The following is a 69,677-nucleotide window of genomic DNA, read 5'->3' as shown; positions in this document are numbered from 1 at the left end:
GACGATGCTATTAGTTTCTCCTGCATCACTCTTGAATATGTTGCTGTGTTGCTATTCTGATGGACCTTTTTGTACTTTGACAAGACATTTCAGCAGTTAACGGCTTGAATCTGTTGCACTATACAATCAAACAACAGTATGGACCCAGAAACCCAAAGGACATTGCCAATACTTGTTTTCAACAGTATTAAATGGGGAACAGCATTTGTATCCATTGATACAAAAAAGTTTAACTTTAGGCGGATGCTGCATTTTCAACATCATATTTTCTTTACTTAATAACATTACACAACCATCATAATGGGCAGAGTGTCACTGGCAAAAGTTTTTGTTCCTTTGCTGTGTCGTTGGCAAGGTGTGGAAAACTGTTTGGTTTTCTTGATCAGTTGCTGTGTTGGTTGATGTGTTGTTTGCTAACCTACTGTTAGTGAGAAAGTGCAGACCTAACAGCAACCTATCAGCTTCTCAGAAAATTGATCATCTTCTGATCATAATTCTTGTGACTCCTGCTCTCTCTTCAGTCCGATGGCCTCTCCACTAGCTCCACCCTCAAGACTTCCCGCTCCACTGTATGTACCAGTGTGGTTATCTTTTGTTTGTCACTGCCTCTGGGCTTTTCACCTTTTGTCACTTTTTTTCATGTACATTTTTTCTTGGCAAACAGAGTTCTGTGTACAATGATCTGCATGGCCATAAAAAGGCTTCATCCAGCTCTTCGAAGAAGGACCTGCTGGTCAGTGTACTCCTTTAGCGTCTGTGTCTGTGCTGCAGCCTCAAGCATGGAGGCAGTGTAGACTAATCATAGTGGCTTGTGGTGGTGATTTACTGTTCTACACCTTAACCCTTGATAAGATTAACTATTACGCATCACAAATATATTAGCCAGGTGGTGTTGAATGTGTCTGAAATAGATATTAGTCCGACACTTGAGGATAAAATGAGGTTTGTTTGTCGATGTTTGTTTGAGGTCACATTATGTTGCTACCCTTCCAGACTGGACTGTATCATGATCAAAGGAACTACACCAGCCTAATGAAGACCAAAGCACCGCCTCTTCCCTCCACTTCCACCTATCAGCCTCGGGTTGGTCTCTTTGACAGTGCTGTCCAACTTTCAACCCTTTTTACCCACAGGCTAATGTGGTTAAATGACAATTAAACTTAAACCAGAGCCAGTTGAAGCAGTATATTCCTATCTGCATGCACTAGTTTATTGGATATTTATATGCCTAACAAACTTGTTATGTAACTGCAATGTCATAAAAGCATCAAAGCAAATGAGAATCATGGTTTTGTAGGCTGATATGTTCCTTGTAAAACAGCTCTTATGCTCCTTTGAATTTATGTAAATGAGTTGCTTACTGACAAAGGTGGTGTACAATCAGCATTAAAACAGTCGACAGGGACAGTGTCACCTGACCTCGCTTCTCCTCTCAAAACTTTTGGTCCTAAATGTTAGAGTCAGCAAAACATTCATCCTGTTTCCATTTGCTGCAGCTCTTTAGTCTCTCTCCACCTCACATTCCCACTACAGCTTTCCTCTGTCCTCTAAACCCTGATCCCCTCCTCTCTGACAGGCCACCACTTCCTCGTCCTCCACCACTGGCACGGGGCTGTCTCGCAGCTACAGCATGGTTAGTTTTTGTCCACTGAGTGACCATCATCTCGCTGCATGCCTCCTGTTACCTTTAGAAGTAGACCTCCCCCCTCTCTTGAGGCTACATACATGTGATTGGATGCCCAGGGTGGCTGGGACCGCTTATATTTAGCACTTGGACACTCTGGAGCACTTGGCTCTGGCCAGACATTTGTGCTTCAGTGAGATAAGGCAGGAGTTTGTGTGAAGCCAGGGCTTTTGTTATAGAATATTAAAAGGAACGGCCTACGTGATGTTGGAAATACAGAGTGTTTCTGTTTATTGCATGGCCCAGAGAAAGTCATTCTACTCAATCTGTTTAGCTAGTGCGTCAAAGATTTATTCTCCCTGTTTTGCTGAGTCCTGTCATTGTCTCCCACGTGTGCCCTCAGGCCTCGATTTACGATGACACCGGTCTTTATGGCTCAGGGTACAGTTCAAAAGCTGTAAGTCTTCTGAATGTTTTAGCAATTTCACCACCACAGCAGCTTACTGTTGTGCCTGTGGCCTGACGTCTGTTTTCATGTTGATCTGTTGACCCTGTCCTCTCCTCCTCCTCCTCCTCCTCCTCCTCGTCCTATCTGCAGCCCTCTGAATACAGCTGGTACTCCTCTGGAGCCAGCTCCACCCGCAGCAGCCCTGTGGTGAGCACCTTTTAAAACCACTGCCACCCTGCATGATGTCAGCCAACACCAAACACAGATGCCCACAACTAACAAGCTTCCCCTCGCCCCCTCTAAGCATCAGATCTCCCTCCTCCTAGGCACAATGTTGATCACCCTTACCAAACTGGCTACAGCTTGCACAGGGAACGACGTCATTTACTGACGTTAAAGTGTGTGAATAAAGAATTTCTTCTGAAGCACTGTGCAGGCTAAGATGTTGTAGTAAGTTTGTCTAATCTGACTCGGTTCCAGTTGGTGCATTTGTCAAAAATATCCTAATTGCATGGATGAATTGAATGAACTGAATTGACAGTCTTTGGAGTAATCCAATAATCTGTCTAATACAGACACTGCTACTGGTTGTTTACGGATTGCTGTATGAACAAGAAGTGTGTGTGTGTGTGTGTGTGTGTGTGTCAGTCAGAGAAAACCATGGGCATGCGGCCATCCTACGTTACTTTGGCTCCTCATCATGTGCGTGTGTTTGTATGTGTGCGTTTTTTCAGTCTTCCTCAGATGATGACACTGTCAGCAGCGTGTCCCAGGAGCGCTTCAGCAGAGGCCGCAGGGACAGTGTGGTGAGCTGCAGGGACTGGGGCTGTACAACATCTAGACTGATGCCGTTCTGTCACATTGGCTGATCTAATAATCAAAGATTTTTCAAATTTTATTAATTTATTGTATTGTACTGCATACATTTCAGCTTAATACCTATCAGAAATTATGAATGCCTTGAACATGAAGAGTGATCTCCTCTGGCTGTATACGTCATTGTTTCCTTCTGTCCTTTTTCCCTCTGATGATTTTTTTTGGCCTTTATTATTCTTTATTTCTCTGCCTCTGTCTCTATCCTTGTCATTGTGTGTGTATGTGTGTGTGTGTGTGTGTGTGTGTGTGTGTGTGTGTGTGTTGCGAGCAGTCGTCTGACTTCTCGGACATTAGCGAGTCGGCTGCTGATTATTTCAGCCGCTCCAACCGAAGAGGCAGTATTGTGTCTGACCTTGATGATTTGAGCATTCCAGATCTGGACGCTGTAAGTGGATAAGCTAAGTTCACAACAGTGGGCTTGGAAGTGCAGTGCAACACCACTGATGAATTAATTATTTTATAACTGATGCATGAATAAAATTAACATTTGGTTTTCAAAACTCCCCACAGTCTGTTTTGTACTGACAGCTTTATAAATGAGAGAGATTTAGCTGCAGAGTGCAGCGGCATGGACTTCAGATGTCTTCTATAATGGAGTGGTGTGATTCACTTAGTGTTTCATTTGCTTGTTTGAATGTCGAACTCTATATCATCTGTGAACATGCAGCACTTATCCCAGACTCATATTAACTCCTGGACTAACTCCCTGATTTACAGATGAGGAAACGGCTCCAAGCATGACACAGGAAGCATGTTTTCAAAATAGTATGCATCTCATTTTATAATATTTCTTCTCTCTCTTTCAGCTGGATGAAAAGTGTGACAAGCAGTATTCAGATTTTAGTCGGGTGAGTGCACCATTGTTCAGCATATGACTTTATTCATTCAAAATCTTCTGTGGTGCCTGTGTTTGGAAAATCAGTAGCTACATATAGGGACCACTGAAGCAGATTTTCTCAAGAATATAACTACACACCAGGGCTGTGTGGAGACCACAGTAATGCTAGACAAGTTTCTATTTTGTAGTCGAGCAAATTTATTTCTTGTTCAAACCTTGTGTTCACTGCAACATATTCACTCTTTTAATCACATAGTGAGTAAGAAAATGGAAATATGATGAATGAACAGTAATGCGTATAATACATTGTTTTCTATGCCATAGTAGGCAGCTGCCATGTAACCACAACACATCAGCCAAGAAACATTATGTGGATTTTATGCATACATGCTTTGGAGATTGTGAGCCAGGAGGATTAGAACTGGGCAGGATCTGTGCAGAGAGACAGAAAGGCGCACAGATGCAAAAGATTACAAGACACTGGATATCTCCAGATATTATAAATATATTTAATTGTCATCAGCACTATGTGATATGTAAATAAAGCACTAATGGGCTGATTTACTAACATCTCATAGAAAGAGTACTAAATTGCGTGTGCATTCTAAAATATTGCACATGCACCTGTTATGGGTGATTTACTAAGAATTGTTGCGTAGATGACTACAGGTGCAAACACAATGGAGGTGGCCGTATTTAAATGAGAATTTTGCGAGTTTTAATGGGTTCCACCATGGAGAGTTGGGAGGGAAAACAGCCACTGCGTAAAAACCTTGGTTTGTTTCGTTCAGTGCGTTAGTATGTGGAAATCGTATGTACCTGCCCATCCTTACTTGGAACAGCACTCCAGTATGCTGCAATGACCCAGATGTGAGGAAATGCCAGCAGATCGTGCTTCATCCAGCCAGAGGGAACAATCACCGACTGTCTGCAGCGTGCAGCGAATCACTCTGTGATCTCCTGTCCCTGGTTCTGTATGCCCCAACGCCCCATTCCCTCTCCGATACCTACAATGGGTTATGTCACTATTACGACCGGCGCGCTGTGAACAGTTGGTGATCGTTCCCTCTGGCTGGATGAATGTTACGCATGATCCATGCACTACTGCAGCTGGGGGCTCTCTGCAGCGCCACGCAACTGTCTAAATTCTTCCATCTCACGGAGAAAACAAGTCAGGTCGAAACCAAATTTGTTTTATTGCCATGAATGTTAATGCAACAGTATTGCTAAAGGAATATACAAAAAAAAAAAATTCAGTTCATATAGTTCATCGAAGATATAAAATAATTGTATTTCAATACATTGGACATAGAATAATATTATCTAATATTGTTCATTTCTCTACGTTTTCTTTCATTATGGTTTTGTCTCCTCCTCACAACAATAACAGCAGCCATCTCTGCGCAACACTTGGAGGTTTGCACCTGCCTTTCAAACGTATTAAATACAGATGCTGTTGCACTCACATGAAATTGCGTTTAGGCTTGGTAGATCACGTGTAGTAAATAAATGTTTTTGCATGTTACCCTCCCATTACTTCACACAATAAAATTGAAACGCCCCAAATTGCATAATTATTAAGGCAAAAGTACTAAATGAACAACAGGTGCTATCTTGCACTTTTGAAAGACGTCATTCTGCGTGCACACCGTTAGTAGATCAGCTTACGTGTGAATTTGCTGGTGATATCAAGTGTGCACACATTTTTACTCATGCAAACCTTTAGTAAAACAGGCCCTAACATTGCACGGTGTAAAACATAATGTCACATGATGCTGTTAAAAAGAACATGTCAGAGTTGTGTTGCATTGTGCTGTGTTTTTCTGACTGGAGTTCTGTTGCACTTTGTGTTGTCAGCCCTCGTCCCGCTGTGCCACCCCAGGCCTCTCAGCAGCCACATTGGCATCGCTGGGTGGCACCTCGTCACGACGGGGCAGTGCAGACACAAGTAGCGCCTATGACCCCGACACCAGCCTGAGTGAACTTAGGGTAAGGTCTACTATACACGCAGTGTCACCTTTCTACACTGTACATCTGACTGAATAAACGGATGAACAATGCTACCATATGACACATTATTATAATTGAAATGCAAATCCACATGTTTTCTGTCTGAGCAGTTTATGTATACACCTGTTCCTTTTGCATATAAAGCTCCCAGAGCGTTTCCTCTGTTGTGCCCTACCTGCTGTTCTAAGTGTCTGCTTTTTTTCTTGATGTATGCACGGGAGGACTGGGTGCGACATGTGTCCTGTGAGGCTGTTCCTTGTATCTGGGTGAACTGGTCGTGTGTATGCCAGCTGGACTGGTTTTTAAGATGGCAGTGCGGGTGCTTTTGTATGTGTCCTTGATGCTCCCCACCCTCTCTGATGCCCCAGTTCACCCCAACCATTCCTTCCATCTGCTCTACAGGATATCTATGAACTAAAGGACCAGATTCAGGATGTAGAAGGGCGGTACATGCAGGGGCTTAAAGAGCTGAAGGTAGAGGGGCTTGAGCTCACAGCATGCCTTCTCTTGTTCTCTGGGAGCAGTATGGCGTCACTAACCCTCCTGCCTCCTCACATATACCCCCCTGTACCCCCTCCTGTAGCTCCTAACACCACAGCGGCGTCTTTGTGTGCTCCCAGTCTGAATTGCATAATGATCCTTCTTTTGCATGATCTTCCCTCACTTTCTGTTTTGATCCAACTCACTGGTTGTGGCTTGAAATGATGACACTCCCAACTCAAGTTCTAAGTTAGTAAGAAGAAGAGTAAAAATGCTCCACCTGCTGACAGACAACAGTCATGCTTTCGATTTTAAGGCTCTTCTTCTTCTACACAGGCTTTCATTGCTAGTGTTTGATGGCCTTATGGCTGACTGACTTCTGCAGATTCATGTCCTCCTTGAAAAGGACACTGTGTGTTTTTTTATTGATAAGAGCAGTTTACTAACCAACCTGACTTCTTCTTGGTAGAGTTTGATACAGCTGATGCTCTTTAGCTAGATTACTTTTCAATATCTTGTTTCCTGGCCCACTTGCGGTTCTCTCTTTCAGATCCTCTTTTCACACCATTGCCTCACTCCTGGAAGTGATTCATCACATTATAATTATTGTGTGATCAGTATCACCACTTGCACGTCACATGTTGGTCCCAAATGACCTGTTTAAAATAAAATAATAACACAAAAAGTAGTGCAGAATTATACCTTTTAATTAAGAAAACACAAGTGGAGTGTGTTTGGCCAACGGGTGTTAAATGTGTTACACAAACCAAATAGTTTTTATACCTGGTGCATGTACACCTGGTACTTCAAATCAGTTTACTCTGTTTATTAACATGCTCCAACCGCTATCAGGAGTCACTTGCAGAGGTGGAGGAGAAGTATAAGAAAGCCATGGTATCGAACGCACAGCTGGACAACGACAAAGGCAACCTCATCTATCAAGTGGACACACTAAAGGACGTCATAGAGGAGATGGAGGAACAAATGGCTGAGATGAAGAGGGAGCTGGAAGAAAAGTCAAAGGTGAAATATCAGTAATCGGTCAAATAAAGGTCATCATGTTAAATCACCTGTCGGAAATTTGTTACACGAGGGTCAAGTTACTAAATATTTATATGGAAGGTTTGTGGCTGAAATGTTGTGTCTATGGTTTCAGGAACTAGAAAGACAAAAGCACACATGTACAGTCCTGCAGCATAAACAAGAAGAACTGAAAGAGGGAATCCGCCAGAGAGATGAACTTATAGAGGTAAGGCACTGGAAAAACAACCTGTTTCTGCCAGCTTTACCACATCAGACCACTTTTCTGTCAACACCTTGAATGGTGTTAGGAGCTCTGTGCAGCCTGCAGAGGAGGCTCTGTTCTGCAGGAACTTGATAAGGATTGATTGGCACTGGCCTGCCTATGGGTCCTCTCCCAGTCTGTTTCTCTGTCCCTTCTGACATTTAGCTCTGTTTTGTTGTCCTATCTGACTCAATCATTCCTTTCTCAGTATTATCTCCTCAAATTAGTCTTTCATGCTCCGTTTCACCTGTTTCTATCTCATTTTTGTGGCGGTATGTATTTGTGTGCATTTTCACTTCTTTTGTCTTTGTTCCTTTCAATTTTTCCTTTTCTGTTCTTACCCTGTACTGTGTCATCTTGTTACTGCCCAACACCGCTCCAGGAGAGCCAGCGAATGCAGACTAAGTTAGATGCCCTCACCAGAGAGGTGTTTGACCTGCAGGAAACGATAAACTGGAAGGACAAAAAAATTGGGGTAGGAGGTCTCATGCGAGTGCTCTGACCGAACATGAGAGGCAATAGATGTTTGTACTTTTCAGTCTTTAGAGATAGTTTCCACAGTCCACCTCTTTGCCTCTCATGCTGTCTCTGCATGATGGAGACCCTCGGGCATTTGAACATACTTGAAACTATCCACATTCACAGTTTGGATTATTGCATGTCGAAATAACAGGGTTTTCAGTTTGGATCAGGTAAACCCAGCTAACAATGCAAACACACTGGCTGGTGTTAAATTCTGCAGTGAACAGCCTGTGAAATAAAAACATTTTGTTTAGGATTGTCATGTAAACATAAGGAGAGATGTTATCCATATATTATATTCTAGCATGACATGCATGGTTCCACCTGTGGATCAGTTAGTATGTTATGTCATGAAGTGAGACTTGTAATGATGGAAGCATCACGCTTGTATGTAGTTTAAGTCAAAAAGATCTGCCGTCCATATAGACTCTGTATGATCAGTCCCTGTGCTCTACCACACATCTGAACCTTTCCCAATCCTCTGTGAGCATGTAGCCTCGTGTCATCTGTTTGTTTCTCTGTGCTTGTTGTTGGCTTGATGTGTGCACACAGTGTGTTTTTGTGCATGGAAGATGTATGTCCACAGTCTATCCAACTTCTCCTCTGCCTCCTCTCCACTCTCTTGTCTTTTCTCCTGTGTGTGGCCAGGCCCTAGAGAGGCAGAAAGAGTACTTTGATTGCATTAGGAATGAGAGGGATGAGCTCAGAGATGAGCTCGCTGACATCAAGGGGAAGGCCAAAGCAGGAGAGGTAGGTCTTCCCAAAAGAAAAGCCAAGGTTAGAGGAATGAGTTGCTGGCCCAAAACTACTTTTCATACTTTTTGTTTTGGTTGGAACTAACCGGTTAATGCTGTCAAACCCGTGCATAGTATTTCTCACTCCTGCCTCTTTGTTTTTCTTTCCATTTTATTTTCTTGTCAGCTTTTTCACTACTTTCTGGTTTTGCATTACCCATTTGGTATATGTAATTCTGTATTTGACCATGATTACAGTGTCCTATATCAAATACTGGAGGATTTGTTCTTTAAAGAGGGTATGCACGTAAAGTTGCTGTACATAGATAGTTACTACTTAAACTTCCCACAGTGGCAAACACACAACAGTCAGCATCTGCTATTGTGTATTCACAGGAAGTGTTGTGCAAATGACTGTACAACAGATTCAGAAAGAATTTAAGTTTTTATAGACTGCCAAAGGCTAAAGTAAGAATTGTGAAGTAAAGCAGAACATAGCTTTCTGATAATGAGACTCGTAATATAATGAATGCATTTTTACAAGCCTGTCCAAAGTACCTATTATTTTTTTTCAGGCAAATGCTTATACATCCTGCTTTAAAATAGGACATGGGGTTTTTAGGTTGTGCTCTCAGGCTTTAATTAATGCAGTATTAGGTCGCCAGTGTTAAGCTGCATAGCGCATATATACATGTGTGTCAGGAACCTTTATTTTTGGTTGCGTTTCAATACATTTGTTGTGGCTGATCCGGATATGATAACTGATATAGATATACTGAATGAATAGAAATCTTACAAGTGGAGCATGGATTGGCTACAAAAAGCATTAGAATAACTTTACATACTGTTGGACTAATGAACGGTTCTTTGAAGCCCTTGGACTCCACTGGTTACAATAAACAGTCCTGTGGCATCATTGAGCCTCTATCCTCCTCCCTCTGCTGCTGATGTGAAGACACTCACTGCAGGCCGAGGGGAGGCTGGTTGATCTCAGTCTCAAAGTCGACAGGTGGATCGATACATTTCAATATCCACAGAAACCTGACTGTTCAGTATATCGTTCGGATCATTGTCATTTACAGTGGCCTTTACTTTTTCAAGATCTCTGTTTTCATTTTGCTATCGAAGCGCTATCCATTCTTATAGTGGTCAACTGTTGGTTCATTTAGTCACTAAATGGCGATACCCTAATTTTGTGAAGTTTTTTTCAGAGTGGAGCTACTAATGTTTGTTCTCTCAACACAGAAACATGGGCTGGTCATTATCCCAGACGGCACACCAAATGGAGACGTCAACCATGAGCCTCAGTCCTCAGGGATCACTGTGGTCTCCCAGGAGGCCGCCCAGGTGCTAGAGTCTGCAGGAGAGGGCCCGCTGGGTGAGTTTGGGATATTATTTGTGTCCACAGAGACCTGAAAATATTGCCCTCCTGCAATTGTAACACACAAAGTTCCCCTGCATGTCTTGATAAATTGCATCAGTTTAATGTATTTTCCTTCTGTGTTGTAGATGTGAGGCTACGGAAATTGGCAGAGGAGAAAGATGAACTGTTGGCTCAGATCAGGAAGCTGAAGAATCAGCTGGAGGAGGAGAGACAGAAACACTCAAAGATGGACAGTGCATTCACAGACGGGGAGAAGATGGAGAACGGCACAGACCTAAACATTATTGAGATGCAGAGTAAGTTGTCCTTGTAGTTATGTACCGGCACACACAATTTTATTTGAATTTATAAACTCACTGGTTTCTGTTTTTCTCCGTAGGAGATGCCAACAGACAGATTAGTGAATACAAATTCAAGCTTTCTAAGGCAGAACAGGAAATGGGTACAATGGAACAAAATGTAAGTTAGAAAGAAATGGTATATAATAGTATAATAGTTCAAAGTAAATTACCTAAACATGATACACAGAAATGAAGAAGTTTTAGAGCTCTAACTCACCAAATTGTTCTCTTTTGTATCTGTTTTCCAGATTACCAGACTTGAAGGGCAAGTGTCCAGGTACAAGGCATCAGCAGACAACTCAGAGAAAGTAGAAGACGAACTTAAAGCAGAAAAACGGAAACTTCAAAGAGAGGTAAAGACACACACAGGCTTGCATTTTATAATATAAAATACCAAAAGGCTGAATGTATCTTCTCCCCTCTGTTCCCCTACAGCTGCGCACAGCTCTAGATAAGATAGAGGAGATGGAGATGACCAACAACCACCTAGTAAAGCGCCTTGAGAAGATGAAGGCCAACAGGAACGCCCTTCTGTCACAGCAGTGAGGCAGGGCAGCATCACCACAGAAGCCCTTAAACTCGCACCTCAAACCTCTGACTGCCATACTGCGTCTGGAGCACATTTCCATTTTAGCTGTAACACTTTAAGATTTGTAGCTAACCAAAAAAGCGTGTAGCACAGGCAAAAAAACTGAACTGTGTTTTTTTTTTAAACCGGAAGCATTGCTTTTGTCTGGCAAGTGTTTGTTTTTGCTTTTTTGGGAGGAACAACTCAGAAACTTAACTAATAAAACTACAAAGTTGCTGGGAGATACATCTGAGGAAATTTCTCTAGTCACTACTTCATTTTTTTTCAGAGCTTTGTACTACATCATGTTATCCATGAGATTTTTTTCTCTCTCTGGCCTGGGTGCTTGGCTGTACCTTGTTTTTTTGTTTTTTGATAAGTTGCATGAGTATAATGTTGCTTTTCACCCCTCACGGCTGCTCCGGCCCTGCACCTTCCCAGCTTCCCCTCACACAGTGAAGTGCCTTTTCACACTAGGAGACTGGGGGTGTGCACTGCTCAATGAAACAATAATCGTTTTAACAGGTACAGAATGATATTTAAAATGGTGCAGTCATTATTTGAAAATATGTTGAACCAACTATGTCTGCTGCGGTTCCATTGAAATTTTTCAAATATTTAAAAGATTTCTTGAAAATAAATGTGTAATTTACAGAACCAGGTATACAATCTGAATATTTTGTGCTTTTTCATGATGCAGTTTTGCAAATTCCTACTTCTTTCGAATCATCAAAATGTGAGGTGTGGATATGGAGTTACTGTGACTGGAATAAAGATTCCTTCACTCACTGAATTTCCCCTGTTTATACAGGTGGTGTAAATTTGTAGTGGTCCGAACGCTAGTTGGAAACCGTAGTGGTGGTGTTAATTTCCTTCTCACTGAGCTCTGAACTCCACACATACCTGTAATAAAATTCAAGCCCTTCTGCTTGCACATTTTGCATACGGTATGGGACTCATGACCCGATTCTATTTTTCCTGGCTGCATGTCCCAAGTCTTACTTTTAGAAAACCATGTGGAGGCTTGGCACACTTAAATAAGCTATTCAGAACAAGGATTTCCTGCGCCAGACACCCTTTCATACATCATGGAATATATTTTTTTTCCCACTCAAGACAACCCCCTGAAGTCTTGTTTCATACAAAGAATTTACTTAGAGCACAAATCATCATACATCAAGTATAAAGAGCAGCTTGTTTCATACAAATAATTTATTTACAGTACAAATCATAATACATCAAGTATAAAGAGCAGCGTGTTATGGTTGATTTTTCAGTCAGATTTGATGATCAGATTTAGCACCTCTCAAACACTTTATAGAGATCAGGTAAGTTGGCGATCTGCAGCACCGTGCCGTCCTCACTGAAGTTCTTCGGAGGACTGTATAGAGTTCGGAAAGCTTTAAAGATGACGTGCTCAACTTTCCAACGCCACGAGTTCGCCTCAGCATCCTGAAACAAGCATTACATATCACACTTTTCAGTTCTCATTTTTGTGGTTAATGTTATTGTAAAGCAAAGGAAGTCAGAAGTTAATGCGTATAGCATTGTTGTAAATATGTAGGTGGTGTTCCATCTTACCTGCTCCTCTCCCAGCTCAGCCTCCAGGATGTACTGCTTCCTGATGGAGTAGAACATGCTGCACTCCTTACTGAAGTCTCTGAAGCACTCCTTTTCAATGTCCCAGTTCACCTACACATCACCAAGCAAAAGCCTTTAGATACAGTGTGAGTTGTGAATAAATGAGAAGAGACCGGAAAGCAGTTTACCTCAGTGGCCAGGCGCAGGATGAACATGGGGAGACCCTCCATGACAGGGGTGTACTTGTCAAGCAGTAATGGCAGCCCTGTTAGATTTCCTTCCTATAATGCACAAAGTTTAACAGCTTGAGTAACAGACATTTTGCTAAAATCAGGAAGGACACTGGCAGCAAAACTTAACTTGTAAACTTTAGATTTATCTGACCCAACTGACCTGGTCTATCTCCATGGAGAAGTAGTCCTCCAGCATCTCTGCTTTCCTCTTCAGGAAGTCCACTATGTACTGAGCCAGGCCTTCTTTCGGACCATCCTCTTCTGTCCAGCCGCTCTCCTCGGAGTCCAGAGCCAACATGGCCAGGTCATAAAGTGGAGCTGGTGTCTGAATGCATAAAGCCATAAAAATCAGAACCTGTCCAGTATGTTCTACTCATTTACAATCTCAATGTTACGTACAGATAGTCTTAGTACACCGAAATTCCCAAAGTCGTAGATGAGTATTTGGTAGAAGAGCTCCTGACTGAAACAGAAACAAAGAGTGAAATGAGACATAAAGCAGCAGGCTGAGACAACAACACTGAACAGTGTTTGTTTGCTGTGGCTCTGACCTGAGTTTGGTGGTGTTGAGCAGGTACAGTTTGGTGTGATGTTGGATCAGAGTCCACTGGGGATTTACGCAACCCACAAACGAGTGGTTCTGCAGCATTTCTTGAAGACCTGGAGAAAATATGAACGAGCAAAAGAGGAAATTTTTGTTGACAAGTAAAAGAAAAAAAAAAAAAAGAAGCCCTATCTGATTTGCAGACTGTTCAAACTACAAGAGGTATCCAAGCACGCGGACACATGAATAATACAAGAAGTTGCAGAAAACTAGTTGTGAGAGAGAGAAACAGTGTTTGTTGGTGGAGTTAACTCATGAAAAACTCCACATCATGCATGTTTTCTTTACCTTTGTGTGTGTTCTGAGTGATCTCCGCTCGGAGCTCTTTGATGCTGTTCAGTTTTATGACTCGTCTCTCGGGCGTGGCTGCAGCCCTCAGGTCCTCTTCTTTTTCCTCCTGCTGCTCTTTCCTGGGTCGCTTCCTGGCTTACAATAACCCCCCCCACACACACACACACACACACACACACGTCACACCTCCAGCATACACTTCACTACACTGCATGTTTGTTTGTTTTTTACAGACACTTGTATTCTCAAGACAATAACTCACAGCAGCTTGCAGTGGACTGGACACGCTATAAAACTTAATGGACTGTGAAAATGTTCACACGTTATCACACACTTCATGGGTGGCAGATATGTTTTGTCTTGCCATAATAAAAGCAACATGTACTTGACACGTAAAGGCTGCATGAATTACTTTTTCAGCCACATGGGGGCAGAGGAACTCCACAATTTGATGACCATGACCCTTGCCATATGATCATTTTATGTAGTTTGGCAGACACAGGGGCAGCAATAGCATTAATTTGGAGTTGTGCTTCTGACCACCTGATGAATATATTTCCAATATCCACCCTCTTTTAATCAGTTTTTGGTTTCTACAAACTAATAAGAGAAAAATCTGGGTCCTAGATGCTGGATGTTTGACTTGTCCCTAGCTATGTCTTTGTCTTTGGCTGTTTGGTGCTAGGCAGGTAAACTGGATTTATCAAAACCTTTTTTGCAGAAACAACTGCGTTCGCGAGGTCAGTGGGACTGAACCACAGAGTAAATTTGCTTGAGGCAAACCAAACGCAGAATGTTAAGAGGCTTAAAGCGCTCCACAGATCGGTGGAGGAGATAGTTGTGTGGGTTTATCACTGTGAGCAACAACTTTCAAAAAATAACAACTGATAGGTGGAGCTTTAAAACAAGATATGTTTTTAAAGAGTCAAAGATATGTACCCCTCTAATCTTTCAACACTACAAATTGTCATAATGTACTACTAAAACATATAAATCCATTGAAGGTCAGTCGCAGGTAAACACAAGGTGACTCTTGTTACTGACTGGCCCCAGGGGAGGATGACGTCATTCTTAAATGATGATACATGTTCATTTTTGCATTCTTCTACCTGCTCTCTTACTCAATTGCTGTCTGTCAACGTTCAGATTTGCCCTCACTACAGGATTAATCATATGTTGAGACCTGTCCTGATCTTGCCAACTTGCCAACACTTTATCCGGATTAATCATGATCGTTACTGATCGAGACCTGTAATCGCCTGCTGAACGCACACACTGACCCGCCCATTTTAGTACTGGCACGATTCAATTTTGAAAGGAAGTCAATCACCTTTGAGCGCAATTAGCATTGTCTTCATCGCCTTTTGGCACCTCTGCTTCCTGCTCAGCCAGGGCCTCCATCATGTCTGCATCATCATCTGCGTCATCCATCTCTACGCTGTCGGGCTGGGCGGTTTTGGCCACAGTCTCCCTGCTGCTGGGACCGGCTGCTTCAAGATCGGGAGGCGGCTTCTCTTTTGGCTGGAGAAAGGCATCCAGCTTCTGCGCGCGGCAGTCTGTCCTCACCATCTGATGTGCGTAGACTCGCTCACTGGACTCTGCTGCAGCGCTGGAGGGCTTGACTTGACTGCCACCTGAGACTGACAGCCCTGGCAGCAATGTCTGCACAAACACATAGTGTATTGGTCATAATACAACTTCACACATCAAGTTGTAACTCCAAAGGGAAAAAAGGACATATGGACACAATAATAGATGATCTCTGGGAGGAGTGGATGTAGGGCTGGACGATATGGTCAAAAATGTTCACGAGTTTCAAGGCTGATTTTTGCTCCTGAGTGAAAGTTGAAGAAACCTGATGGTTAATTGTAGTTTAAACTTTTCTTTATAGTCAACACTTGATGCCAAACAGTGGATCACTTCACAAATCTGAGGTAGAACATTCAAAATATTTATGATAAAATATTTGTCAACAAATATCCTTAAGTAAAAGCTTTTTCAGTACTTTTTCCTCAACAAAATAAACATCTTAACAAAAAAAAAGGATTCAAGTGAATAAAATCAAACATTTATTGAATATTTATTGAACATTTGTTATTGAAAAAAATTATAGCGCAATAATTATTATTGTTTTATTGTCCAGCCCTAAGTGGACGTTTAAAAAAACATGACACCATAAGAAAATATGGAGATTAGATGAATCACTGCTGACAACTCCAGCATATGTTTTCACTGCGTTCTGGTTGCTGTTTACATTCCACCTCAGGCCTGTGTTAGTGAGGCGTTACTACACCTGGCCGACCAGATAACTAACCTGGAGAAAAAAAACATCCAGACTCCCTGCTCATTGTTCTTGGGGACTTCAACAAAGCAAACCTCAGCCATGAACTTCCAAAGTACAGACAGCATATTAAGTGTCCCACACACTGGACCACTGCTGCACAACATTATAGGACGCCTATCACTCTGTTCCCCGTGCAGCCGTGGGACTCTCTGATCACTGTCTGGTTCATCTTATCCGGACATACAGGCAGAAACTGAAATCTGCTAAACCTGTTGTAAAGACTTTGAAAAGATCAACCGACAAGTCAAAACTGGAGTTACAGGCCTGCTTTGACTGCACTGACTGGAGTGTTTTTGAGGTTACAGCCACTGACCTGGACGAACTAACTGACACTGTGACATCTTACATTAGTTTCTGTGAGGACATGTGTGTGCAGAATAAAACTTTCCGCACATAGAAAAACCAAAAACCCTGGTTCACAGCAAAACTCAGGCAGCTACTTCAGACCAAAGAGGAGGCCTTCAGAAGCGGGGACAGAGTCCTGTATAACAAGGCCAGGAAAACACTGACTGAAGAGATCAAAGCAGCAAAGAGGAGCTACGCTGAAAAGCTAGGAAACAGCTTCACAGCCAGCGACCCTGCGTCCGTGTGGAGAGGCCTGCAGACACTCACTAACTACAGGAGACCATGCCCCAACACTGCTGGTACTCAACGACTGGCTGACGAGCTGAATGGATTTTACTGTAGGTTTGAGAAGCCCACAGTCACACCTCTCCCCGACTCCAACACCAACTTCAAACAATCACCTTCCGCCTCTGACACGCTGTCACCCCCCCTCTCTAACCCCTCACCTGCACTCATGATCTGTGAAGAGGATGTGCGGCAGCTCTTCCAAAGGCAGAAGATCAGAAACGCCTCTGGCCCCGATGGTGTGTCGCCATCCTGCCTGAAGATCTGCGCAGACCAGCTGGCCCCCATCTTCACTGAGATCTTAGATCACTAGAGCTGTGTGAAGTTCCCTATAGCTTCAAACGCTCCAGTCTCCAGTTTACAATCATCCCGGTCCCCAAAAACCCTCCATCACCTGATTAAATGACTGCAGGTCTGTCGCACTGACATCTGTAGTCATGAAGTCCTTTGAAAGACTGGTGTCGGCCCACCTGAAGGACATTACAGGCCCCTGCTGGACCCCCACAATTTGCCTACAGGGCTAACAGGTCAGTGGATGATGCTGTCAACTTGGGACTGCATTACTTCCTGCAACACCTCGACACTCCAGGGACACATGCAAGGATCCTCTTTGTGGACTTCAGCTCGGCGTTCAACACCATCATCCCAGGCATCCTCCGCACCAAACTCACCCAGCTCACTGTGCCAGCCTCCACCTGTCAGTGGATCACAGACTTCCTGACTGCCAGGAGTCAGCAGGTGAGACTGGGGAACATCACATCCAGCACCCGGACTATTAGCACTGGCGCCCCCCAGGGGTGTGTGCTCCCCCCCCCCGCTCTTCTCCCTCTACACCAACGACCGCACCTCAGGAGACCCATCTGTTAAACTCTTGAAGTTCGCTGACGACCCAATGGTCGTCGGCCTACTGACGGGAGGTTGCTCAGCTGGCTCTCTGGTGCAGCCAGAAAAACCTGGAACACGATCAAAACTGTGGACATGACCGTGGACTTCAGGAGGAGACCCCCCCACACTGCCCCTCATCACCAAACTCTGCAGTCCTGTGTCTGCTGTGGAATCCTTCAGGTTTCTGGGATCCACTATATCCCAGGACCTGAAGTAGGAGCCCAACACTGACTGACACCATCATCAAGGAGGCCCAGCAGAGGATGTACATCCTGTGTCAGCTCAGGAAGCTCAGCCTGCCTAAGGAGCTGCTGATCCACTTTTATACAGCCATCATCCAGTCTGTTCTCTGCACCTCCATCACTGTCTGGTTTGGATCTGCCACCAAAAAGGACAAGGACAGACTACAACGGACAGTCAGGACTGCAGAATAGATAATAGGTGCCAACCTGCCCTCCATTCAGGACTTATACATTTCCAGAGTCAGGAAACGGGCAGGAAACATCACTGCAGATCCAGATGCTGGTATGTGTATCTGTATTTCACATCCACCTCTGACATATACATAATAGTAATAACAATGGTAATAATAATTTACTCCTGCATCCTTTCCACTCTACTCATTACACTATTGCACGATTGTCTCAATCTGTCTGTATTGTTTATAGTGTGTGCATATGTTTTCTCTCTACTGTATCTCTGTCCTGTGTTTAATTTCATTATTGTATTATTGTGTATTATTGTATACGTAAGCGCATCGTAAGCAATGTACAACCCAGAGTCAAATTTGTCGTATGTGTACACATACCTGGCAAATAAAGCCGATTCTGATTCTGATATTTATACAAAGATAGTGATCTAGTCATTTCATACCTGAGTGAAATATGTGCGCGACGAGTTGGAGCCCAGAAGTTTGCTCTCAACGTGCTTCTGAACGCTCTCGATGACGCTGTCTTCATGCAGAAAGTGCACCTCATGTTTTGTGGGGTGGACATTCACATCTACATTCTGCGGAGCGATCTCTAAACTGTGGCGATTTGAAAGAATCCGTGAACATCAAATCAGTTTAACCATAATAGAATCCATTGCAGAAAACACACAAATGCACGTTAAGTTACCTGAGGTATAGAAAAGGGTGTGTGTTCTTGGGAAGGTATGCGGCATAAACTGTCTCTATTGCTTTCTTCAAAGCACTCGACTCCACCAGACGATCTGAGACGCCACAGAACACAGTCTTCATTTAACAAAGAGCTAAAGAGATTAAATTATCTTGACCACCGAGCTACACTTCCAGTCACTTTTCTGTGATACGTACGGTTGATGAAGAGGATCAGGATGCATTTCTTGACTGAGTAATTTGCGTTGGAGATGTAGCCTTTCATCTTATAAGCGAGCTTCTGATCCTCACAGCCAACTTCAATCAGCTCCCTGGGAACAAACCACAGAGTCAGTCATGCGTTAGATGATAGCGTAACATCAAAGTGTTATTTCTTCTTTCTCGGTTGATTAATACCTGCTGACTGCATTGCCAAAAACCCCTCGGATATTATCCACTACAGATGCGTTGGGAAGAGTCCTCACATCTGCCACAGTCTCTCCTTGCTGAAAAAACGGAGCATAAATAATGGAGAGAAAAGAAAGATCATCTGTCGCCTTAGCTGACTTTTTTGTCAGTGCAATCGCAAACAGGCAAGTGAAGTATACAAAGAAATGTAGTTAGGCAGTGATTAATCTTTGTCGACTGGCGCTGTGGAGCCAATCATGGTCAACTTTCTTCCAAAAATATCCTGTAATAGCGCCATTCTTGAGTCAGGTGTTTGAAAAAAGAAAGAGAAAGCACATCTCACCTTTTTGACAGAAAAACTTTTCCCTGAATTGTGTATGGCGTACCTTCAAAATAACAGGCGAATATGTGAGTTATCCAAACACAGTGAGGTTCATCAAAAGAGCAGGAATCATGAGAGATACAAGCATTAAAAGCCAACATGACAGACCTGCTGACCACATCTACAATCCTGGAGTACTCGTCGCTGGGGCTCTTCAAAGCTTTCCTCCTGGTGGACACATTATAGAAGAGGTCCTCCACCTGCACACAGGGAGGACAAACCATTGTAGGTTTCTGAGCACCCATAAACTTCATCCTGTAGCTGATTTTCTCCACAAACTCACAAGAATCTGTGTTCCCTGGTTGCCAGCACATGGTTTGGGAGGGCCTTTTAGTTTGCCATCACTATAGCTGGCTCTGCATGATAAACGGAATAAAAGAATCGATCATCACCCCGGTTTCTTTATATCTATTATAATGTACACTTGTAATCAGGGAGGTAGGAGCGCTGATTGATTTAAAAAGTTAGCATACCTGTATGCGCATTTAGCATCAGCTGTCTTAGTCGTTATGGTCACATGGGCAACGTGGCTGATACTAGCAAGGGCCTGCAAACAGGAAGACAATAAATGTGATGAGCAACACAATGTACAATTTGTCAACATTTGATAAAGGTGGATACTTCTCTGGAGCTCAGTGTTAGCAGGGCTGCTCACCTCTCCTCTGAACCCATACGTTGCAATAGCTGAGAGGTCCTCAAAAGTCTGGAGTTTGCTGGTGGTAAACCGTTCACAAACGATTTCCATATCTTCTTTCTGCCTCAGAAATGAAATAAAGGCTTGGTCAGATTTAAATGACAGTGACACAGTTCTTCACTGAGTCACACTGACCACTGTTGTTTACACACACACAATATCTGGGCAGGGAAAAACAATAAGAAAACCCTGAATCTGACCTAATGGGAGCAAAGAGGATCAGCTCCCTTAGACTGGCTACTAGGGAGGGCACAAACAACAGCTTTCCCAATGATACTTTGTGTCTTAACTTTGTGGTTAGTTTCCACATAGGGAATTCGTGGCCTGGCAAAGGTTCAATGTTTGACACTTTATAGGGGCGGGTCTTCACCCCTTCACCCCTGCCGACGCCCCTGTCACCCACCCTGATGCCAGTGCCGTTGTCCTGAATCTGCAGGAGCTTCAGTCCGCCGTCTTTCACTGTCACCTGAATGTTGGTGGACTTTGCATCCAAACTGTAACATTTTAAAAGACAAATTAGAGTTAATACACAACCTTATAGCTTGTACAAGTGGAATTATCCGGTCAGTTCGCAGTATCACAGGACCGCTAACGTTAACGTTACTATGTTAAAGGGGTTGATAAGCGGCTTTGGGATGTGACTTAATGTTAACGTTAAACAATGGTGGCTCCTGCCATATACTGTCCCCTTTATTGGTGCCACTGTTGATTATTTAAACCATTATAGTCAGACACCCAACATTAACTCATGTTTTTAAAATGTATCATGTAGCTAGTCCGTTACCAGTTTTCAATGAGTTCTTTGACGCCGTTGGCAGGACGCTGGATCACTTCTCCTGCAGCAATGCGGTTGACGACCGTCTCGTCGAGCCTCCGGATAACTCCTGCCATGTTTACAGCGCTGCTGACTGAGTTTCAGAGTAATTCACGAGCAGGTGATAGCTGTGAATGCACGCATATAGGGATGCAAATGTATATCACAACTTGTTCAAGAAACTGAGCGTGCATGGGACCAGAGAGGGGGAAAAATGAGGAGATCTCACTGTCGCACAATGTGTCAGAACACGGCTCACTCGCTCTACTTTGCCAAGAACCGCTGAATGGACGTTACCGAGAAACTTAACTTCACTTCCACACAGGAAAGCAGAAATCACACGCAGTTGTTCATCTTATGTAGTGCGTGGCCGTTGATAACACAACGTTTCAGCTACCCTTTTCTCGCATTCAAGTGATCATCTTCTCAATTATACACAATCTTTGATGATAGTGCGCGGGGAGAAAACGTACGGGCGGGGCCTGCGTCCTGACGTACAAGGACGTCATTCGCTGAAAGTCTTCTTCTCTGGTAATTATTTTGGGAACATTGTAGCTTCAAAAAATGCACAGTGCCTCTAAACGATGAATTATCTGTGCTTTCTTTGAGATCCATTTACATTATCTTTCCACATTTACAAAATCACTACTTTTGCCAAAAGGCAAGAATAAAATGTCATTTTTATATATATCTTCTCTAGATACACTTTTCTGTATGTAGATATAGCTTACCAGTAGGCCGATTTTATAATCATAAGATTAAAATTTCTGTTGTAGAATAATAAACAAATGAATTACATGTTTCATCCCTTAAAACAAACATTATGTTTCTTATTCAATCTTATCTTTCTTATCTATATATATAGTCGGTGCGGGGGGTGGGTGGCTAAGCTCTTGAAAAAACTATCAAATGAATCTTTGTCCAGGTATTATCAGTGTTTTAGTGTCTCTTTTGATTGTGAGCTTTGAGGAAGTTAGTGTATAACATTAACACAATGGAAAGGTCAATTAATCTATAGTCCAGGTCAATTAATCTATACTCACGGTATTCCAACCAAACCCATTGTAAAGTGGATTCACTTCCACCAGAAAATCTAACCCATTAAAGCTCATCTCCATTGTTTACTATCCTAATGGCCAGACAAAAAGATTACAAAAATCAATCTTTTAACATGAAAAAACAATTTTTAAACTGTGGGAAAACATGATCCACTCTAAATATTAGCAGTTAAACTGTTACGCAGCTTTTCTGCGTTGCCTTCCACAGCATATTCACTTATTAGGGATTCACTGTAATCTTCCACTCTGCACCCAGTTGGACAGACCACATATGTGTCTGCATTCCTCACAGAGCCACATGTCTTTTTATGGGGATTTTCTATCTGCCGAACTTTGGCGGTCCAAAATCTGCAAAAATACAAATATTCTCAAGAGATATTTTATGTGGATTTTTGAAAATGAATCTACGCTGCACTTCACCTCTTTGATTCTTACAGTAGGTGCCAAAATGTTGCTACGCTGCTAAACTTTGGCCCCAGGCACAATGACCTCAACAGAATAAAATGCTGTGAATAGGCTGTCCGGGGAGTAGCTCTGTTTGGATGTCATGACCAGGCAGAGCTTCTCAATGCAGTTCAACCTGAATGTAGTTCTGGCTCAATGAGAGTCATCTGAGGAACCCACAATCCTCAAAAATTTTACCTGCATAAAGAAAACAAATGAGTTTCTCCAAGCCTATATTTAAAAAAGATTTCCGGGCTACATATCTGTGGTAAATGGAGCCTTGATAGAAGACTCCACCAGACAAGGCGATCTACAGCCAAAAAAATAATTTTATTTCAACTTTAGCAAAGCTTGTTTTGATGTTTGTTTTGAAACTTAATGTGAGAACGACACTAAGCTCACTCTCTCATGCAGTAACATCATATCTCTGACCTGGATCTTTTTGGATCTTACAAATCCCACCACATTCCAGGAGGACAGCATCTGAACAAGGGAAACTCTATAATATCTATAAAACTGGGTGTTTCTATTTAACCTATACCAACATTTTATACACAAGTATAAGCCCATACCCGACAACCCCGAGTGCTAACTTGGCACAGTTAGTAGTTCAGCAGCTTGTTATACAGCTCTTTGAGCCTTTGCCAACACGACTTCAATGCCACGAACCAGCTAACCACAAGCAGACAAAAGCAAATGACACATCCTGAAAGGTCACTGGAAATATGAAAGAAAGTCAGCATGGAGCAGACAAACAAGTGGCAGAAATGTGACTCTCTGATAAATCCATGTCCTACTTTGCACAGTTGTTGCATTCAGAGATCTGCTCATTCAGTTCTGTGTAGGCTCTGTCTGCGAACGAATCACAGGGTTCACCCACAAAGATAAGAGTGATATCACTATGTCAAGCATATTTCCCTATATTAACTATGCTAACATTATATCCAGATGCTGAGCTATATCACTCTGAGATCAAGTTGTCATTTATGTTGCTCCACCTCTCCCTTTAGGCCGAGGGAAAAGGCAGACCATTGTGTTGTCTTTGCATCTAAGATGTATTGGGGGGGGGGGTTATGATGTCTATTCTGAGACACATGTCCCTGACACGGTGCAGGATATTCCAGTATGTGCTGTAGCTGCAGGATGTGCCACGGGATACAATACAATAGAACTGGAAAGAAATCAGGCAAAAAACAAAAACTGATGGAAGGAAGACAGCATTGCAAAATGTAAAGCACAGTTGCTGTTCCCTGTCCTTTTCAACTACATCTTTTCTACAGTCAGGTAGCAATTATGATGTCATTGCAGCTATTCTCCATCTACTCTATGTAAATTTACTCTGTGAAAGAATGAAACTGTAAACAATGAATTATGGAACGCTTCAACCAACATGAGTCTGGGTGGGGTCAGAACTGGTTGTGTATCTCACAGATCACTAAAAGCCTCTGTTTTACTTTTTCTCCTATTCTTCTTCTTTTTTTTTCCAAGAGCAGCCTCTCTTGTAGCGACCCGCCACATGCAATGACAGGCACACACAAGCATGCATGCTAATGTGATTGCGCGCGCACACTTGCAGGTGCACACAAGCATGCAGACACACGAATCTCTAATAACCACCCTGATACACTGAACAGAATGCCCTCCTAAATATACAAACGCTGTCAACAAGCAAAATGACAGTCAAATCAGATACAAATACACACCTGCTGCTACAGTACACCTGTCGTGTGGGATGAGGTCAGCACTCAGTAGCAGTCGCTCCCAACATGGCCTCCAAATACAACTTAAAAGAGAGGTGCCTGTCCAAATGCACCTTAGTTTAAACACAACCTGAAATCGTTCCACACCCACATACTGCTGTGTGCCTATACATTCCACACTGGCAAGAGCCTTCTGTTTCTACTGCTGCTGTTTTTGTCTCACCTGCTTGTTTATGTCTGCTCCTTTCTCCACCATTGAGATGATGATCTCTGGCTGGACACTTCCTCTGACAAAAAGCTGCAGGGTGATCCCTGCCATCAACCTCCATGACAGGAGGACGGAAAAGTGAACAGTTATCTCTTAGAGACAAAATATTGTGGGAATTCAATTATCTGTGGAATTTGCCATGCCCTCTCCAAGTGACAAATATAGAGGCCTGTCTTTCCTTTAATGATAAGGGTGGTGTCTCACACATTCACTACTAATGTAAAATCAAATTAAATGAGTTCTCCTCCACTTTTTAAATCATGTCCGAGAATTGTACAATCTCAACTGAATCCCCTTCATCATCTCTCCAGGCAAGTGTGATCTCACCTCCTTGAGAACTGTTAAGACTTCCTGTCCACTCCATCAAATGACGCACCAGATGGATTCTGCAGCTGCTGCTCTTCCCTTTTCCTTTGTTTTCCCATGCTTTTCCTTTTCCTGTGACAATCTCCTTGTCAGTGTGACAAAAGCCTTGTTAGCCTATATGTTATAAACAAAGAATGAACACGTACTTATTGGTGAACTATAATGCTTATGTTTTGATGACTGGATGGTCGCTGAAGCCCAAGCCTGTCAGTTTGGCATCTGTCACATCTGCATTGGTGTGAAAGATGTCAAGGTACAAAGTACAAGGTACAAGGTAGATTTATTTGTCACAATACAACAGGTTGTAGAGTAAAACTGAGTTTGTAACTCCCTAGTCTTACGTAGCAGACAATATACATTAATATAAAAGCAATTATAAAAACAGCCGACAGTTATTCAGCAGGATAATAGTCTTTTATTACAGTAGTGGTATATGGAAGGACAGCCCTCAGAGGAAACCATATACTACAAGGTCTCCATGTGTATAATCTAATCTACTCTGTTGTCCATATGTGTTTACCACAAAGGGTACTGTGTCTTTGTTCACCTTTCACAATAATGGTTAATTCTGAAGGACATTGTGTTATCATATAAATCATATAAGCTACACTTTGTGCATTTGATTCGTACATTGCTGGAGATGTTTTATGAAGGGGGAGGGTTCCAGCTCTGACTCAGTGTTTGGCCAAGTTCGTGTTTCGAAATCAAAGCTGTCAGTCACAAAACCACAAGGCAGGACACCAAATGCATGTTTTTCAGAGAGCTACAGGGGTTAAAGCGTGCAGCGGTGAATGCTGCCCTGTGGTATGTAGTGTAGCAACTATCTGTAAACTCAGAGAACAGTAATTTTGATGTTTCTATTCCAGTAGATCCTCTGTGTGAGTTGGGTGGTGCCTGAAGGGAACAAAGAGGGATTGTCTTCTAGTCTTCACTTGAGCAGCTGTGTTTCATCACTTCCTTTTATTTTAGTTACATCAGATTTCATCCTGACCAGGCTATTTTAGGTCTTGGAGAAACCATTAAAGGAAAATCAGTGTATTTAGTGCCCCCTCTCTCTCTCCTTTCATGGTTTTTACAAAGAATATGTCCTATCCTGGAAATACAGATGGCCTTGCTCTAGGTTTCCACATAAACACTCTCACTGAAGCACAAAGTAAAGATACTTCACAGCCTGTCTGGTAAGATACTTGTTAATGGTACAAGAGAGACTATTAATGAACCATAAAGAGAAACAAAAGATGGCATGTTGACACCATGTTGGCAGAAGAAGCCTGCTCTGCTCTTTTGTTTGTGTTACTAGACTACACCTTCATCAAAGGACATCAGCGTAGACTTTATAGTAATGATCCTCACTAAGTACCTCTATTGTTTTCTGATATGCTCATCACATTAAGTGGTTTGGTTAACACATTATCCGTCCAGGTATTTCAAACCTCAAAGCCACACAAATGCCACACAACACTTTTTTCTAGAGGTTGGTCGTCTGATAGAATTCCCATTTTGAGTGCAGTTCTGTTACCTGGCCACTTCTGAGCATCTCATTGGTCTTTTCATTCAAACTGTTCTGCAGGTTGGAACATTTTGCCCCAGTGTAATGATAGATGTCATTGTGTATGTAAATGGAACAGGGTCTATGGGCAAAACTCATGAGACTACAGTTGACGAGGTGATCTGTAACCTGTTTTTCACTTTTCCCAGTCACTCCAGTTACAATTTCCTCTCCAGTACTGATGAAAATCACAATAGCCTATAAGAATTAAATGTAATTCTCTAGTGTTGTTCAACTTCCTCTCCAAATTTAATCATGATTAGGTATGATTTATTAATGCCTATAATTAGGTGCCACCCCCTTTCAAAATATTGTCCAATAAGTCACCATTTAAGCAGGACTGGATTCATTTGTTATGGGGCCCCTGAGCATACTGACCACCATTTTTCATATATGCAAAAGCGAATAATGAGTTTATGGTGATTTGACTGAGCAAAAATGTATTTTGGAACATGCACCATGTACACAAAAACTAAACGGAAACTTATAGAGGCCTAAAATATTTACCTTAATTTAGGGCATTTAGGGTGCATTACCTGATGCAACGTTAGTGGTTTCATCAGAGTTGATATCAGCAGTAGGCCTACTAGCTTCAGGAGACAGATAACAGATGTGCAGAGTTCAGTTTCCTCAGTCAGGACCTGTTTTATACAGTCTATGGGAAGGACATGCATGAACACAGAGCTGAGCAGAAGTGAACAAAATCCGGAGCTACACTGAATCCGAGGCGGGGCGTTGAGTGTCGACAGCAGTTTTTCCCCGTGTGCTCTCTGGCTCAAATATTCTCGCCAACACGCCTCAAGCATGACAATAAACTGGTTTAGCTGGGTGACGGGGGGAAAACCACTGGTACGCAGAACTTTCGACAAGTCCCACCTGGATTGAAAGCGCGACGCAGATGTGAAGAAAAAACATGGTGAAGAAGGCAAGATGACTGGTTTAAAGTTTAACCGACAAAGATCCTGACGAGTATATCAGCGGAGGTAAGTTGACGAAAGTAGGCCTGAAGGCTACGGTTTTACGTGGATGCAGAGTTTGGGATATGAACATATGGACACTGCATATTGACTTGTGCTACAGTGTTACGGACTTAAAGCACTCAACAGTGACCGACAGCCGTTTGTTGGAGTTATTTAATCTCTGAAGTTCGTTGTTCTGACTTGTCTGTTGATGGTTTTTTTAGGGGGGGCTGTTTTATTTGGCCTGTTATGTTTCCCATCAGCACTTCTCATATTTGTGGCTTTACATGAACTTGCAAATGGTGTGTTGGGTTTCTGGCCAGAGGGAGGAGCCACACCCTTAACCCATATAACCCGTGGTTACAGTTTACCTTCTCTCATCCATTGTTGCTCCTACAGAAATATAACTGAGAGGATCCCTGTAGTAAGTGCAACGTCTCTTGTAACTGCAGATTTGAGCAGAATGAGCTGGACCCTTTGATTCAAGCTTTTTAGGCTAAAATTTGCTGTAGGCTTGGTGACATAAATATCATTTTAATAAGAGATTTTTTTCCTGATACTAATATATATCAAAGTAGACTTTTGCAAATGGATGCAAAATCACATATGAGATACTGCACTACATCTGACAAAACGCTTCAAACATGTGAAACAAAAAACGTATTTTATTCTTTTTTAATCACATCGCATGTAATCATTCACATGGATAACAACAGGTATGTAAAATGACCAAAGGATGTGATCATATATAATTACTCTGGAAGACAATAAACTATGCCAGTTTTTTATCGATTAATTGTTTAGCCCTATAAGATGTCCATATAAAATTTCCATCACAAGTTCCCAGAGCCCAAGTGATGTCCAACAAAATGTCTTTTGTTGGACAAAGTATCCAAAACATAAAGATATTTGAACTTTTACTATCATATAGACATAGATTTGAGATTTGTTTCAGCTCTAATTAAACTGTCATTCAGAACTATGACACTGAAATAGACGTGCAGTGTGAACATTATTCATACTGTATACTTTAAATTAATCATGTCTCCTTTTGCCCTCACCCTCTCTTTAGACTACAGTATGGCGCGTCGCTCTCAGTGTTCCTCTGCTGGGGATAACCCCTTGGACCCTAACTACCTCCCTCCTCACTATCGGGAAGAGTACCGCCTGGCGATTGACGCACTGATTGAGGAGGACTTGGAGGGATACTATCAGTTCCTTGAAAAGGCAGATGTGGTGGACTTCCTGTCCTCACTTGAGATTCAGTATATTCAGAGCTCTGTTCAGGTCCCTCAGCAGAGCAGCCACCCTGAACAACATTTTCTGGAGACTGGGGTAGATGGCTCCTCAGACACTTACTGGCCAATTCACTCTGACCTGGACGCCCCAGGTTTGGACCTTGGCTGGCCTCAGCTGCATCACTTCATTGGGCCGACAGAGGTCACCACTCTGGTCAACCCCCCTGAGCCTGACATGCCGAGTATCAAGGAGCAGGCCAGACGACTTATCAAGAATGCTCAGCAGGTTGATCTTTCTCTTTCTTTAAGAAATGCCACATTTGTTTTTCAAGTTTCATTCTCCTGACTGTTGTTTTTACATTGGTCCTTTATGTCCTCAGGTGATTGCTATAGTGATGGACGTGTTTACTGATGTTGACATGTTTGCGGATATTCTCAATGCTGCCATGAGGAATGTTGCCGTCTACATTCTTCTAGATAAGCACAATGTACATCACTTCGTGAACATGGTGTCCAACTGCAGGGTCGATCTCCAGAGCATTCAAGTGAGTACATGTTACACTGAGGTACATGTAATGATACAATGTAGTAAAGCTGTATTATAACTTTCTATTCAACAGCCAAAACAGAAAAGGCTGCTTGCACATTTAAATTGTATTACATTTCTTCCCCTTTCCTTCACATACTCTTTTAAAAAGATATTATTAGCAGTAAATGAGGTCTGGACAAGTGAAGGAAGTCATGAATGCAGTAACATTCACTTTAATATTCATCTCACTTTGGCTACAGTTTGACTAGAGAAGCTATTCTGTAAAATCTTTAAATACTTAAAATATTTATTATTTAATCCTACTAACAAGTACTGTTGGTGTATCTAAAGTTTGATATAGCTGATTTCTGTGCCATAAATATATTCTAAACATATTTTTGAGCCACACTGTTTCACTGGGTTTCATGTTCTACTTCATTACGATGAACATGGGAACTGGTGGGACTGTTCTGCTGCTGTATTATTCCGCAGCTGAAAATAGTCTCCAACAAGTACAGTAGGAATGACTGGGTTTGGGGCTAACCGCAAAAGACAAAAAAGTGTAGGAAAGTCACAAAGTATTGTACACTACAGCTGTTGCTAGAGGTGACTCCATCATACAAATAAAGAAACTTATCAGCCTGTTCTTTCTAAACATCACATGGCTGGCATGCACTTCCAACTGATCTGAGAGAACTATTATTGGAAATGTATTAAACAACAGAGAACAAGAAATTTAACACCTTCATTATGCTTTGTCCAGCGATGTAAATCTTACATGCTGTATATCATGAGTAATATTGTCAACCCTCGATGCTGCCTATGATGTTTTTTTCTTTTTCTTGTATGTTGCTTTGTTTGTCATGTACTTTGCATGCTGTATCATGTTACCTGTTCGCTTTGACTGTGTGTGTGCTGCCGATAACAAACTTTTTTAATTCTACATGATACCGATACTCTTTGTTTGTTTTAACAATACCAATACTGAAATAAAAGGATCATTACACTTAGGTAAGGTCAAGGTAAATCACATGAGACATACCGGCCATCAATAAGAAATGTATGACAAAAGTAAATATGAGTACAATTAAATAAAAAGGTTTGTGCTATATTACAAAAATACTATGATTATAACATAATATAAATGATATAAATTAAAAGACAACAACATAAAACCTATCCCATATTTGCAATTTCTGAAAGATTTCTTAATCTTCTCAAACAGACAAGGATTTTTCCAGAGCAACTTCCACTCTTTGTGGCACTTTCTAGTCACAAATAGTCCATCCTACTGTTTTTTTATCTACAAAAAAGTGAAAAGTAGCACCACACCACTAGGGCTGAACCACCGCAATATTGGCAATCAAAATACCATTTTAAATTAAATATTGTCGTGACGCAGAGATGTCCTGGCCTACACATCAAATTCTACCGACTTACAGATCCTTTGGCAAAAATCATACCATAATAATTTACATATGTATTTCAATGAAAATGAGAATAATTATGTAAAAATTTTCATTCCTTATCAAATTGAATCGCAATTGCAATATCATTCAAAATAATTGCAATTAGATATTTTTTCAAAATCACAGCCCTGCACACCACGCAATGTTTCCTTTCCCACCTCTCACAAGTTTGATGCAGCTGTCCACTCGCTGACATGACACGGGCCAGCTAAATATGTCAGGGCTGTTTATTGGCACAAAAATTGCACAAAAGTACTGAAAGCATTTGGGAGTGATGCAGCCACCCACTTTCTTTATTTATGTCTTTTATTTTTAAAGGAATCTATACCAAATGAGTAGCTTGTGAGTATTGAAGTATCAATCCCGCAGTATCGACCATTCATCGCTAATGTGTGCTTTGTGCCTCTTGTGTATGCCTGTAATATTATGCTAGTTTGTCCTTTGTAATGTTGTTCCTGTCATGTTTGTTTTTATGTGCCTACTCAGATTATATTTAGCCATTTGAACAAATCTAACACATTTACATCACAAGGATGTTAATTAATATACAGTATATTGTCCCTGATATATACAGTAAGTAGCGTATAGATAAAAAAGTATTTTCCCATTGATATAAAATGTAGTAACTGTTGTAGTGTTAATGCTGCCACCTACCTATTAAAATATTAACATCACTATATGTACAGTTTCAGCTTAAAATTCATCCTTGGGTGATTTGACATATGTCTTGCAGTTTTTACGTGTAAGAACAGTGTCTGGCATCACGTATCAGTGCCGCTCAGGGAAGTCCTTCAATGGTCAGATGATGGATCGCTTCTTGTTGACAGACTGCAGGGCCGTGCTAAGCGGAAACTACAGGTGAGCCCATTCAAAATGGCCACAGAGAGCCACATCTCTTCATTTTATACCACACAAGAATTGGAGTGATTTATTTGTGTTTTTATGATGTACTCAGTTTGTGACATGCAATTTATTTCATACTTATTGTCATGTCTTTTGTCCAGCTTCATGTGGTCGTTTGAGAAGCTCCACCGCTGTATGGCCCACCTTTTCCTTGGACAACTTGTATCGACCTTTGATGAAGAGTTCCGTATTCTGTTTGCTCAGTCCCAACCACTGGTGATTGAAAATGCTCCAGTGGAAGATTTCAGCCTTTTACCACAGAGGCAATACCCAGGTGAAATAACTTCTCTGTACAGAGAGCCAAGGACATTCCCATCAGTGGACGCTGCTCATACAGAGGAATGGGCGATCCCTTCCTATGACGAACGTATGGATATGGATTGGAGAATGAAGCCCCTTAAAAGGCAGGAATTCTTGCGCGGCCCTGCAGATATGTACAACAGGTTTCCATCCCAGCAATCACGCATGGATCCGGCTTTTGATCAGGGCACCCCCAGGATGATGGAAAATCCCGCCTTCAAACGTCACAGTTATGCTGAAGGTCTTCATGGTAGATACCCTTACTCATTCCTGCAGCAACAGGGATTGCCAGAGCCTGAGAACCAGGGAAGGCAGATTCAAAGGGGGAAGCAACCATATCCAGGACCAGGAGTAGAACCAGATTACAGTGGCTATGACAAGTTCTGGAACCAAGACTATCATTCAGCAGATCAGTATTCAGACCCTGGTTTAACACAAGAGATGGAACCACCTGATAGCTTTGACCCTGTGCTCAACTATTTATCATCTACCAGAAATGTAGGCTTTGACCAGGGACCAGAGAAATTACTACCTGTAGCAGATGTACCGTTTAGTTCCTCTCACCCTAGAAGGTTGCGTGTAGGCCAGCCATATGCCTGCCAAACATCTCCCACCCCCTCAAATCCAACTGATCAGAAGCATTTTTTCCAGGAGCCTAACACTGACCGCAAGGATCCTATGGTGAAACAGGGGCTAAGAAACTGGAGGATTAGCTCATACCTCAGTGCATGTGATAATCCAGGAGATGAAGACCTGCCATTGGCGGTACCTAATGCACCAGATCCTTTTGAAGAGCCCTCTAACCACATACAGCAAACAGCACCTGGCATGTATTCATCAGTCCCTAAAATCCCTAATGTCAGAGAGTTTAAGGTTCCTGCAAAACCCAGGGCAAGTCAGATGCCAAGTTATGCCAAAATGACTGCACAAGAACAGACTAGGAAATTGACTAATGAACCTACTGCAGTGGCAACACCTTCAGAATCCACGACTGAAGAGGAAAAGGCAGAGGAGGGTGAAGGGGAAAAGGCAGAGGAGGCTGAGCAAAAGGAGCCAAAAACTTCTGGTCTTCAAAGAGAGGAGTCGTTCCGTAGAAAATACAATGCAGCATTACCGAGGAGCTCTAGATTAAGGTCCTCTCTGATATTCAGCTCTCTGGAGCAGCTGCAAACGTCTAAAGATACCAAAACTGTTTCAGACCAGCAGGATCAGGATAGTGACAAAAATGAGGCAGAACAGACAAAACTGCCTTTTGCACATGTTTTGGGACAAAGGAGGTCTGCTGCAAGGGAACCTTTTGAATGGAGCCGTTACATAAAGCCAGCTAGCTTTGATAACTCTGCCACTGACTCATCCAAACCAGCTGATGGAAACAGTAAAGCAGATGATAAAGATTCATCAAAGGATCTGAATTCAGTGGATCTTGCAGAAAACCGTGAAGTACAAGAGTCTTTAAAACTGCCAGATGTAGAGCAAGCAAATTCTTCACCATCAGTGCCCCGATCCAAGCATTCTGAAGCTGAGCTGCCCAAAACTGATCCACCAGCACAACCACCCAGATATTTGCTCACCAGTCCATTAGATATGAGTGATCCTGATAAGAGGCTCATGTTTTTCAAAGAGTTAGCAGCAAAACGCAAATCCGCTAAGGCTGCAGAAGCTCAAAAGAGCAAAGAGAAGGCACCAATGAAACCGCCAACTGAACTAAAACACAATACCACTCTTAAAAAGGAGGAATCTGTACCAAAAGAAACCTCAGAACTGATGGCTGATACGTCAACAGCCAAAGGTTTATCAGAAAAAAATGATATTGCAGAGGATGCAGGGAAAGCGGTATCTACAGAAACATGCCAGTCAGTCAGTCTACCTTTACATGGCAGTGATAAGACTAACAAGGAGGACAGTCAGGTCAAGAATGATCCCAATGCCTCCCAAAGCTGTAAAAAAGAACAAACCAGTGTTCCAACTGATTCAGAGAAGACAGAGTTTAAAAACAGCCACTCTGCAGCAGCTCTGCCTGTTTCTGTAGAAACAATAGCAACTCAGAGCAAACCACCAGAAGAATCAAAGCTGTCAGATCCTTCTGTAAAAAAGAGTAGATCCAGCCATCCACCTACACCAACACATGCTACTCCTGCTAATGTTCCTTCTCTTGCACAAGGTACTGATGAAAGTGAAAGCCCTTGTCTAGATTCTACCTCAAAGCACTCTAGCTCACTCACTCCCAGTTCAGCGGAGGTAGCACCAACTTGTGCATTTGCTGTATTGGATTCTAACACTCAAAGTCCTGAATCAGTTCAGTTGGAAACCAGCATCTCGTTTTCTCCACATCTATCTGAACAACAAACTGGATCACAATTAAGCTCTTCTAGCCCATCAGTAAAATGCATTCTGCCAGATTCTGGGTCACAGATCAGTCCAAGTGTTTCACCCTCAATCTTTGCTCCTCTTTCTACTCCAGCAGAGATCATATCTTCTGTTGTTACTCCAGAAGACTCAAGCTCAACCCTAACTTCCATCATATTGTCCCCAGATGCACAGGAGTCTGTCAGCCCTCCACAAGCAGAACCTTCCCAGTCAGTTAAGGAAATTTTACAAAAATCGACAGCTTCTGCTATCAGCCAAAGTGAATCTACCCAAGCTCATCTATATTCTGTTTCCCAACTGATGTCACACGAGACCCGAGCAGTTGAGTCTGCACATGTGGGATCTGATATTTCTCCTGATGGATATGCTGCTGGTTCAGAGCCGGACACATCCTCATTACAATCCACTTCAAAGACAGAAGAATCTTGTGCTCCTACATCTTTAGAAAAAGATGTTCCTGAATCAGAAAACAACTCAATATCTAAGAGTGCGGGAGAAGGATCTGAGGTTCATGGATCATCAGTGGGTGTCAAAGCTGATGGCACACCTCCTAGTCTTAGCCCTTCATCACCTGAGTCATGTTTACCTAATGTATCTGATCTGGAAAATAAATCCAGATCTGATCAAAAGGAAACTATGACTCCTACCCCCTCCCCAGCAGACCCTATCTCAAAGAGTATGGGAGAAGAATCTGAGGTTCATGGATCATCAGTGGGTGTCAAAGCTGATGGCACACCTCCTAGTCTTAGCCCTCCATCACCTGAGTTATATTTACTTAATGTATCTGATCTGGAAAATAAATCCAGATCTGATCAAAAGGAAACTACCACTCCTACCCCCTCCCCATCAGACCATATTTCAAAGGGTGTGGGAGAAGAATCTGAGGTTCTTGGCTCACCAAAGGATCTCAAAGCTGATAGCACACCTCCCAGCCTTAGACCTCCATCTCCTGAGTCATATTTACTTAATGCATCTGATCTGGAAAATAAATCCAGATCTGATCAAAAGGAAACTATGACTCCTACTCCCTCCCCAGCAGACCCTTCACCTGAGTGTTCTCCAGCGCAAACAAGTTCTCCTGTCCATCCAGACTTTACTCGTAATGCTTCCCAGTCAGAAACATCTGCATCTCCTCAAGATGCACAAATACAATCGACCCCTCCCTCCGAACTTTATCTGACAGGACCTGTCACTCCCACTTCTGTTGAAATAGTGTCATGTTCTTCTCCTCTAACCGAGTCATTTGGTTCAGTTTTGTCCCCCGAGGCTGAGAAAACATTGTCTGCACTGCACAAAACCTCAGATGCTAACTCCCTTCCCAAGCAGGTTAGAACAGACTCAAACGAACAACCAATGCTCCCATCCACAGAAACTTCCAGTCCAACTGAGCCTACCCCAAAGGTCCCAACCGAGCATGAACTGCCATGCAGAACAACACCTTCAGAATCATCATCCACAACTAAAGAAGAAAAGGCAGAGGAGCAAAAGGAACCAAAAACTACTGTTGTTCAAAGGGAGGAGTCGGTTCATAGAAAATTCAATGCAGCATTACAGAGAGGCTCTTCCTCTCTGATATTCAGCTCTCTGGAGCCACAGCAAACTTCTGAAGATACCAAAACTGCTTCAGACCTGCAGGATCAGGACAGTGACAAAAATGAGGCAGCAGAAAAAGGTTCTCCTGTCCATTCACACTTTACTCCTAATGCTTCCCAGTCAGAAACAATTGCATCTCCTCAAGATACACCAATACAAGCAACCCCTCCCTCCGAACTTAATCTGACAGGACCTTTCACTCCCACTCCTGCTGAAATAATGTCATGTTCTTCTCCTCTAACTGAGTCAGGTGGGTTGGTTTTGACCCCTGTGGCTGAAAAAACATTGTCTGCATTGCATAGCCCCTCAGACACGAACACTCTTCCCAAGCAGGTTACAACAGACTCAGATGAAACACCAATGTGGCCATCAGCAGAAACTTCCAGCCCAACTGAGCTTAACTCAGAAGTCCCAACTCAGCCGGATCTGCCAAGCAAACCTCCTAAATCTGTGACTTTTGAAACCCACCCTTCAGAGCCACCTGTACCTGCTGAAAATAGTAAGGTGGATGGTCAGAATGAAGTAAGCAAACAGTCTGAAATGCCTGACTCTGGTGAGAAAAAAAGAGACAACAACGAGGCTACTAATAAGGTTGATGAAACGACTACACAGGAATTGGTTTGCAGTGAGAAAACAAATGACCAAGTAAGGCAAAATAACTGCTCCAGACTGTCAGATATCACATCAGATGAAGTCATTGTTCCGTCACCACAGTCCAAGCAGCCAAAATCAAGCCAGTCTCGCTACCACACATCAACTGCCAACGTGCTTTCAAGCAGCAACCTAAGAGACGATACAAAGCTGCTTCTAGAGCAAATTTCTGCTAATAACCAAAGCAGGAACGAGGCTGCCAAAGAGGCTCCTGTCACTGATGACGAGAAAGAAGACAAAGCTGACAAAAATGCCAAAAGGGAGAAAGAAGGAGGGATCAGGTCATTCAGCAAAGATCCGCCTAGGTCAAATCAGGAGCGCGAGAAGGCGCTGGAGAGGATTCAGAGCATAAGGAACACAAGGAAAGTTTACAGTCGATTTGAGCTATAAATATATTAAAGTTAGGGTATATGCAGTGTTGTTGAAACTAGAAAGAGACAGCAAGATTTTGAAAGTATCCAACTGAAAGAAATCCCACCCCACAGAGAATTTCAACAGATACAACAAAAAATGCTTCAAAAATAACACTGATCTTTAAAGCATAACTAACTATATATAACTACCAGTGATAAAAATTTATACAAACCTCATGTCCAAATGTGTGCCACGACCAACAAAAGTCTTACTGGGTGAATCGAGTGTGAAAAGTATGCAGACTTAGACTACATGTGTGTAATCAGATATGTTTTTACTGACTGCATGGGTTAAGTGCAATGTTTGCAACAGATTGTTTCTGTGATGAGACCTGTCCTTGCCTTTTTTACAGCACTGACAGCCATTACATTAATGTTAGTTAGTTTTAAGACAAAATGTGAATAGATGAAAGTGTAATAGAAAAGCTGTCTGAGTCTGTAAAATTGTAATATAGTATACAATATTTTGTATTGTTTCACAATCATGTTAAAGATGTTATGATAATTACATGTTTGTGAACCATGTAATTATATAGAACTTTGAATCCATGATGAATAACCCTGAGTTTGTAACAGAATTGAAGCATGATGTAACATGATGTATCTATAGGCTAATATTAATGTTTAATTCATTGCACACCACACAGTACACTGTTTTTTGTTTCTATTCAGAGCCATTGAGGTTAAATGCCAATTTTCCAAGCTTGTGACTGGTTGCTTTAAAGGGTCAGTTCACCCAAATTACCCGAATCACCTAAATAATTTTTTTAGATGATTTGTGAAACAAACAAATGTAAGGAAATATATGTAAAGTGTTAAATGTAATTTTGGGCCATGAAAGCCAAAGCTAAAGTATGGATTCCACAAGTGAGAGTAAGTGACAAAATATGGGATTTCTTTCCTGGATTGTTCCTTAAAAATGCCTTTTTTTAATTAAAACTTGTCATACCTGTACATTGAAACAAAATATTTTTAAACTGCAAAGAATTCACATAACTATGTAGATTGTGCTCTGAACGTTATACTTTTCATAACAGATGTGTGATTCCTGTCTTCAGCAACACTTGTAAATAAAATTTCTCAAATATGTTTTCTGACTTGTGTCTAACATTGGAAAAGGAAGTTACAGAGAGAAGCTTTTCTTTTCATCCAGTAAGCCATGACAGTGAACCAACATGCCAATATTTTATCACTTTCCTAGTGTAACGTGAAGGTTATCTGTGAAAAATGCCTGTTATCTTTAAGTACATACTGTATACTATTATGTTAAATTGTTAAATAATAATAATAATCAAGTCATAAACAAAAGGGAATAAGGACAGTATAAATGTCATTTTAAAACTTGACATTTAACCCAGATGGTCTGTGGAGACTCTTATTGAGATGCGTTATATTAAGTGTAGGATCCAGCGTTTCACTCATTAAACCCCTATATATATTCAGACAAAAAAGTAATAATATCTTGGCCTCTACAGATTTTCTTTAACACAATTTCACTTGTTTTAGTAGGAAACCCCCAGGGATTGCTAGTAACATTAACCATTGCTTTATTCTATTCAAGTGTCCCAGTGAGTCATGACAATGTGACAGTGACCAGGACCTTAATACTGAAGCAGCTAAAAGCAATTCAGCCATCATTAATTTTCCTACCACAACATGTCAAAATGTCTTCTGTAAAAAAGGCCTTTCTTTTTTTTTATGTCTCTAAAACCAGATAACATGTTCTGCAAAGACAGTACTTCCTGGAAACACAAGTGTCATGACTTCTCAGCTTGAAGGCATTTTAGGGCTACTATGACACAGGTTTCCCCAAGTGATTATAGGGTCAGTTGCTGAGCTAAAGTAAGACAAAGGTGACAGCCTGTGCCTCTCCAAGACAGTAGGTCAGACTCTCTCTCCTGTCTGCCTGCTTGGTAGATTGACTTGACTTGATTTGGACACTTAGTGAATCCCCAGACAAGAAGTATCCTTCACATTTGGTGTTGGCATTGCATGTGTTCACACATTGTATGCTGGCACTGTATCTCCACGGCCAGGCGCAATAAACAATGCTGTGTAAGTCTTCATCTGTCTCCGAAACTTCTTCATCACACCTGAAACTGGCTTACTTTATTTCCACAACACTCAGGTCTTAAATGCCTGTAAAAATAAGACATTAATGACATTTTAAACAATTCTTGGTTTATGACATGATTGAAATTCAGTTGCTGAATGTGAATGAATGAACATGTCTTTCTCTTCTTCAGCTTAATGAGAGGATCTGTGGAGCTGCAAATGTGACCAACATGTCCTTTATATAATATTATAATATTTTGCCATGTGACAGAGATGTTATACATAGATTTTGTGATGTATCGTAATTTATTGTAATACACTCCATATTGTAGAATCATCTTCTCTGTATCATGGTAACATCTTAGGCAACATGACACGATTCCCAAGCCTGCACAAGATTCTCATGAGTCTCACCACAATAACTTTTCCTCTAGCACCACCCTTAGGCCAAAAATATCAGTTACCACTGCCATGCAAATCTCCAAACACACAAACTCAAAAACCAAACATAACACTTGATTTGCCTAAAGGTAAGGCTTTTTCTGAAGTGAAATGAGCGTTACAGCTTCACAAGGCTGCTGGCATGTTGTAGCTCTTTTTTGATTGCATGATACATTTAGGCATTTTGACCTTAACAAATTGGTAAAGTTGTATTAATTAGCTTGCTGGAGCCCATGTGAGCTTGTGAAAACTGCTCTCCTAAGCAGAATAATGAAGAATTAATTTATGTTTGTGTATGTGTGTGTGGAAGAGATGTATTTCTACCTCATGATCTAATTTATATTACAAGGAACAAAATGTGGCAACAAAAAATATGTGCTTCTCCATCGGGAGGTTCAGAGGTCAAGGTCAACTACTTAACAAAATACCTGATGCTGGCTGGAATTTAACATGTTGCTCAAGGACACTTCAGGATTTCCGGACACATAATGACAACACAGAATCAACCATTGTTCAATGATACTACTTACTTAACTTGAACTCATTTATTTACATAACTTGGTGGCGCTTCTTGCAAAACACTACGAAACCGATTAACACTTGCTGTGAATGAAATGACCACCCAGTCACATGTTACAGTGTGTTGGTTATGAAATAAGGATTCCTGTGCTTCATAAGAAACAGTGGGACTCTTTGTCGCCACTGCTCGCAAATGTCTTGAAAAGCTAATGCTGAATTACACTAATCTTTAAATAACCTTCCCTGCCTGAAGTACGTCAGGTTAGAAGGGAAAACTCATAGTTTGAAGAGACATTTTTGCCAGTAATTAATTTATTTTTGTTTGTTGGGGATCAGTATTCGCTTGTATTAGAATGACTTCAACCCTGAGGAGAGTGTACCACATCACAGCCTTCAGCTGGTATGCTTTCGTGGTTAAAAGTCTCGCTGCTAAGGATGGAGAGGCATTACCACCAGGAATCTTTCCTTATGGAGGACCTTGGAAATACCTTACTTTTTTGAATTTGGTGCGTACATTTCCGACATTACCTAGTAATAATAGTAGTAATACATTACTACTAATTTCTGGAACGGAAATGAATAATATTGCTTTTTATATTTCAGTTATTACAAATGTCATTCTTTGGACTGGCTGCTTTGACTGATCTGCAACTTGGGGAAAAGTCTGACAGTGCTCTGAACAGATTTAAAGACCTTCTCTTCTCTATCTTTGCCTTCCCTGTGGGCATGGTGAGAAACACATCTTTTGCTTTTTTAAATTATTTTTAAAAGAAGAATAGTGCTACACATTAACTCCATGTTCTATGCATTTCGTTTAGTTCGTTGTTCTGCTTTTCTGGGCGATCTTTGCCTATGACAGAGAATTAGTCTACCCGGCTAATATTGACACCTTCTTCCCCTCCTGGATAAACCATGCTATGGTCTGTAAATCTGCAATTTCAACAGCTGTATGCCAAAATTTGAATTCTCTTGATTCTCCTGTCATAAACCGTTACACATAATGTGTTATTCCTATACTGTTTTCTCAGCACACATTCGTCCTTCCTTTTTTGCTTGGAGAAGTGCTGGTGCAGCCTCACATCTACCCACAGACTAAACATGCGCTGGCAGCGTTAGGAGTTGTGGGCTTGTCTTACTTGTTCTGGTAAGTGTTGAGTCAGCATACAGTAGAATCATGACAACACATTTCCAAACTTTTATAGACATATATCTAACACACAAACACTAAAGCATTTTCAAGCAACAAAATACTTCTTGACTTAATTCCCTGACTGAACCTTTCATACAGCTAAATGTGGCTAAAAGCACAGCAGCCTGAATGTGTCTGTGTTCCTACTGTAACTAGTCTCGACTAGTCCAAAGCAGTAGCATTTATCACTTCATAATTCAAACACCTTGAGGATTTGAACCTTCAATAGTTCTGGCTCACATGCTGAAATGCTGCCTAAACATCTTCATGGTAAAAAACAACATACTGCGTGTTGTGGATGACATTTTTTTTATTATGCTGTTAATCTTACAATCAAACCGTGTCTTTGGTGTTAATGGCTGGAACTGTGCCAGTGAATATTTGCACAAGACATAGCCTAGTTCTGTGAAACAAGACAGTACTTGATGATCTGACAGATACAGTGGTACTGACAGTTTCTTTTCTTCCCCTGTCTCTCTCTTTAAACATGTTCTGCAGGATTATATGGGTGTACTTGTCAGTTGGAATTTGGGTGTATCCCCTACTAGGGCACTTCAGCACTGTTGGTCTGGTGGTCTTCTTCTTTTTTAACATGTCAGTGGTGGCCTTGCTCTACGCGCTAGGGGACAAGCTCAACAGCCATTTCTGGAGTAAGAGACATTAAGTTTGCCACTGGAGACAAACAATGGATGACATGTTCATTTTTCTCTAATCTCTCTATCTTTGTCTGTCTACTGTAGGTAAGGACATGAACCAAAAGAGAGCAGAAGCAAAGTAATTCAGCCTCTCTTCCAAATACAAATGGTAAATTAATAATCCCTTGAAGCGAAACCGTAACTTTTGAAAGAACTAACACATTCTTTCTGTTACAAATGAAAATATGTATCAATATCAATAAAATGCACCATTGCTCAGGGGTTATGCCTGCTACAGCCTTTGTTGGTCCGGTATGACCATGACAGCAGCTTAATAATGTTAGCTAAAGTTAGCAAACCTCAGGTAAATACTATTGTATACTGCACACTACTGAGTCACTTTTCTGATTCTTATTGTGCTACTGTTACATTAGTTCAGCATTTTAGGTAAATGCTAAACTATTGTTTAGCAAACAGTAAACTACTAGTTTGCATTTAGCTCAAATCTAGCTGGTATTATTTCATAATCAATTGTGGCCTATTTAGCGAAGGAAGCTAAGCTAAGTTAAGGAAAAATGACCTTCTCTAACTTTAAAGGGATTTATTGCTATCTGTACTAAAACTGCCTGCAACAGCTGAATTGTGTAACATACCTCAGATAATGATTGTAATGATAGAGATAATATAATGATAGAGATTTACAGTTTAACAAAGTGGTTTGTAACATTAAAAACAACTTGAATAAAACAAGCCTAATAAAGCAAACCACTGACAACAATATAAGCAATGCTCCTATCTCTATATTTTCATTTTAAGCATTTCCTGATTTAAAACATAGGCTGCATCAGATGTAAATTAAATAGTTTAGGTTTACAGTTTAACAAAGTGGTATGTAACATTGAAAATCACTTGAATAAAACAAGCCAAATAAAGCAAGTACCACTAACAACAATACAGGGAGTGCTCCTATTTCTGCATTTTCAATTTCTGCATTTCCTGATTAAAAAAGAAGCAGGTGTTGAAAGTAAAATCAGAGGCTCTTTTCTGCACATATTCACATATTTCAAATTATACAGTTAGGCAATAAATTAAGCAATCAGGATCCATCATCAAAATGATCCATATTAAGCACCAGTGACAGGTTATTCCTTCTTCATTACCAGAATAAAGTGCATATTTTCCATTAATCATGGAACATCTGGGGGGGGGGGGGTGAAGCACTTGACTTGTGGTAATCCAATCACAATGCTGAAGAGCCTTTATGTCATCCCAAATCTATCCATATAACCGGGAACAGATGTGTTTGCTCATTAATTAATGTAAGTAGGCTGGGAAATTAGCTAACATGCAAGTCTCTGTAGCCTTTAAGATGGTGGAGATAGTTTGGGTCTGCATCCACCAATCCAACTGAAAGGATCTTGGCCAATATATGGACATCTTCTTCACTCAGATCCTTCTGTCGAAGAGATGAGTGTAAAATAATTAATTCCAATTATTACAAATAAACAGAGAATTTACTTTTGGATAATTACTCACCATCTTGTTGTTGGCAGATGATTCAGGTATTTGTATTTTTTGAGGTTTATTTCCCTGTCAAAGATAATTATAATTTCAGAAAATCAAACTTTATTTCCTGGTCACTTCCTCTAGCAGCTGCAGTACGGTTTATGTATGCTTCTGTCCTTTAAATGTTAATTTATGTCTTATTGTTTGTCCAATATACATTAAAAACATCTTTGATCTTCCATCAAAAGAAAACAGTAAGGTTTTGTAAAGGTTTACTCACCTCTTTGAGTCCTTTTGAAAAGCACATGATGACGAAGAGAAGGCCAACAACGATCTGAGCATGTTAAAAGAAAACACCAGTCAATAGCCCATGTCACAGTCCTCAGTAGACAAAAACTTTGATTAGTTGACATTGATGCTTACTCACAGCAAAAAAAAAAATGTTTAAGAGGTTTTTACTTACTCCCAGCAACTGCAACATGTTTATTTCTCTTGGTATTATCCTGCATGTGTGCTGATTTATACCTTTCTGGGAGTAAAATAAGTTCCTCCTGCTCTGACACATCAGATCATAGTGCCTAAGTCACAAGGGAAGAAACACCCATGAAGATCCAGCAGTACAGGTTTCACTGCATTTCAAGGAGCACCTTTTCTTACTCCTGATAGATGTTATTCATTAGACAAATGTGTTGTTACGCAAATGTCAGTGTAAAATGGGCGGTTGTTTTGGAAAGAGGTCTATATTTACATTTCTGTGTTAAAGCAGTTTCCAGTTTAGATTATATCTCTCTGTCACCTGCAAATAACAATAAAAGATAAAAGCTACAACTGGCTCATGGTTTATGGTTTCACATTTAAATGCACATTGAGAAACACAAGTTAAGATTAACCACTGCCTGTCCATTTTAAGGCCATTTACATCTGATATACTTATTGCTGTGGTTGGCAAAAACCAGGTTCTGACCTATAGCAAGAATACAATAAGGCAATCATGTATGGGGTTAACAAGTTTATGTAGCGCTACCAAGGGCTAGACTCTGTGATATACAATATAAAACCAAAAGTGTTGTGATAGATTTCTTTTACTAATTTATTCATAAAATCAACACCACTAAAGCCCTTTTTATGGTGGTGGTCCACTCAAATTTTAATGTCAAATGTTATGAATCACCAGGGGTTGAATGTAACCAAGTACATTTACTCATATGCAGTACTTAATTACAGTTTTGAGGTACTTACCTGAGTACTTTTATTTTTTGTCATGTTAAACTTTTGCTCCACTAGAGGGAATAACGTACTTTGACCTAAGTAAATGATGAGAATCCGTTTTTTTATCACTTTGATGTGGCAAGGGTATGCTATATGATTAGTTTCATCCATCAGCCCCACCAGAGGGGGGCAAAGATGTTTTTATTGTTGTCCTGTATATCATCAAAGACATCCCCGTCCAGATATTCTTTGTTAGTATAGTTGGCCTCAAATGTGAGTAAATGTAAACACTGTCATATGATTTACTTGGTCTTTTTTCATAAACATAAATATGAGTGCATTGGTTATTATAAATGTGTAATTCCACCAGAGGGAGCCAAATGTCTCAAAGACCACATTTATGGCCTCTTACTCATGTTGCCTAATATGGTTTGTTCAGGGCAAATAAGGTCCAGCAGATAAGTTCCAGATCCTTCCAGTAGACACATACTTGCATAAAGTGAGCAAAATAGAATAAAACGCTTTATAGTATAATATCAATGTTGTAATCGATGGGGTATTTTGCATAACATTAATCAAATTAATGAATTTTAGTGTTCTTTATAGTAGCCAATATTTTTAAACTTTATAGACATCTAGGTGTTTTTATATAGGCTGTAGTTTTTTCCCCCCCATTCTTTTTGAAACCTGTAGCATAGTTCTTCATATTGTTTTGTATTTATTTCGTAGGCATTTATATTTGATGTATTTTAATTAGAGATGGTAAAGATAATGTAAACACTGAGAACCTTACCAAGTTTATGTATGTACAACTATGGTAGTTACGTCGTCTCTCGCACCTTTCCTTTTAGTTACACCCAGCTATAGGCCTATACATGCAACGTGGATACACGATGTGTAGGATGTACTTTCGCATATTTACAGAAATGTGTGTGTGTGTGTGTGTGTGTGTGTGTGTGTGTGTGTGTGTGTGTGTGTGTGTGTGTGTGTGTGTGTGTGTGTGTTTGGGGTGGCGTGAGTGTTTTCTTCTGCATACAGTGTGTGTACATATATAGCTGCAGGGAGACGCATGGGCGCGTGCGTCCCATCTAGAACACCGTGGATGCGTCGCGACGTTTCTTCACCTCCATAAAGTAAAGTGCACGTAAAAGCAGTATTACTTCCGGTTAAATGAGCGTGCCTTCAGATTAAAGGTTACTACACATACACTTACGGTACATTTAGTAAGTAACATGTTCAGATCATCCTGGCAGTACTCTTACAGGCTGACAGTACAGTACTCATCTCAGTGCCTAGTGAAACTAGAATGCTCGCATTTTGTATGCTACTACAAAACAGGTTTTATTTCTAAAAGAAAAACCGGACATTCACGGTGTAGTACGGCTAAGGTGACACGTTTCTTCGCTGTAACTTGGATCAGTTGTTGACAGATCACTGGAGTGGAGGGATTGGGTAATTTAGATTTTTTTTTTTTACAACTAAATACCGAAAATGTGCTGTTATGTCAGCATTTAACGGACCAGCTAGCGAGAAAAACAGACAGTAAGATCTGGAGGGTTTGTTAAGATTTGCTATTCGGCTGAGTAACTGCAGGTTGTAACGTTACGTTCACTTGTTAACTGCTTTCGCAAAACGTAAAGGGATAATCTTAAAATATCTTTTAGTTTCTATAAGTTACTTCAGTCACCTTACTAAATTAACTCTTAGCTAACGTTAACTAGTTACATTACGTTATGTTCTGACTAAGCAGAGCTTGCTAACATTACAGCACCTTTACAGAAAGACTCGCGTTAAGCTAACGTTATATTAATGCTCCCACGTGTCAAACGCTTTAACTAAAATATACTTCCATAAATCATCAACCGTCATTGCTGACTGTACTATTACGTTAAGTAATGCCAAATTAATACGGTTAAGCCATGACTGCTTGAAAATGAAACGGTGAAGGAACGAGAGGCATGCTGTTAGTTGGTTAGTAACCGTCAGCTGTCTTTATCAGTCACAACAACTTCCGTTTTGAATTATTCTTGTACATCTCAGAAGAAACAAGGCACTTATTAGTTTTATGATAGCGCCATTAGGTTGAGCTCCTATGTGTGTGTTCAATGTGGTTAAAAACAAATATTAGAAATACATGTATTCGGGTTTAGACGTGTGTTTTAATTTGGAATTCCAGACGCCCAAAACGGAAGTCGCGTTATTTTGATGATTTCAGCTAACGGATCCCATCTACCCCGTTAATTTTATTGCATCTTAGTTGGCTAATCTGTTTACATGTTACCTGGCCAGCTACGAGTGCAGTGTAATTGTATTAGGTTATACATATAATCATATCTGAAATACTGCACTAAGCTAATCACATATGCGCCTATTACATGAAGTAACGTTAACATTATTTAGCCATAACGTTGTCTGGCTACCTTGCTAGGTGATACCAGCCGAAGTGTATTCTGCAACCACAGCTATGGAGAACTGAATGTGCTATGTAAGGTTATATTAGCAGTGGTGTCTCTCGTTTTCACAGAGACGGGGATCCTGCTGGCCTCTATAGCCAAAGGGGAGAGCTACAATGCTGTGCTGGGGAAATGCCTCCTACGGACAGTTAGGCTTGGGTGGGATTGATGAAGAGATTGTGGTTGAGCCACGAAAATGTGAGTTCTTTCACGGGAAGCAAGTGTGTGATGTGGGGTGTGGCCACAGACACACAGCCTTTGTGCTGGAGGATGGGACAGTGTACACCTGTGGCTGTAATGACCTAGGGCAGCTGGGACATGAGAAGTCCAGAAAGAAACCAGGTTGGTGACTTACATTATTTTTTTTGTTTGTTTTATGATAACACTTAACACATTAAGATTTCTCTTTGTATCATATCAGAACAGGTTGTGGCTCTGGACGCACAGATCATAGTGGCGGTGTCATGTGGAGAGTCCCATACAGTCGCCCTGAATGACAAAGGGCAGCTCTTCTCATGGGGTCTCGGCTCAGATGGGCAGTTGGGCCTAAATAACTTTGAAGAATGTGTTCGTGTGCCTAGGTAAATTCAGCAGTATTTACTGATTTGCATGAAGCCTTTTTTGTTTATCACAATCGGCTTTATTGCCTAGTAGGTAAACACATACGCAGACTTTGCTTTGGTATTTTGTTTGAAGGTATTATTGGAGCAAAACAACTGAGCACCTGTGACAGTGGAATTTGTAGTTAAAATAGTGGCACATTTGAAGTTCATTTGAAATCACAGAAAAAAATACTTTAAGAGTTGTAAACTCTTTTTTTTGACATTAAAAACATTTTTTTAACAGTTACACCATCTGAAATCTTCATTGCAGGAGCACAAATCCTATTCTACAAATCTCAGAAACTCGTTTGTACACTCAAAATTTTGCTACAATTGCTGCCGTGAATATGATGCGAAACACTTTCACACACAACAGCATCAAAAAATGTGAAGGGACTGACAAAATGTGCACTTCCGCAAATCAGTATGTGAATTCATGCAATAAGAGTCCATATTAAAGTGTGTATTGAAGCGCAGTAATTAGAGGTTTTCTGTATGTCAGAATCAAAATCCTGGTTGGAGATTCGTTTTTTGTTACTCAGGACTATCTAAAGTTACAGGTTTTATGTGCTGTTTCTTTGAACAGCAGTTTTTGCCCTCACATCATACATATTACTCAGCATAAAATCTCAATAAAACTTCTGCATGTCCTTTTTGCAAGTGGAAGTTTTTCTTTTTCACTGGCTAAACCTGCGCACACAAGACAGCTGTCAGGAGAGTAGTTCCACTAAAATGTCTCCTCAGTTTAAATTGTAAAAATCGGTATGAAGCTTTCGACACCTAGGATCAACGAACAATTACCTCACTCATGAATACTTGGTTTTAGTGGGTCTACGTAACCCAGAGACGCTTTAGCAGCAAAAAGCGGATCTGGAAGTAACCTCAACAAAAACATAGACATACAACCAGAGCCACACAAAAGACATCCTCCATGCTTGACTCAAACTGTTAACTCATAGTCCTTCAGAATGAAGTTTCCCATTACTCAACACGCTGATAAGCAGTAAATCCATTAAATTCAGTGCCTCTTGTTGTTATTTTCTGAGTTATTGTAGCTGTCATATTCTCTCAAGGCTTTTCTCATGTGGGTGTGGTGTCATCTAAGCTGGGATGGAAAAGTGATGGATGCAGACAGGTTTAAGCAGTTGTAGTTATTGACTTGTGTATCCGCTAGAAAAATATCCAAGAATCTTTTTTTGTGAGAAAATATTCTAAATGTGTGCAACTCTCATTGCATGAGGTTACATACTGATTTGCTGATATGCAAACTTCACTTTTTTTTTCAGGTGTGTGTGAAATGCTCTTTCGTGACTAAGCCAAATTTTCTTCAAAGCATGACGCATTTTCTGTGGGCTTGGGATAACGGCCAATGTTTCGGGGGTTCCGGTGTAGCCAGCGTATATCCAGACTTTTTCTTCAGTGCTAAACTTACTTCTAGGGTTTCGAGATTAATTAAAAGCTAAATCATTGTTTGACAATAGCTGATGGGATCTGAGATTGCATTTGAGCCATTGTGTTTTGTCTCTTTTGCTCTCCACACTTACTGTTTTTCTGCACAGATGGATAGATATTGTGCTTTCTTATTTAAAGATCCATCCATCCATCGTCAACTGCTTATCCTGCGCACATGGTCGCGGCTTATTTAAAGATGTGTAATTAAAATATCTAAATGTATCAGCATATGTTTATCTAAATATCAGAGTAACTTTCCCAACTTTGATGGGATTTATTTAAACATGATCATATCTTTTAAAAAAAAAAACTATTAATTTTTTTCTCCCTTTAAAAATGCCAGAAACATCAAGAGTTTGTCAGATGTACAAATTGCTCAGGTAGCCTGTGGGTATTGGCACTCCCATGCACTTTCAAGAGGTGAGGATGGTTTGTACCCACATTATGCACATTTATTCAGTCAGTTTATTTTTTCCGCATTTTAAAATATTCCATGTTATGTCTACTTCGTTGTACAGGGGGCCAAGTCTTCTCTTGGGGCCAGAATCGATATGGACAACTTGGGATAGGAATAAATGGACAGAGCATTTCCACACCCCAAATCATTCAGTCTCTGCAGGGTATTCCTTTCGCTCAGATATCAGCAGGTGGCGCTCACAGCTTTGCCCTCACTCTCTCAGGAGCGGTGTTTGGTTGGGGGCGCAACAAGTTTGGTCAGCTGGGTCTCAATGACAGCAATGGTGGGTGGTCAAAAGCCTAAACAACTTGTGAGCGTTCAAGCCCTCAACTCAGACTAATTGTCACCATGTCTTTTTCAGATCGTTCTTTCCCAGCCCAGTTGAAGTCTCTTAGATCGCAGAGAGTGATTTACATCTCCTGTGGAGAAGATCACACAGCAGCACTGACCAAGTTAAGTTATATACTTTTTTGTTATTTGATAAATCCTCAGTGTTATGTGTGGATTTGAATTTGACTTGAATCAAAGTGATCTGTGATTAGTGGTGGTGAATTAATTAAAGCCTTTACTGTTGTGTTTTGACCATCATTCCTAATCGTTCTGATTTATATTTAATCAGCCAGGTTAATTTCTGTGCTATTGGGTCACAAGGACCTCACTTAACATAAACCTTGCAATTAGGGCTGCACGATTAATCTAATCGCAATTGCGATGTCGTCATGAGCAATTACAGATCCACAAAAAGTGTGTGATTTAATAAAAAAGTGTGTGTGACACTCGATTGTCTGTGTGAGCTGCGCTAAACGTTCAAAACATAGTTGGACTCGTTGCCGGTGCTACGGTCACTCTGAGACGGGGACAGAGAGACGTCAGCAGCAGCTGAAGCGGTAAGACAGAAGAAAACTGGGAGAAGATAAGGAAGGTTTGGCTCGCTGGCCATTTAATGTTAGCTGTATTGGTGCCTTTTGTTGTTAAACATTCTGTTGTTCAACTTTTCACAGAGCCGACATTCTTGTCAGTCACTTTTCGTCCACCGACCAATCACAGCCTGGATGGGGTGGGACAAGTTTGACTTCATTAAATGTTGAACAATATGATTATTGACAAGTTAGGCCTACTTAGCATTAACAAATTAGAGAGCAATGTAGAGCCTTTTGCTTGCACAAGGATTAAATTTCAAAAAACAACCTACAAAAATGAAACGGCTATAACTGGTTTTAATACTGAACAAGTGGGGGAAAAGTATAGTATTATATGAAATTCTAATTAATGTAGTATTTGATATATTGTTGTCATACTTAACAGTAAACTATTAACTAACTATTATACTCTTTATTTAATACACTCATGTACAGTTCCTCCTCCAGGTTGTGGATAGAGACTCTGCATTAGACAGACATTGAGCTGGTGCCAGTGTGCCAATATTTGCTGCTTCTAGCCGCCTCCTCCGTAGAGCAACACACTCCCCTTGTTCTGTTTTACATATGTTTTACTTGTTATTGTTATAAATATTGTTTATTGTCAGTCATTTATTGTCAGTATTTCGCATATTCCTTGATAATCAAGCAAGTAGACTTATAGTACCATTATAATCGAATCGCAATTGCATATCGCAATATTGTCCACAATAATTGCAATATAACTTTTTCTCTAAATCGTGCTGCCTTACTTGCAATGGAGTCTTCGGGGCTTTGCAAATTCAACCTTTGAGGCTATTCTGACAAACAGTTATAGTTTCACTAAGAGATTTAAACCAGTAATATGGAAGTGAAGATCAAGACAAAAAAATGAAGGTAGGTAAATGTCTAGTCAGTTGTATTGTTAAACTTTGTATGGCCTAATTATGCCAAGTGCAGTAGTAAATCTTGAGCCAAGAAGTAGCCCTTCAATATCTAATCACTTTTAAGGTAATTGATATTTTACATATTATTATTATTATTATTATTATTATTATTATTATTATTATCAATCTGTAGGTAATCATTTTAACATCCAGCTAATCTCTTTCAAATGACTCATATCAACAATCCAGAGTGTTACAAAAACTAAAAAACTCCTTAAATATATCCTGTGACGGAGCTGGCTGTTAATTAATACATTTTTAAATAAAATAAGCTGGATTGAAATCACTAGTATTACGCTAGAATGATTTCTTTTCCAGTCTGCCCCAGTCCTGTGTACTGTTGTGTCTGCTAACACCTTGAAGTACTCTTATTCTTGGGAAGGACAGATTAACTGGTTTTGCTGATTTTACAGGAAGGAGGTGTGTTTACATTTGGAGCAGGAGGATACGGACAACTTGGACATAACTCTACAAACCATGAAATCAACCCTAGGAAAGTGTTTGAGCTCATGGGAAATGTAGTTACGCAGATCTCATGTGGAAGGTAAAATTTACAATTCTTTCAATTTATAATAAAATGTTTACACATTTTACCTAGGACATGGAATACGTACATTTGTTTTTGTATATTGACGTCAATGTGCATACTGTAATGTTAGATAATCCGTGTAAAAGGTATTTAAAAATGTCATAAAACAACAAAAACATGCTCAAATTACTCTGCAATTATAAGGCAGCACACGTTGGCTTTCACACCCTCCTCTGGAAAGATGGACTCATTTGGGCTTGGCGGTAACGGGCAGCTTGGTACTCGCTCCACTTACAACAGGAAAAGCCCCGCCCCTGTCAAAGGCCCCTGGGTAGCCTCCACTGAAATAGTGGATACAGGTGAGACACAGTAAATAAAGCTGTATTGAGTACTAGGAACTGATGTTACAATTAGATTATTAAGCTCTCAAACACAGCAGCTCACTGGAGTTGTTTTTCCATCTGATGATTTTATTCCTGGTTAAGTTCCTTTGGCTTGCTAGATGTTTACTTCATCAACCACTCATTTAGTTCAGCTCTCTAACATGACAGGTAACGTAACATCTGCACAGAAACCCTACAGACTGGTGAACCAAAACTATGAGCTGAAGCTGGAAAAAGCTACAGGGTTGGTTGTTGATTCTCAGTGGAATCTGGAGTACTAACACTTTCACATTGCTGTGAATCATTTGATATCATTGTTTATTTTAAAAAAATATTACTTGATGGAGCTTTAAGAGGACGTATTGTACTTCTACTTTATATATACATAGGTTACTCCAACCTCTTCATTTATCCATTCTTGCTTTCATCATATTACGTTGCAGACTCGGGGCAGGGATGTTGGGTCAAGAGGATTTATGCTGGAGGAGACCAGAGCTTTGCTCACTATTGCACTGCCAATGTAAGTTTTTATTAATGAAGGGCCTGTTGAGGATTTTTGGTAAATTGCAAGAATTGTATTTCTTAAAAAGTAGTAAAATGATTTGTTATCCCCTGATTTGGTGACAAAAAGGTGCTTTGATTGGACCATGGGAAATTAAAGAGGCTGTATCACATGATCCTGCACAGCCGATACATGTTGGTCTGTTTAATGTGTATAAAAACTTTTTTTGTACTACACTGAAGTAGTATGTTATTTTTGCAAGATCGTGTTCTTTCTCTGGTATGATCTTTAGGTGGTTAAACCATGGTTAAAGTGAATACCACATAGATGTTTCATATTTAAAACCTTTCTGTGCTTTGCCCTCTCCCTAACTTCATTTATTCTTCTAGAACCTCCAGAACATAGATGACACAAGGCTACAAGATCCCCACAGAAAGATTTGCACCTTGAATGAGGACATCATACAAAAATGGTTGAACCACACACCAGGAAGAGTCCCACTGGAAGTCTCAAAGTAAAGTCCTCTCTTTCCAAGAACCTTTTTCTGACCACATGTTATTAGTGTTATTGCTGGTTTTAGTTCATTGTAGACATATTTTTACATTTGGACAAGCTGTCATGATTAAACAAGTTATTCTTGGAGATATACTTGTGTAAAGAATACACACTAATTACTTGGCTTTTTGTGATTCCTTTAGTGAGATTGACCTCGTGTTCTCCACAGCAAGCTGCCTCAATGGATCTTTTCTGTCAAAGAGGTAATCACACTTTATTTTCATCTACAGTCTTGTACAAAGTCTTAATTCATTATAATAAATCCAAGACATTTTCTTAACGGATTTGATCCTTCTTATTCACACACTATTTACAACTGCTCTATCAAAATTGAGAAATCTTCACCACTTGTTAGTAACCTAGAAGTATCAGACCTACTCCCAGGTTTATCCTCTTAGCAAGTCATTGCGTTCTGCTAGTTAATACCTATCTCATATATCAACTGACCTTAATCGGTTTTTATTGTTTTTTTAAGGGTGATTTAGCATCACCTGCCTATACAAAATCAAAGATGGATCATATGTTGCACTCAGTGTGTATTCTGTGTTCTAGCAATTTTACAAAAAGCTGGGAGAGGGCTGCTGCCAGGTTCATAAGTTACTTATTACAATCTTCACATTCTAATACAATCCAGTACAATAGCCCTGCGGTGCATCCAGTCACTTGAAGCTTTAATGTTCAGTTTTTGTTGAGACTGTCGGAGAGATGTTGATTCAGCTGGTTAAATGGCTGGGAGCTGTAGTCAGTGGTAGTCTGATTTAATTGGATTGTATTAAGGTAGTTTCTAATGTTCAATCCCCCTCTTTCTTGTGGGGGGTGGCTTGACTTTGATACCTCCCTATACAGCCTCATATTAACAATCTGTTTCTTTTACACAGTCATCCAGATCATTACAGTACCAGCAGCAAATGTTCAGGGGTGGATATGAACGCGGCTCGCCTCCTGTTTCACAGAGTGATCCATCAAGATCACCCTGACATCGCTCAGCAGGTCAGCGGTCACAGAAAATCCTGTTGGAACTCCATATCCATGTATTATGTTGCTGTTTCCTCAAAATCTCTTCAACAGTCTGGCAGAACTGAACTCACTTTATCTTGTCTTGTTTTCCTTTTGTAAGATGCTCATATAATTTTAATTTAGAGCCTGGACGGATTTAGTTTAGATTTGGATATAGTGTATAACTGTAGTCCTATAGAGTAGTAAACTATTTTTTTTTCCTTTCTTATAAAACACCATACATTGCAGTCATCTTAAAACTGTATAAAAATAGAATACTTATAATAATCAATAAATCAGGCAATCTGACATTAATGTTGCACATGTCCTTGCTGCAAATGAGCGCATGGAATGACTTTTAGTAGCCACTTTATGAGCTCACCTTGTCTGACATCTTCAGTAACACTAGAGGCTCTAATATTGTTTCAGAGACAAGTAGTGGTCAGTCAATCTATTCAGCCTAGAGTGCTGTCATTTGAAAAAAATAATGTAATTTTGCAGATTAAAAGAAACTTTAAACTCGTGTTTTTTTTAGGATCCCTCCTCATGTTGGGACCCTGGATATTTAGGTCCATTATTCCCCTCCTTACGACACTCCTGATAATTGTCCTCAATTACACATTATTACTGTGTCAGCTTTAATTGATCTGTCTCAAAACAATTATTCTCATCAATCAGGGATTATTACATTAATAATAACAGACCTATACACTTTCTCCTGTCTCCCTCAGATTGCTGCCAGTCTGGAGAAGAACCTAATTCCCAGACTAGGTAACTCTCCTCCAGACGTCGAAGCCCTGAGACTCTACCTCACTCTTCCAGAATGCCCTCTCTTCAGTGACCGAAATAATTATGTGACCATCACTATCCCATTTGCCAAATCACTCATTAGCCTGAAAGAGGCTCCACTGAAGGTGCTAGGTAGAAAACAGATTTTTTTTTTTTTTATGCTTTATTCCACACGACGCAACAATTTCTCTTGACGATATTTGTTTTTTACCTTTATTCACAAAATGTTTGGTCTTGTATTTGTATTAGGAAACTGGTGGTCTACATTTGAGCCCCCAGTCTTCCAGCGGCTGGTTGAGTTGTACAAGGAAGTGGTGGTGTACCTGCTTCAGATGCACAAGGTTGGCATTCCTTCAGTAGAGCAGAGAATTTTCACCTGTTTCCTGGACACGTCCCTCCGGCTCCTGGAAATTCTGCACACGGTAAGGAATGAAAATGTGTTACAACCACTGTCACACGTCAGATTCACACAGCACATCATACTGTACCTTAAAAAACTGTAGATAACATCAGCGTTCCTGTCACTGCAGGTGAATGAGAGAGCAGGACACATAATTCAGTACGACAAATTCTACATCCACGAGTTGGATGACCTGATAGACATCAGAAATGACTACGTCACATGGATTCAGAGGCAGATGTACCCAATGGTGAGTCTACTGTTGTATAGTTCCACGTTATTACATTTGTCTATGTTTAGGCATGGATATGAACCTTTTGTTTATACCTCTGTGTCGACAGGGTCAGGATGGTGTGGTGACTCTGTGCAGGTATCCCTTTGTATTTGACGCCCTAGCCAAGACAACGCTGCTTCAAACGGATGCTGTCATACAGATGCAGGTAATGTAGGAAATCATCAATGTCGCCTCCATTCAATTGGAAGCATCTGATTCTAGCACTGTCAGATGATTTTGGGACTATACCAACTGCGCTGTTGTATCTTTTGAAACGTATACATGTGTCATCATTCAGCCTTCCCTTGTTATGTTGACAGATGGCAGTGGATCAAGCACAGATGCAAAACTTCAGCTCCATGTTCCTGCCGGCAGTGGAATCGGTCAACCCGTGCCTCATTCTCATCGTTAGGAGGGAAAATATTGTTGGAGACACCATGGAAGTCCTCAGGAAGTCCAAAAATGTTGACTACAAGAAACCACTCAAGGTAAAACCTGCCATAATTATTATGTTTATACTAACAATGGATCAAACCAATGACTCACGTGTATGTAAAAGGTGTTGCTTAAAGTGAGGAACCCACAGAAAATTACTCTGTGACCCTGCTGTTCCCCTCAGCGTTTTAGCGTCTTTCAGCTTGTTTTAGTTTACGGCCCAAGACTTGTTTACCCCTTTCGGTCTGTTATAGTTCAGTCTCGCTGCAGCAGACAGCTGTTACCAGCTAAATGGCTTAGCTATCTGCCCGGAGAGACACACATTACCCTCAAGAGTTGCTGGAAACCAAAACAGAGCGAAAAAGAGAGTAATTACTGACTCACATTCACCAGGTGGACACAAACACGACTTGTTTGCTAACAAGTTCGCCATATCAACTTTATGAGGTGATAATATGTCAGTCATGTGTCTTAACTAATGCACTGTCTATCGTGGATAGATGGGTCGGTTCATCAATTATTATGTAGCTTCAATTGTTCTACTAAAATGCATACAGTATACTCACAAATCTGTGGTCCCTTTTTAGATTACGAGACAAAAGGCCATGGCGTTGTTCTAATGTTTGCGTCATTCATGGCAGGTGATCTTCGTGGGAGAGGAGGCAGTCGATGCAGGAGGCGTGAGAAAGGAATTCTTCCTCCTGATCATGAAAGAGCTGCTGGATCCCAAATATGGGATGTTTCGTTACTACGAGGAGTCCAGGCTCATCTGGTTTTCAAACAAGGCACTTACTGCATATATCACCTTTTGTATGCTCACGCTGCTGAAATGTCACTGGCTATATTTAAGTGCTCTCTAAAACACTCTCAATAATGGGGAATGCTGAAGTGGTTGTATTACTAGTTGGTACATGTAATGCCATCTCTTGTTTACAGTAAACAAGGTCTGAATCTAAATCCTATTAAAAACCTTAATATGGGATTTTTCCCATCCTTGTAGATTATTCATAGGTAAACATCATTATCATGTTTTTGTTGGTACTTTATAATCTGTGCAAGGCCAGTGTGTTTATGATAAATAATTAAAGGGATGCATACATTCTTTATACGTGCCTAGTTGTGTTTGCTTGTAGATAAATGAATATATGAGACACATTGAGTCTGCCTTCTATAAAATTTCTGATGATTATCAATCATTGTCTCTTGCAGACCTTTGAGGACATTGACTTGTTCAACCTCATCGGGATCATCTGTGGCCTGGCGATCTACAATCTCACCATAGTGGAGCTCAACTTCCCGGTAGCCCTTTACAAGAAGCTTCTGAAGAGGAAGCCAACACTAGATGACCTGAAAGAGCTAATGCCAGATGTGGGAAGGTCAGATCAAGGAACAGTCACCTGAGGTTCCCATATAACATGTTTATGAATGTCAGTTTGCCATGGTATTTTCTTAGCTGCATCTAAAATTGAATCGTTTAATGTTGAAGTTATTTGACCACACAGAGTGTTAAATGAATGATGTGTTCAACAAATGTCTATTTAATAATATTGTAAAATATGTCTATTTCTGTCTCCACATATACTAGGAGTCTGCAGCAGTTACTGGACTACACAGAAGACGACCTTGAGGAAACCTTCTGCTTGAACTTCACAGTAAGAGGATTGTCAAACAAAAGTCTCTGTGGCACATGAAGTGTTAAATAAATGTTTGTAATAGCTGGGGGAAAAATCTAAACACTATTTTTTTTTTTTTAGATCATGGAGGAAAACTATGGTGCCACCGAGGTCTTGGAACTAGTACCTCATGGTGAAGACATCAATGTCAACAAATCAAACAGGTAAAATGCTCTTGGCCATCCTGTTAACCAACAGCAGATGTTAATTAAAGGAACTGTTTGGAATTTTTGAAGATTGGCTTATTCGCTTTCCTGCCGAGAGTTAGACAATAAGATCAATACTACTTTCATGCCCGTACGTTAAATATGTAGCTGGAGCCAGCAGCCAGTTAGCTTAGCTTAGAAATGGCTAGCACGGCTGTGTCCAAAGGTAATAAGATCTACCTGCCACCTGTAGAGCTCACCATTCAAAAAATTCTGTTTTCTTAATCAGTTCTGTGTAAAAACTATGTTTTTAGAAATCTGGACATTGCCCAAAATGTCAAACTATTCAGGTAAGTGTTTAGTGAAGTGTCTTTGCTTACATGTTCTGAACCTTTTAACCAGGTTCAACCTGAAAATCTGAGGTTCAAAGTCAGCTTCTTTATTATCTTACTTTTATATTAATTCCTTTTTTCTTCCTCTAGGCAGGACTTTGTCAGTGCATATGTAGACTACGTTTTCAACACATCAGTGGCCCCGCTGTTTGAGTGCTTCTATGCAGGCTTCCACAAGGTGTGCGGGGGAAAAGTTCTAGATCTGTTCCAGCCGAATGAACTGCAAGCCATGGTCATTGGCAACACCAACTACGACTGGACGGAGCTTCAAAAGGTATCGTTACAAACAGTATTTCAATGTTGTGTCATCTCACCAACTTGTTTTTTAGGGTTTTGTATGAAAACCGCATCACAGAACATGATGACAAAATTTTATATTTATAACTAGATACAACATATCCATTCTTACCTTTATAATAACAGTAAAAGAAAAAAATAATAACTTTTGTATCCACGCTTCAGAGTACTGAATACAAAGGGGATTACTGGACGGACCATCCCACCATCAGGCTCTTCTGGGAAGTGTTCCACGATCTTCCTTTAGAGAAGAAAAAACAGTTTCTGTGTAAGTGCTGCCCACTATTTTTGTTTAAAAAATATCAGTAGCTGTTGTTTTGGCAAGCTGAATTCACTCACGTTTTATGTCCAGCTGGGAAAGTGAAACAATATCTCTTGTCTCTACAGTGTTCCTCACAGGAAGCGACCGCATACCCATCTTGGGCATGAAAAGCCTGAAGCTGGTGATCCAGCCCACCGGTGGAGGGGAGCATTACTTACCTGTGGCCCACACTTGCTTCAACCTGCTGGACCTGCCCAAGTACACGAGTCGAGAAACGCTCCGTGAGAAGCTTCTACAGGCTATAGATCACAATCAAGGCTTTAATCTTGCCTGATAGTACACAGAAATGCAGAGAATAGACTATTGGTTGCAACTACATTCCCAAATGTTTTGCTTCATGGACTTGAATCCTGCTGGGTGGAAATAGGAGGAGGCAACATGCCACTAGAAATGATTAAGAGTTGGATGTCTAGATTTTCACTATAATCTTGACTTTGTTTTTCCAGCTTTTTTCCATGCCCTCATAGTATTTGATGCCCAATTACAATTCCATTCACATTTGATATTGCTCTTGTGGATATGCTTTTATTCATGTTTGGAAATGACAAGTATGATGAAGCAAACTACTGGTATATACACCACAGGGCATGCATACAGCAACATAAACACCTGTAAAATATAATGAAATGCAGTAGCACTACCTTTCTGAAGCTTCTAATGTAACATAATAGTGAGATGCGTCTGTCTTATGTCTGTAATGATGGAAGGATTTACCAGATACACTGATAATATAGAGAGTTAAAATATAATCCAAACACTGTGGTCTCAAACTGACCAGATTTAAATAAACCTCTCTGACAGGGTCTTAATAGAAGTGTAACATGTTAAGCTCCATTGTGGTAGTACTTGCTGCGTGGCTACTGCAGTGACTCATGGTGTATTTTACAGGGGTTAATGATCCTCTTTGCATTGACAGTTCAAACCCAGACAATGTAAACTAACCTGCTTTATGTTTGAGATAGGTTCTGTTGTAACATTTGATTTAAAGCAGTGTGAAGTGTTTGAGTGGATTTTCTTGGCTGTACGCTTTAAAACAGTCCACAAATAGAAACAAAGTACAGCTACTGAAATAAATGTGTTACTTTGGGGATAAAATACTGTCCTATTGTCTTGTGCATTTTTTAAGTGCTACCTTCAGGATCACTGGCAACACCTCGCATTTGGAAATTACAGCTAAAAGTAATTTTAACATGATTTGTTGTTTTAGATGCACAACTTCAAAACATGTTCAAATAGCCCTCTTCAAGTGTACGCTCCAGCCTGTTGACCAAGTCACAATTTTACTCTGCTGTGGCAGGCAAACATGATCACTTAAATTCAATCATTTCATGTGTTTCATTGTATACCGTTGATCCATGTGCTCATTAAAAAACACTTAACACTTCAATCAAGACAGCTCAGTTCAGGTTTACATTTTAATGATAAACTGTACATGTTAAATGATATGCACACATCACAGTATATGACCTTTAAGGAGGCAAATGTGGATGTCTGTGTTGTCCTGTTTGCACAGAGCTTGTGTTATAGTTTCAATGGGGCAGCTCATGGTGGACCAGCTGATAGTGGGAACCACAGGAAGGACAGCGCTGGGCACCTCCCTCATGAAGCCAGAACCACACAATAGCAGTGTTGTCTTCTTCACCTGCAAAGAATCACAGTATGGTTAACCTGGTTTGTAATGTACACATTCATACAGACCACTGGACTCTTTAACTAAACTTACAAAGACAGCCCACCAGCCTCTTGGTTCCAATGCATGGCACAATGTGAGGGTCCTCCTTGGTGCCAGCATACTCCTTGGGCTTCAGAATACTGTAGGGATCCTGTAATGTGAATTTGAATAAAGTAAGTGCATGTAAGGCTTAAGCTCTATAAATGTGTATATTGTAGCCTACCTTTCCGTGTTTGAGGGCCTGCAGGGCGCGTCGCTCCAGCCCAGTGGCCTGTTCTTCATCTGTTGGTATTCCTGAAGCATGACATGGCAGAAGTTTTCATTAAAACAAATTAAAAACCACCTTCAAAAGTCATCTGGCCAGGTTGTGCTGTATGCACATTACAGGGCTGTGAGTCTACTTGAATGGCAGTGAAACTGCACGTCGGCACTGGACGCCACCCACACCATATCAGGATACTGGCATCAAACCAACAGACGCCTGCTGAGGAGGTGGGTCTATGAAAGGGCCTGTCCACGAGTTAAAGTCCAAATGACCTTCATTATTTTATTCTAATGTTGTTAGTCACATTTAGGCGCAAGACAGGAACATGTCAGTGGCACACAGCAATATCAGCGCATAAAGTGACCACAAACACATTTCATTAATGCGAATACATAACGTTACTACGTGTCAACTTTATTATTAATCCTCTCTGCATAACAACACACCAGTGTTTGATAGCTAACATCACATTACAGACGTCGTTTATGATATAACGTTAGCCTGTAAATGAAGCCACCAAACTGCGCAATAAAGTCATAAATATCGCATTAATACTACCAGCGTAGCTTTCCCAAATCCTAACGATACATGTGTGACCGATGACAGCTGCTGTTTATCGTAACGTTACTCTGCAGGCCTGTCTCACGGTGTGAAGTCTTCGTGTCGGCGGTCACAGACTCTTACCTTTCACTGTGGCCATGGCTCGATGTAGCGGTCTGGACACCACATTGCTCCTCAGCTGCAGTGTTGTTGTATAAGCTCGAAGAAGAAGACGTCCCGCCATTCTGCTCTCACTTTCAGGTACAGACAGCGACCTGACACAACTGTGTCCGTTGGACTGAAATGACCCCGGACAGCCGGCTGAGTGACAGGTGGTCGGACCAATTAGAGCAGGGCCGTGCCTGCACTAACCAACGAAATTGAGCAGAGGAGGCACGAGGGACAGGTGGTGTACTGCTATAACGCAGGCAGACAAATGATTTCTTAAAATATAAATTGGCCGTGATATTTAATTTGAAACCTAAATTTTTAGAGAACAACTTCTGTAATTCTTTTTTCTTGACACATAGTACTTTGGTAAACTCTCCACTGCCGGACACGCCTACTTTTGAATTAGAAAATATTACAGTTCAAATCGCAAAGCAGAATAATTTTATACATCTTGTAGGCTACGGATCATGTGTTTTATCCACCCTACCGCTGTTTTGATATCCTACAGATCCACAGAGAGAGAGAGTGAGAGGAGCAGGCTGTGGTGGAAGAAGTATTACATTTACATTACATTTACTCATTTATCCAAAGCGACTTACATTTGAGGAACAACATACAATCATTAACAGAGCATATAATACAGCACGAGATCTACAACTGACAATACATAATAAAAGCAGCATTAAATACTAGTACGCGCTAATGGCACATATCGCATCAATGGGGTAAATACCTAGGGAAAGAAGTTAGAGTTAACAAAAAGTGCAATCAATACAAGATAATTGTATACGGGATAGAATAAGAAGAGCACAGTAAGTGCATGACCAAAACCTGCACCTGCAGCTGCTGAGTTATTTGTACAATGATCCTAAAGCTCCCTCACTGATTAAACCTTATTTCAATAAAGATCAACAATTTTTATGTTTCAAAATCGGTGACTTTATCAAACATAACCTACCACTGATGGGTAAACTCAAGGGAGCAGACAGGGAGACAGAGAGAAGCAGGGAAAGCCGGTGCAGGTTTTGGTCACTAGATGTCGCCTGAGCGTGCTCCCTGGTGACGTCACGTTTGCAGGAGCTAAAAGTCCGATGAGAGCAGCTGATCCTCGCCGGGTGCGGTGGCGCGCGCCTGTAATCCAAGCTACCGGGAGGCTGAGGCTGGCGGACCGTTTGAGCTCAGGAGCTCTGAGCTGCAGCGGACTATGCCGATCGGGTGTCCGCACTAAGTTCGGTATCGATATGGTGCTCCTGGGGGAGCCCGGGACCACCAGGTCGTCTAAGGAGGGGTGCACCGGCCCAGGTCGGAAACGGAGCAGGTCAAAGCCCCCGTGCCGCTCAGTAGTGGGATCGCGCCTGTGAATAGACGCTGTAGTGCAGCCTGAGTAATACAGCGGGACCCAGTCTTTTTACACTCTTCCTACTCTTCAACAATCAGCTGGGACAAAACGCACCATCAACAACAAGCTCTTTATGTCCTATAGCTGCTTCATTATCTAATTCTTAATGATCGCAGCCCATACCAGTAGCCTACCCCTCCTCCACCTTGCTGGTGCCTCAGTCGAAGTGGTGCAGAGCCCATCAGTGATCCAGCCATGGCCCATCAGGTCCATCAAGAGTCACTCTTGTCCATCGATCCATAAAACCTTTGAAAAATCTGTCTTCAGATATTTCTTGGCCCAATCTTGACACTTCCACTTGTTAATCTTATTCACTGTTGATCCTCCATGTCTCTGAGCACTTGACACCTTGAAGGCTACTTCCAGGTAGGTTTCAGACAGTTCTGGAAAATGATGGAGTAGATAAAGGGTTCCTGTTTTAATTGGATAGAAATATATTTTTTTGTAATTTTGCTGCCTAATAGAAAAACTCACTTTTTCTTAGTTAAACATTCAGGTTTGAGGTTCAATGATATTTTGGATTGACTGTGTTTGTTCAACAATATAATTATCCTGAGGAATACAATTCACCTGACAAACAAATGTTTTAACATTAGGATGGGATATTTTGTTTCATAGGTAGCAGTGGTTGTTATGATAAGAATATACTGTGGAAATAATGGAATAAGCAGTGCTATATATTACATCACATAATATTAAGTTACCTTGAAAAACAATTAAAGCTTAATTGGTGAGGTCATGTTTAAGGCTTGCTGCTAAACGCTTGTTTTCGGCAAACTACTGGACACTGAAATCACAATGCCATCAATAACAGCAGTAGTGCAGTTTTAAACAGAACACAGAAGCTTGAAGATCAACAACTGTTTCATGATATCTACACACTCTGAAACCATTAAATATCCCCCAGCTTTCAAAAGCAAAACTGCAAAGGGACAATATAAACAAACAATACTTGGAGAAAGACCAGAAATCCTATTCCTTGACCACTACAAAGATGGAAGGTTCGGCAATTTAATCTTCTGGACTGATGAACCATATGCCTTGCTGAATGCGTTCAGCTCTCATTACCCAGCAATAAAGAGAGCAGGCATTTGTAATGGATGGAAAATAAGTGTACAGGAAGAGGATGACTCTGACACCAGCAGAATAACAGTAAACCTATTCAAAAATGGAACTGCCATGATAGAAGGCGACCTGAGACAGTTTGAGCTCGACTTTCCTGCTATAAGACTGAGACAGGACTGTGTCAACTCACAGCTGAGAGAGCTTCAACAAGAACTAGCTCATCAGAGAAGACAGCTGGATCATCTCAGTGAGGAGATGAAGGAACTTAGGAAGGACAGAGACAACTTCAGAACTGAGTTGGCTATCCTGAGAGAAGAGCTACAGGACAGGGACAGGCTCAGTCTACAAGCCAGACTGAACTCCACACAACCCCCTGTGCTGTCGTGGAAATTATATTCCTGGTGAGAGGTTGAGCAAATAATTGAGTTACAATGTACCGTTGTCTTTGAAGAATTTATTTAACAAAAGAGAATAAACAGAGAAGTACTACAACAAAATCAGCTGGACCAGAGGTTCTGTTAGACAGTCACTAATGTCTGTCCCAGAGCAAAGGGTTGCATGATCATTTACACAGTCTGAGCATCTATGTTTTGGGGAAAAAAAGATCCTTGACTCATCCCAGTCAAGGAAGGAGAAGACCAGCTAGTGAGGAAAACAATCAACAACCCCACATCCCTGACCTAAACCCCACACATGTGGACAGACTGGAATAACAAGAACAATAATAAAGATGGAACAGGTTAAAGATTTAAAACAATATATAAGACATAATAAAAGGAGAAAAGTAGCACTCTTATAAGTACTTACATAAAAGATTATAAGTGTAAGAAGAAAAAAAAATTTCTGCCGTCACACCCGCCTCTCAGATCCAGACCACATCCAGCCAAACTCCCACTACACCTTCTGATACAGTTTGATATTTTAGTAATTGTTTTGTTGTTTGTATGCCTGCATAATATTGTGGACTAAAGAAGAACAACAGTGTTAATGTTTGTCCTGATTTTCTGTATGTCTGAATTTCTCCTCTCAATCAACTTCACTGAACCACTGAAATAAACCCTGGTAGTTTCTGTATCTGTGTCGCTGCACTGACTGCTGTGATTGATGGTCATTGCTCCTCTCCTCCAGGTGGAGGCGGTGCAGGACAAACAAACAGCTGCTTTGTGACGGAAACAAGAAGATAATGAAGCAGCTATAGGACATAAAGAGCTTGTTGTTGACGGTGCGTGTTGTCCCAGCTGATTGTTGAAGAGTAGGAAGAGTGTAAAAAGACTGGGTCCCGCTGTATTACTCAGGCTGCACTACAGCGTCTATTCACAGGCGCGATCCCACTACTGAGCGGCACGGGGGCTTTGACCTGCTCCGTTTCCGACCTGGGCCGGTGCACCCCTCCTTAGACGACCTGGTGGTCCCGGGCTCCCCCAGGAGCACCATATCGATACCGAACTTAGTGCGGACACCCGATCGGCATAGTCCGCTGCAGCTCAGAGCTCCTGAGCTCAAACGGTCCGCCAGCCTCAGCCTCCCGGTAGCTTGGATTACAGGCGCGCGCCACCGCACCCGGCGAGGATCAGCTGCTCTCATCGGGCTTTTAGCTCCTGCAAACGTGACGTCACCAGGGAGCACGCTCAGGCGACATCTAGTGACCAAAACCTGCACCTGCAGCTGCTGAGTTATTTGTACAATGATCCTAAAGCTCCCTCACTGATTAAACCTTATTTCAATAAAGATCAACAATTTTTGTGTTTCAAAATCTGTCTGTCGGTAAAATATAACTCCACCACCAAAATTTAAAACAGCAGTGGAGTCTACGTCACTCCCAAAGGTCTTTACAGTAGTTGTAGTAGCAGTGCTGCAGACACTAAATCTAAGTCATTCATGTTTTTGTACAAGGTTTGTTTACATCAGTGAGACTTAAACACATGACTACCTTTGTACATTCACTCTGAAACTTTAGTGATTATTTTACAGAAGACAACAACAGGCCATGTACAGTCAACATGTTACATTTTCTCTAGTGATTTAACAGTTTAACATGGCATAATGTGACAATATATGCACTGTGGAGCTGAATGATTCACAATAATACCTTAATCAGTTCTGACTTTCAAAAGGTGCTCATTTTTGTTTAAATGTCATCCAGTATCAGAATCAGAAGGAGTTTTATTGCCAAGTAGTGTTTTACACATACGAGGAATTTGCTTTGGTGATAAAGTGCTACACGTAGACAAATACATAGTTGACATAGATAAATGTATAAATATATAAATATGGAATAAAGAAATGCAAGTTATATAAGAATAATAAAAGAATAGAGAAAATAATACACTATTTGCAGAGAAAGAACAGTGTGGCAGATATTTACATGTGCATTACTCTGGTTTGTGTTGTGCAGACGTGTTGCAACAGAAGAGAATATTGTGTACATAAATATATAAATTGACAATAGAAAAATATAGAAAAACAACAATTAACAATTAACAACAAATATGTGCAATGTGCCAGGTTTGTGCATGATATGAAATGAAGTAAAAATTTAGACGTGCAGAGACATTTGCATCATTTGAAAGGGGACAGTGTCAGTGGGGGACCCGGGCCTTGTTAATGAGGCTAGCTGCAGAGAAACCTCCACCTAACCTGTGAACTGTTAGAGGTCTCCTATTTGAAATGTTGTCTCAGATATCCTCCTACAGAGTTCTAGTTTGTGTGGAGATGTTTAAATTTATCTTTGTGGCACACTGAGATGTTCAAACATTTCCTCTTCATTCTTATGGGACATTCTCATCTAACTCTTTTGATTCTTAAATGTCATGTAGTTGAATATCTGCTTATAAAAAGCCGCTTTATATTTATTTAAAGATATTCTATGTTGACACCAATACCTTTAGTAAGATAATGAAGCAGCTATAGGACATAAAGAGCTGATTGTTGAAGAGTAGGAAGAGTGTAAAAAGACTGGGTCCCGCTGTATTACTCAGGCTGCACTACAGCGTCTATTCACAGGCGCGATCCCACTACTGAGCGGCACGGGGGCTTTGACCTGCTCCGTTTCCGACCTGGGCCGGTGCACCCCTCCTTAGACGACCTGGTGGTCCCGGGCTCCCCCAGGAGCACCATATCGATACCGAACTTAGTGCGGACACCCGATCGGCATAGTCCGCTGCAGCTCAGAGCTCCTGAGCTCAAACGGTCCGCCAGCCTCAGCCTCCCGGTAGCTTGGATTACAGGCGCGCGCCACCGCACCCGGCGAGGATCAGCTGCTCTCATCGGGCTTTTAGCTCCTGCAAACGTGACGTCACCAGCGAGCACGCTCAGGCGGCATCAAGTGACCAAAACCTGCACCTGCAGCTGCTGAGTTATTTGTACAATGATCCTAAAGCTTCCTCTGTTAGCAGAGCTAGATTATTCAACAGTTCTGGCGTGCACACCCATTACTAAGCTATAAATAATGACGGAGGAATAAAACACGGTGGGGCATCAGCGCTCGTGCTGGAACTCTCACTCAGGAGGAAAACTTTATTGATTATAAAAAAAAAACACTTCACGTGTCAATCACAGCACATCTTATTGGTTGTTGCCATTGTTCATCGCACAAGATCTTTGTTAACACATTGAGAGCACATTTGTTTCTATTATGTCAACATCCTCCCTCTTGTCCTCTACTGTACATCTTGATAGTTCAATTAAAAAGAAAGGAAGGGCTGGACTGGCCATCGGGCATTTCGGGCATTTGCCCGATGGGCCGACGTGCTTTGTGGGCAGGTACATACTTTAATTAATTATTTTATTTTATTTTTATTTATTTTTTATTTTTTTGTCTGAACGGCCTATAAAACTCGCACATCGGGCATTTTCTTCTTTTGAGGGCCGATGTTTTTATTTTGTTTGTTTTTGCAACGGTATAAACTATTAAAGGTGGTGGATTGGCCAATTGGTCATGATCGACTCTGGGCTGGACCAATTATAGCCGAGGAGGTCAGATGCACCCTCCCCCTTCAACGGATCAGCAATGAGCAATCACATATTATTGCTGCTGAACAAAAATGGAGAACAAAAAACGTAAAGGAGGCGCCGAAAAAATTAGGGCCAAAAAGAAACTAGCCCTTCAGGCAGATGCTGCCAAATGTGCTAAAATGTCACAGTTGTTTGGTGGTAGCTATAGTGGAGCTTCCACTTCAGTAAAATTAACAAGTGATGGAGGCCAGCAGGTTGAAGAGGGAAAGGGGAAGCAGGAGGAGGAGAGACCCGAGGCGGCCGCCGGTCCAAGTGGCAGAACTGAACTTGAGGCAAGAAGTTATGAGCTGCAGTCTATATCTGGGTCAGATTATAAACCAAGGTTAGGTGCAGCTTCTCTCAACCCGTAAATAAATGCATCCATCGATGATCCGGTTCTAATCCGCGCTCATATAGTTTTTTTCTCTCTCTCATCAAAACCGAATATGTTCATCAGTGGTACAGACAGTCTACATCAAGCAGAGACACGTTTGTGTGCATTTTATTTTGTGATTTCACCGGAACGAATAGAGTCTCCGACTGCGATGAAGCGCGCGTCCGAGTGAAGAATGTGCGCGAGCCACAATGAGTAACACAATATTAACAATCTAGTAACTATTATTAACTAACAAGAAACTCTGATTAACTAGTAAGTAATAGCGCACAGGTGAAAGTGGTACTTCACTATTAATTAACTAATCAATAACTACTATTTTTTTAATACTTCCCAGAGAACTACTGAAAAACCACTAAATCTGTCATTTATTAATTTTAATATTCATTAATGATCATGTCTCACCTCTAGTCTTCTCTGTCTTAATTTCAGGTTTCCACCATGTGTTGTAGATAGTTCAGGAGGAGGTTAACTTGACCAAGCAGTCTTTTGTTTTCCGCTAATTACTGTTTAGAATACCAGAATAGGGAGGATGATGTAGGTTTAAGTTTATTAGATTGATACATATATACCAACAAGACAGTGTACATCGCTGTCAGAACAGCGTTTGTTTTCATTCAAAGGCTTTATGGCCTTGCCAATAATACTTGGTGGGCCGGTCTCTAGTCCAGTCCAGTCCTGAAGAAAGGACGGTGTTGACCACGGAGGAGAAGAGGTTAGTAGGCCTAACGTTAAAGCAAATTACGGATGTAAACTAACATTATTCCTTTTAAGCTAATGAGGAGATTATTCTTTTGGATTTTGATGTACAAATGAAATGCTTGTAATAATACAGAAGGGAGGTGGTTCTCATGTTGCATAAATGTAGCATACCTGCTTTTGCGCCTGCCTCGACTTCTCCCTGCACTCACACACACACCTTTACCTCTCTCACTGCAAACACACCGGCTTTCCCTGCTTCTCTCTGTCTCCCTGTCTGCTCCCTTGAGTTTATCCATCAGCAGTAGGTTATGTTTGATAAAGTCACCGGTGATCCATTTTTCCCTTCAGCAGGTGCACTGCATGCCAGCTTGTTAATTACGTAGCTTGTCAATGTCATCGTCCATCATCATCGTCATGACCAGGTGAAACCTGCAGAAACCCTGATGTTTTCCTATGAGCTCGTCTAACTGACTTAAAAATTTAAACTGTTTTTCTCCTTTATTTCACATATTTTCTGTTACACACAAAGTACGGTTATATCAC

General features: G+C 41.0%; 5 protein-coding genes and 1 long non-coding RNA gene across 24 annotated transcripts in view; 3 read left to right on the top strand and 3 right to left on the bottom strand.

Annotated features, from left to right (window-relative positions):
• Positions 1-11,774, top strand: part of lrrfip2 (leucine rich repeat (in FLII) interacting protein 2) — a 21,170-nt gene extending 9,396 nt beyond the window's left edge. For 3 of the 13 annotated variants that reach the window (XM_038737836.1, XM_038737834.1, XM_038737835.1), the window contains 20 exons: positions 522-569; positions 665-733; positions 994-1,083; positions 1,577-1,633; positions 2,028-2,081; positions 2,223-2,279; positions 2,807-2,878; positions 3,220-3,333; positions 3,755-3,796; positions 5,644-5,775; positions 6,199-6,270; positions 7,129-7,299; positions 7,433-7,525; positions 7,944-8,036; positions 8,732-8,833; positions 10,063-10,195; positions 10,327-10,497; positions 10,581-10,660; positions 10,791-10,895; positions 10,978-11,774. In XM_038737836.1, coding sequence (XP_038593764.1) covers positions 522-569; positions 665-733; positions 994-1,083; positions 1,577-1,633; positions 2,028-2,081; positions 2,223-2,279; positions 2,807-2,878; positions 3,220-3,333; positions 3,755-3,796; positions 5,644-5,775; positions 6,199-6,270; positions 7,129-7,299; positions 7,433-7,525; positions 7,944-8,036; positions 8,732-8,833; positions 10,063-10,195; positions 10,327-10,497; positions 10,581-10,660; positions 10,791-10,895; positions 10,978-11,088 — 1,866 coding nt within the window. In that variant the 3' untranslated portion in view covers positions 11,089-11,774. The remainder of the gene's footprint in view (positions 1-521; positions 570-664; positions 734-993; positions 1,084-1,576; positions 1,634-2,027; positions 2,082-2,222; positions 2,280-2,806; positions 2,879-3,219; positions 3,334-3,754; positions 3,797-5,643; positions 5,776-6,198; positions 6,271-7,128; positions 7,300-7,432; positions 7,526-7,943; positions 8,037-8,731; positions 8,834-10,062; positions 10,196-10,326; positions 10,498-10,580; positions 10,661-10,790; positions 10,896-10,977) is intronic. The other 10 variants (XM_038737837.1, XM_038737838.1, XM_038737839.1 and 7 more) reach the window with 10 other exon arrangements.
• A 519-nt stretch (positions 11,775-12,293) lies between these two features.
• On the bottom strand, positions 12,294-21,474 carry mlh1 (mutL homolog 1, colon cancer, nonpolyposis type 2 (E. coli)). Of its 2 annotated transcripts, XM_038737848.1 has the most exons (19): positions 21,043-21,468; positions 20,662-20,752; positions 20,220-20,318; positions 20,038-20,111; positions 19,848-19,920; positions 19,673-19,764; positions 19,526-19,568; positions 19,192-19,280; positions 18,994-19,106; positions 18,797-18,890; positions 18,552-18,705; positions 15,150-15,481; positions 13,817-13,950; positions 13,476-13,584; positions 13,324-13,387; positions 13,085-13,249; positions 12,880-12,972; positions 12,692-12,802; positions 12,294-12,562 (listed from the first exon to the last, which is right to left on the bottom strand). In XM_038737848.1, exons 1-19 carry the CDS (start codon positions 21,147-21,149, stop codon positions 12,407-12,409), a joined length of 2,193 nt encoding a protein of 730 aa, XP_038593776.1. In that variant the 5' UTR covers positions 21,150-21,468; the 3' UTR covers positions 12,294-12,406. The 2 variants fall into 2 exon arrangements, with proteins under 2 accessions (XP_038593776.1, XP_038593777.1); XM_038737849.1 differs by lacking the exon at positions 13,324-13,387 and having other exon boundaries at positions 13,817-13,954; positions 21,043-21,474.
• A 5,547-nt stretch (positions 21,475-27,021) lies between these two features.
• fam83ha (family with sequence similarity 83 member Ha) lies at positions 27,022-37,968 on the top strand. The gene is made up of 5 exons (XM_038737833.1): positions 27,022-27,440; positions 28,489-28,940; positions 29,035-29,199; positions 31,386-31,510; positions 31,657-37,968. Exons 2-5 carry the CDS (start codon positions 28,497-28,499, stop codon positions 36,854-36,856), a joined length of 5,934 nt encoding a protein of 1,977 aa, XP_038593761.1. The 5' UTR covers positions 27,022-27,440; positions 28,489-28,496; the 3' UTR covers positions 36,857-37,968.
• A 3,407-nt stretch (positions 37,969-41,375) lies between these two features.
• On the bottom strand, positions 41,376-45,361 carry LOC119916965. Of its 2 annotated transcripts, none has more exons than XR_005447193.1 (4): positions 43,688-45,361; positions 43,505-43,605; positions 43,255-43,308; positions 41,376-43,174 (listed from the first exon to the last, which is right to left on the bottom strand). It is a non-coding gene; the product is annotated as an uncharacterized LOC119916965 (long non-coding RNA). The 2 variants fall into 2 exon arrangements; XR_005447192.1 differs by having other exon boundaries at positions 43,505-43,558; positions 43,688-43,843.
• A 407-nt stretch (positions 45,362-45,768) lies between these two features.
• On the top strand, positions 45,769-60,033 carry herc4 (HECT and RLD domain containing E3 ubiquitin protein ligase 4). Of its 5 annotated transcripts, none has more exons than XM_038736967.1 (24): positions 45,770-45,885; positions 46,958-47,228; positions 47,308-47,467; positions 49,284-49,360; positions 49,459-49,680; positions 49,759-49,850; positions 51,654-51,784; positions 51,974-52,128; positions 52,596-52,672; positions 53,053-53,168; positions 53,353-53,412; positions 54,088-54,199; positions 54,937-55,126; positions 55,244-55,416; positions 55,525-55,644; positions 55,736-55,834; positions 55,989-56,156; positions 56,745-56,888; positions 57,313-57,479; positions 57,689-57,755; positions 57,858-57,940; positions 58,405-58,588; positions 58,777-58,879; positions 58,999-60,033. In XM_038736967.1, the coding sequence occupies exons 2-24, from the start codon at positions 47,003-47,005 to the stop codon at positions 59,205-59,207; spliced, it is 3,135 nt and encodes a 1,044-aa protein (XP_038592895.1). In that variant the 5' UTR covers positions 45,770-45,885; positions 46,958-47,002; the 3' UTR covers positions 59,208-60,033. The 5 variants fall into 5 exon arrangements, 3 of the variants coding, with proteins under 3 accessions (XP_038592895.1, XP_038592893.1, XP_038592894.1); XM_038736965.1 differs by having other exon boundaries at positions 53,044-53,168; XM_038736966.1 differs by having other exon boundaries at positions 45,881-45,975; positions 53,044-53,168.
• Positions 60,034-60,330: 297 nt separating this feature from the next.
• On the bottom strand, positions 60,331-61,734 carry LOC119916964 (cytochrome c oxidase subunit 5B, mitochondrial). Its single transcript, XM_038736968.1, has 4 exons — positions 61,555-61,734; positions 60,829-60,899; positions 60,657-60,756; positions 60,331-60,575 (listed from the first exon to the last, which is right to left on the bottom strand). The coding sequence occupies exons 1-4, from the start codon at positions 61,652-61,654 to the stop codon at positions 60,463-60,465; spliced, it is 384 nt and encodes a 127-aa protein (XP_038592896.1). The 5' UTR covers positions 61,655-61,734; the 3' UTR covers positions 60,331-60,462.
• Positions 61,735-69,677: the final 7,943 nt, after the last annotated feature.

The sequence above is a fragment of the Micropterus salmoides genome, unplaced genomic scaffold, assembly GCF_014851395.1.
Source record: "Micropterus salmoides isolate LMB-PRFRI ecotype aquatic unplaced genomic scaffold, ASM1485139v1 Ms_hic_scaffold_22, whole genome shotgun sequence".
NCBI lineage: Eukaryota > Metazoa > Chordata > Actinopteri > Centrarchiformes > Centrarchidae > Micropterus > Micropterus salmoides.
Note: the sequence above shows the minus strand (reverse complement) of the source record. Positions and strands in the feature narration are given on the sequence as shown.

Coding starts and splice junctions, on each gene's coding strand:
- mlh1 (XM_038737848.1), bottom strand. CDS start 21,149: ATGGCAGGAGTTATCCGGAGGCTCGACGAGACGGTCGTCAACCGCATT. Junction 19,921..20,037: donor GATGCTAAATGCGCATACAG/GTATGCTAACTT, acceptor TTTATCATGCAG/AGCCAGCTATAGTGATGGCA. Junction 15,482..18,551: donor CGCGCACATATTTCACTCAG/GTATGAAATGAC, acceptor GTGTTTGTGCAG/ACATTGCTGCCAGGGCTGTC.
- herc4 (XM_038736965.1), top strand. CDS start 47,003: ATGCTGTGCTGGGGAAATGCCTCCTACGGACAGTTAGGCTTGGGTGGG. Junction 52,673..53,043: donor CTCACTATTGCACTGCCAAT/GTAAGTTTTTAT, acceptor TTATTCTTCTAG/AACCTCCAGAACATAGATGA. Junction 54,200..54,936: donor ACCCTGACATCGCTCAGCAG/GTCAGCGGTCAC, acceptor TGTCTCCCTCAG/ATTGCTGCCAGTCTGGAGAA.
- LOC119916964 (XM_038736968.1), bottom strand. CDS start 61,654: ATGGCGGGACGTCTTCTTCTTCGAGCTTATACAACAACACTGCAGCTG. Junction 60,900..61,554: donor AGCCATGGCCACAGTGAAAG/GTAAGAGTCTGT, acceptor GTCATGCTTCAG/GAATACCAACAGATGAAGAA. Junction 60,757..60,828: donor AGGCCCTCAAACACGGAAAG/GTAGGCTACAAT, acceptor TTCACATTACAG/GATCCCTACAGTATTCTGAA.
- fam83ha (XM_038737833.1), top strand. CDS start 28,497: ATGGCGCGTCGCTCTCAGTGTTCCTCTGCTGGGGATAACCCCTTGGAC. Junction 28,941..29,034: donor TTATCAAGAATGCTCAGCAG/GTTGATCTTTCT, acceptor TTATGTCCTCAG/GTGATTGCTATAGTGATGGA. Junction 29,200..31,385: donor TCGATCTCCAGAGCATTCAA/GTGAGTACATGT, acceptor TATGTCTTGCAG/TTTTTACGTGTAAGAACAGT.